We start from the raw sequence: 71,410 nt of genomic DNA, 5'->3' as shown, positions 1-71,410 counted from the left end.
GTACCAGCACCATGTGTTGGTAATCAGTCTTCTCCTGCACACGTAGGTAGTACGTCGTCCGTTGGTAGTGCATCTGCAGGTATGGTTTATATTGTGTATAGGACAAAATTAATTTCAATTTGTTTTCATTACCCCTTTAATTTTGCAAGTAATATTATATATTTTAATTGTCTATATTATTTGCAGGTAATTCGACAACGGTTGGTACGTTGTCGCCTGTTGGACGACAGCTGAGCCAGCACTCCACTGTCGCTACACCTTCGCCCGCTACACCATTCATTGCGCAGCAATAGCCGGTGGGCGAGAACACGCCTGGGACGGTACCTCGTGATTCGCAGAGACGCCTTTCAGATTTGTAGATATTTTGTGTAATTATTTTTTGTTCGTAAATATTTGCTTGTTAACGAATATGTTATTAATTATTTGTTTGTGTAGTATGATTTCGTGTTGGTTTTGGGTAAAATAAATGCTGCGTTATTTGTGGTCGAAAATTACAAAATTTGAAAAATTCAAAAAAAAATTTAATTAACCCAAATAGATTTTATAAAACAATAAAAAATTTATTTTTTTAAAAAAAAAAAACTAAATTCAGTTTTTTATTTAATTAAAATTTTTATTTAATTTTTTAATTGTATTTTTAATTTAATTAAAAATACAATTAAATAATTAAATAAAAATTTTAATTAAATAAAAAACTGAATTTAGTTTTTTTTTTAATTAAAAACATTTTGACACGTGTATTGGAATACACGTGTCAAATTTGACACGCGTATTCCGATACACGTGTCAAAACAGTATTGGAATACGCGTGTCAAATTTGACACGTGTATTCCGATACACGTGTCAAAATGTGCAGTTTGTAACATGCACATTTGACACGCGTAATACGCGTGTCAAAGTACACGTGTCTAAATGTTTGACACGTGTACGACACTGTACACGTGTCAAACTGCACGTGGCTATTTCATGCCATTTTTGTAGTGATTGTAAATTAAACTTCATTTATCTCATAAGCTTAAGCTCGTAGTCTCAGGTTCAGTGGTCTCAAATTAATCTTAAAGTGGTTTTGTAAATATTAGGACATGGTTCAACTCCCACAATCAGAATCTTTATGTCTGATTAGTATAAATCAGCTTTAGTCCTAGTAATGTCTTGACAGAGCTGAGTTAGGCTATAACTCTCCTTAGTTTGAGGGAACAACGTTTGAGGGAACAACGTTTGTGATCCCCTGCTTTCCAGACCGTCTAGGCCCCTCATGTTGAGGTCCCAATAAGTAGATGTTAATACGGTCTCGCTCGGGTATAAAAGCGACATATGATCACCCATGTCTACCCTTTTTGAAAAAAAAAAAAAAAAAAAGAACTCGTCTTCTACTAGTTCTTATTTTAATATGGTATTACATTACAATACTAACAAGTCTGCTCATATAAATGAACCACCTCTATTAGTTAAAGTGGAAGCATTCTCATTTGGTCTTTTTCTTCTATAATTGTGGATCCAGTTAGTAATATCAAACCCAAGCTTGTTTTTGTAATATTTGCTCAAAAAATAAAAATTCTTTTGTTTTAAGAAACATGGACTTTGCAAAGCATATGGAATTATTGAGTTTGGCATCTTCTATTGTTTTCAAAATTCTGGATTTAGACTCCCAAGTTTTTATTAATCCAATTTACCAAACACAATAATGATTAACAAAGCTATCGACTTTGAAGCCAAGTATTATGGATATCAATACAAAAATCAAAGCGAACATAAAACAAATCAACACAGAAATTTCGGTAAAGAAGTGGAAATTCTTTGAAGAACTCTTCAAAAATAGAACTATTTTGGAATCAAACCAACCTTAAAAGACATATTATAGAAGACTTTGTGTTACATATTGTTATACTTACAAAATCATTGTAACTCTGGAGACTCAATCTCGTAACTCAAGTAAATGACATGTTCACTTTCTACCTCAGTGGCTTTAGAATCTCTGAGATTCTTCTACATGGATAATCTTTAAGAACAAACCTCCTCTGTTTCAAAAATTCCTGGTAACTGAAGGCTATTATGTGGTTTGATTGGAGGATAATTATCAAGGAGAGGGTATTGGGTTGTTTAGGTTAAAGAACACTAAATAACCTCTCCAAAACAGTTAAGAAACTGTTTCTCTAATCGTATGGAAGTCGTGGATTATGAAACTTATATAAACCGGAAGAAAACTGAGGTTTCTCGTCGGTGGCATTCGAACCTAGTCCAACCAGACTATTCTGTCCAGATTTTCAAACTTCTATTGACCGCTTGTTTTGACGCAGTAAACGTTAGAATTGAAAAATCTTTGTTAAATACAAAGTTGTAACCTTTTGAATTAACTTTTCAAAACTACTTTGTCTTTATCTTATGTCAAAATTAAAAGATACGATCGTTTTACTCCAACTAGATTTATGTTGCACAACATACACAAACTTAAATTCTTATGTCTTATATATACTAACTTTTACAGTAACTTAACTCTCATCCCTAAATTTATAACCGAACATATTTTGACATTAAATTTTCCTACGTACACTAGAAACCAAACAATATTGTCTTGGCTTTAAACTAACTGAATAGACAAAAGAAAACCATAGCCATCGTTTTCCAAGGTTTGGTCCATAACCATATATAATGCTGGTCAAGCTTTGAAGAAGTCATGAGGCACACGCTTGACTTGTATTAAAGTTTGGGTTTGGTTGGTCGGTGTTTTTTAATAGGTGTAATAATATTCAATTGAAAGAGAATATGAGGTAAAGACAACGTTCAAGTTTCGGACTTTTATTATAATATCATATATCTTAAAAGCTTACATTAATAAAATAATAATAATAATAATAATAATAATAATTTAATTAATATTCTAACAAAATTTAGGTGACAATTGGTGCTCATTTTAGTTTGATGTATGCCCAATCAAATTGAAACCCACCAAATTTATGAAGCCCTAGAAGGGGCAAGCTTTGCCATTAATGGTGGTTGAGGCAAATGATCAAGCCTAATATAGGTTTTGCTTATTTAAGTATTTGCAGTGCCTTTGTACTGGGTTTTTTTTTTTTTTTGTTTGAAGGATGCCTTTGTGCTGGCTTAAATGACTATAATATACCATATTTTGTGTTCATTTTTTTTTGTTGATGAATTATAATATAATATACCATATTAAGACATCACTTAACTTAAAAGTTTACCCATATAGATTTGGGTCAAACCATACCATATTAACCGCTCACACTTGTGATACATTTTCAATGTGAGACTTAATCTTTTTTTATACTCAACACTTAAAAACCTAGAGTGCATGATGTTGGAGCGAGATGTTATTGCCAGTACAATACATGCAGTTATTATAAGAGGGCAACTGCTTAGGCAACTAATGGTGTGTTTGGCAACAGGGTTGAATCAAGATTCTTCTCTACTTTTTTCAAAAACAAATCATATTTTACTGTACTTTTTCAAATTTTTTTAAATTTTATCTCACAAAGTTAAACTTCAAAATTCGCACAATAAATTAGAATTAAATACTAATTTCAAAAAACTCAATTCTTAAACGCACCATTAGAGTGCATAGCCTTTATTGGAAAAAACTCTCTTTATTGGAAATCCATTTCTTCCACGAGAGAGAGCCTCATGTCCAAGTGGTTTGTGAGGAGGATCCTCGATCTCATAGTTCCATTTGATGGGCTCAATCAATCATACACAATGGCCTTATGGGCCCGGCATGGCTCAGAAGAGTACTCCAAGGCACATGCCCTAGTCAGTGACCCATTTATTGTGGGGGCACATCTCATGCTTGGGGCAGTGACCCATAGTTTTTGTATAAACAATTTGCAGCAGTAGGAGCAGGGTACAAAAGTGATTGAGATACAGAGTACCAAACTTATCAAAAAGGTGTCTTTTGATGTATCGTCTTTAAAAGGCTTGAATTCATTCATTTGCTCAAAGGATTAATCAGCAAAGGATCTTGGAACCATACGGCTAAACTTGGGACAATCCTTCAAGAGGGAATAATGTCAAAATGATTATTATATGTAGTAAACTAGGGAAGTAGCAATAAACATAGTTAAGAGAATATAAATATATTTGATTCTAGAATTACATGAGTAATACATACATTTGAACACATGTTAAATTAACAGACTAGATTGATGAAAAAAAACAAGTGAAAAATCATACTTAATCCCTAAATTTTCATTTGATTTAAATTTAATTCTTGGGTTTCTAATTTTAAGAATAAAGACCTTAAATTTTACTCAAGTGTAAAATAGGCCTCTTTGTTAGTTTACTATCAAAGTTAACGATTTGTCATTTGCCACGTGTGCCTCGTTTAACACATCAACACCCAATCCGATGCCACAATGCCATGTTAGCTGGTGCCAAGCCATCCATCTCCTCCATCCCTCCGCTCTTAGCCTCTCTTGCCCTTGATACTGACTTGGTTTTCAAATATTGTTTTTTGTAACTTAGATTTGCCATCCTCTGTGAGTTCAGCCCACCCTCTCACCTCTGTCTGGCCCTCATGTGCCCATACGTCCCCACCATTTCATCCGTCAATGCTGCTGATTTATGGGTTTTGTGTTTTATTTATATTTTTTATTCATATTTATGTTGTTGTTTTCTCATATTCAAATCTAAGTTTCTCCCTATCTCAATCTAATTAGGTTTTAGATTTGCCGTCTTTGAAGGAGATCCTGCTTTCGTTGTATTCTCTTACTCAAGATGATTTTTTTCATCATTTTGAGCTACGTCCTTCTCTGATTCAAGTTACATTCCCTTGGAGTTACATGGAGTTGTCTTACTCTTGATGGTTGTATCCATTATATTGGGTCGCATCCTTTCCTGGTTACATTATCACTCGGCTTCCACTTACCTAATTTTTAACAACGCAGTCAAGCATTTAGTAAAATTACAATTTAACTTTTAAAATCGAGTGTTTTTTAAAAAATACGATCATACATACGATTTAAAAACACAATTTTTCTGCATTTTTAAAACACAATTTTTTAAAAACTCATTCTAAAAAACGATATAGTTTAAGATCATATTTTTTTGTACGCAATTCTCAATACCAAACACACTCTGAAATAGCATTAGACCATATACATTACTGCTGAGCAACAACAATTAATACATGCTTAGAAAGGGCGTTGGCCGGGGATATTTCCCGGAGGATCGTAGTTGCAGGTGACAAATGTCCCTCCATTGCGGTATGCAGTTGACACGGGCACACCCAAGACGCTGTGTATTGCGCCAAACGAGCTGGAGGTGGTGCCGGCAATCGTGCCCAACGCATTTGTTGGAGCCGCCAATGTCATAGTACGTCGGTTCATAATTCCAATCCAACACTACTGCATCTCTAGCTCTGTAGCTAGCTGTTACAAGAAATCCGGGCAAGATTCTCTCCGTACGGCCCTCCAGAAGCCTCCAACTTGCAGTCTCCGATCATCTTGTTGGCATAAGCTTGAGCCTATGCTTATAGTCCCAAACAAGAGGACCAAGACCCACATTCGCACGGCATTTAGCGTGTTCACGGAGGAAGTCTTGTGGGGAGTTTTGGGCTTGGGCCACATGGCTTAGTGTTACCTTTACACCCATCAATAGCAGCGGAGCCGGCTTTTAGGCTTTGGAGGGCCAAATTTTTATTTTTTAAATAAAAAAAAATGACTAAAATTTAAATTCTATTTTTTTTTTGGGAGGGGAAACCTTTGCCTTCGCTTGGAGGGGGGGGGGGAGCCAAACCAAAGTGTAGCTTCGCCCCTGCCATCAACAATATGCCAAACAAAGACTTGCTCAACTCCATGTTTCACAACCCTTTCTCTTTTTCTTTTTATTTTCTATCCTTAAAAGTCCAACTCCAATCTTTCTTCACGGTAAAAAACAATTTTTTTTTCACTTTTTTCTCATAATTTTTGCTCCTTCCTATTTTTTTGGCTGAAAATGGGACATATGTATAGGCTTTTTGTACATTTGGGTGTTTATAGGCAAGAGCAAGTAATTGGGGATATCCCCATTTTTCGCCCTTATATTCTCAATTCACTAGTCCACGTATCTAATTATATATAACCAAATGCAAGTACTTCCATTAATTGTAGGTACCGCCCAATAAGACTAAATTTTCCTTTGACTAATTTAGTTATTTTGAGTTGCGAAAGAGATTTATTTATAGAGAGCACAAACTGGTAGGTGTGGCTTATCTATTGAATTTAGTCTTATTGGGGATATAAATTTTTATCATATATGAGATTGAATTACCCTAAATTTAAGAATTCGGATTAAATTATCTTAAATGAAGTGATTTGATTGGCATTTCTATCATTTTTAAGGTCATTCATGATAAGGATTTGTAGAAGGCCCTTGAGGTTCGGAAGCCCATAAAAATCCAAAGAGGCTACTAAGCCCAAAGGCTTAATAGGGTTTGGAGAAGCCTGAGACAGCCTAAAAAGGATTAACTGCAACAACGGCCCATCCATGGCAAAGCCCAAGGGCCCAAGAAGACCAAGAGAGACCCGAGGAAGATAACATATAAAGTCTTATCTCTCTCCTTTCGGTATATTCCATTGTTCATCAAATACACACACGAGCCTCCATCAACAGGAGCTCTCTCTCTCTTTCTCTCTCTCTCAAAGGGCAAGCGCACTGATTTGAATGTCAGAGTGCCTTCGGTCGAACTCGAAGGTCAGAAGGCCTATTAACTATCCGTGCTTCATCTTATAAGAGGAGCAATCACTTAATCCATATGTGACGAATTTATGATAAAATAGGTACTACCATGGGGGAAACCAAAAATTGTGATATGATAGGGGATAAAACTATAAAAAGAATTTTTTTGAGGTCAATATACATTTTAAGGAAAATTTTAAAATTTTGGGGGGGGCCTTCTAAATGCCAGTTTCCATAGGGTACTTCTAAGGTTCAAATATGTAGACATTTTCTCTTTTTTGTTTTATCTTTTCAAAACAAAAATATTAACAAGAATAATAATATTTTTCACACTCATTTATTACACAAATTTTATACCCGTTAACGTAGCGTGCTTTAAGTGGTTTTTCATGTAAGCCACTTAAAAAAAAAATAAAAAGAAAACTCACTTAAAACATTTGACGTTAATTGATGTGGTAAACAAGTGTGAATAGTAAAATTACTCAATTAACAAACAATCTAAAATACAAAATACTTTAAATTATTTTCACATTTATATCAAAATAAAAACTAAAAAAATACCCTCTAAAAAGTGTTAACAAACGGAATCGTTTATTCAGGCAACACTGATTGCTGGATGGCCAAAAGCAATACCAAACTTCTCATTCACCCAGCTGAAGAAGCAAAAACCAAACAAAAGCTATGCTGATGCCACTCCCTAAACGTAATATCGTGCTACCCTGTTGGGCCTTTCCATGATGGGGCAGCCTATATTTTTTATGACAAGAAGGGCAACTCAAAGCTCAAGATTTATTTATTTATTTATTTATTTTTATTGATAAAGTCCAATTGCATCTAATTCTGACTATTCTTATCATTTTTACGCTGATCTTCGCTGTCGAAATATTTCACCACCAATAAGTTTTTGTTTTTTTTTTTTTTTAGATCACTACCAATAATTCAATATTTGACAACTCAGCGTCTACCGTAACAGCTACGTCAATAATCTTTGGGACAAAAAAAAAATTGAAGTTGGCCTGGGGTGAAGTACTCTTGAATGATTGAACAAAGTTACTGGAGAAAAATCCTCTTAAAATAACACCCACAAAAATGAATAAGAATATAAGATAATGTGACCAATTTGAACACTTTAGAATTATTCATCGCAGAAGTATTGGAAATCCATGCATTTTTGTTCATGAAAAATGTCCCAAAGATACTTTCATATGGGTAGGACCCAAGATATATAAAGGCCTTCCATGATAAGGAAACTTGACCTGACAAAGACGAAAGATGTTTTTGAGTAGTAGTGATAAGATTTGAAATCTGATAAGACTCGGACAAAATTCGGATAAGGAATTTTTTACAATTATTTATCTGGATTTGAGAGAATTTGGACAGTTGATTGTGAGAGACTACTTATGAGACCCATCATCTAACCGGATAAATGATTGGACAGTTTAATTTTTATTTGATCACTTGAATTCGGGCAAATCATTACAGAAGATCTTAATCCTCAAATTCCTGTGGTAGTAAGATCCAAGACTTGCAGACCTGTAAAATTCACAATTGTTTATCGGGTTCGACTTTTAAAATAACTGATGATTTATATAACAAATAATATTAAAACTTGAAAATGAATTGCTTTTGGGATAACTTGTATTTACATGACAAATAATATTGGAACTTGAAAAGAAATATTTAATCGAAATTGATGGTAAATTAAAGAATCATGGTTCAATCGTGGGAGGCTGTCAGTTTTTGTGCTGATTAAGGGTGCATGCATGGCAGCAGGTACTGCTTGAAGGTGATGCTTTGTCCATAGCGTTGGCCTTACTGGAGTTCTTTTGGACATTTGAGAGAAGACACTAAGGTTTTACTTGAAAGAGTGAAACCGTTGGATATCAAACATGTCAATTGGACTGCTAATAAGGTTGCTCATACACTGTCTATAGAAAAATGATTGGCGGAGGCAAACAACCATCCTCCATCTCTCATCACCCACTTTTTGAATTTTTAATAAAAAAAAAAAATTAAAATTTGTACTTTGATGGTCATATCAAAGGATAAATTTTAATTTTTTTTTATTAAAAAGGCAAAAAGAGGGTGATGGGACGGTTTACCGTTCCCCATGTATCAGCCCTCCTGGCTAAAATGGCTGTTAATTAGTTACTAACTTACTAGATTTCACTTGGATGGAGGAGTGTCCTCTGTGTATTCAGTCTCTTGTCCTCTACTATTTGATTCCAATGAAGTTATATTATTCTTTTTCAAAAAAAAAAAAAAAAAAAACCAGTGTTTAAACATAAATTATCCCAACTGCTTAAGCTAATAAGAAATAATTAATTTGATCTTTTAAGTAATAATTTAACAAAAATTATTTATTTTTTGGTGTATTTTTTTTAGTATTTTCCTATTTTGCTCAATGAAATGAAAAAAAAACTTTTCTTTTTATTGTTGATAGATTATATCCCACAAAAAAAAAAAAAAAAGTAAGTATAAACCATTTTCCAAAGCATTTGATCCTGAGCCCTGATACACAAGGGACAGAAAACCGTCTCCTAGCATTCTCTTTTTATTAAAGAAATGAGTTTTAATGAAAAAGTGTTATTTAATGTCACATTAAATGACACTTTTTATTAAAACTTATTTTTTTAATGAAAAAAGAGTGTTGGGGGACGGTTCCGTCCCCTGCAAATCATTTTCCTTTGATCATCTCCCATCTCTCTTCCTTCAACTTCTTTATGCCTTCATTATCTCCCTTCCCCCTCCCACCCCTCCATTCGCACCACCACGTCAATTTTTTTGCCATTCCCTTTTCTCCTTTGCACCATTATCCCTACCTTCATTTTATATTTCTTTGTTACCATCACTACAAGTAATTCTAAAAGTTCTTCAGGTATATTTTTGTGTCATTTTAAAAATGAAGTGATTTTAAAATTACCGTCCGATCAAAATTTAATAATAATCAATCACAAATTTAATAATAATTTTAAAAGTTACATCATTTTTATAAGATACAAGAATAACCCGAGAGCCTTCTAACCTTACTCATATCACTACCTCTTTTCTCTCTAGTCTTTGGCATCATCGTGGAGTTTAAGAATGACCGTAGTTCATTGATCGAATTGCAGTCAATTTGAAAATCCCAATAAAGAGAATAATTAATACAAAAGGACTCTGCATCCCGAGCTACTTAAAAATATATGAGCTTTGTAAACCCCCAATCAATGGTCATGACTTACTCTCAAGTCTCCCATAATACGACCACCACTTCCCTTTACCCTTCCTCCACTTTGTCACCATCACACTAAGATAATCTTATTGTACTTGTGCAATTATTAGTATATAATTGGTTTTATTTTGTCCAATAAAAGAAGGAGAATATGTAGCAATTTTTTGGACCCCATTTGGCATACCAAGTCCACTAGGAAATGACGTATTTGTTCAATTTACCCAATTTGTAATTTGTGAATAGAATATGATTTTAATCCATGGGTTATGTATTAGATTTCAATTTTCAATGAACTATAAATTATTTCAATGTTTAAAAATGCAACAATTCTATCTTTACCATGTCTTATTGTTATTACAAGTGCTGCTATGGAATTATAACTTTCATAATCTATCACGAGTCGGTTGCAAATTAATGTGGTAATGCACTTGCTATGAATTGGCGTGACAATTTACATAACATTTATTATGTCTACGATGTCTAAATTAGTTTCTGAAATAAAAGTATGTTTAATGCATAAAATAATTAGTCTGTCGTTTATACCTGGGATATGAGCTTATTTATATTCAAAAAAGTAGAGTCCAACCTAAATTAAGTTTACTATTCCTACTTAAAATATGAGTGTCTGGAGTTTGATTTGTTATGGGAGTCTTATTCTCATTCAACTAGAAGTTGGACTGTTGATTAAATTATTCAAAGAGTCCTTATTATACCCGAATTAGGATTACTATCCCAATTTGATTTGGAGTATAATTATTCTCAACATCAGCCATTAAAATATGAATTGTCATGTGACAGTTCTAATGATACCCATTTTTCGTAAAAATCTATTGCCCCATCATTTTCTTTATGTTAATGGTAATACCAATATAACGTAGGTTTTTTAGGATTATAATCTACAACAATTAATTGTTAAAATTGTTAATAATTTGGATATGAAAGATTTTACATGAAACTTATCTGTTAAAGTAGGAAACCAAACAACTTGTATCTTTTTTTTTCTTTTTCTTTTTTTGGAGGAAAAATAACTTGTATTTATTTGAGCAGATAATTCCTGCTAATAATATATATTGCCTAATTTGGAAAAGTAATTGGTGGAGAGTGTAATCCCGTTTTTTGCATCAAGATCTTTTCCGGTTGATTTTTAATGTGACATTATAATAATGGTCCTATGTATGTATAAAAGATCGGCCCTCTCCGGTTCCTCTCAACCGGAGAGATCCTGCCGTTTTTCACGTGCAAATTCTTCTAATGTGTGGAAATCCAGGGGCACGATAAGGTTAAGCATCGCCCTCTCATTTTCTGGCCGTCCAAAATCAAACTTGGTCCCACTTGCTTGGGCATCTCCCGTACACTTCACCACATCACATCGCCCCACTTGTCATCACCGCTAATAAAGGCTCAGACAACGTAACTCTTCTCTACAACACAAAAATCATCCTCGTACAAATGTTTATCCACGCAACCTTCTACATTTCTCCGTTAGGTAATTGTCAATTTTTCCTTGAAAAGTAAGTGTTTATACAATAATGTGGGCGATGATTTTTTTTTTTTTTAATTTATTTTAATAATAAGGAATAATTTTACAAAAAAGTATCAAATTATACGTCATTTTGAGCTAAAGGTACTATTCGTTTAATGAAATATAAAAAGAAATATCGAAAATTCGAGTCGCTGAAGTTGAAAAAGCTACTGCAAAGTACAATACATGCAATTATTATAAGGGGTAACTGCTCAGGCAACTAATGGTGTGTTTGGTAACAGGGTTGAATCAAGATTCTTCTCTATTTTTTTTCAAAAACAAATCATATTTTATTTTACTTTTTCAAATTTTTTTAAATTTTATTTTACAAAGTTAAACCTCAAAATTCACGCAATGAATTATAATTAAATTCTAATTTCAAAAAATTCAATTCCTAAACACACCATTAAAGTGCATAGCCTATCTATCTGGGCAAATATAAAGCCTACTTATCCTCTCACATTAACTACCAGTATAGTACACGCAACGAGAGCAATTTATTGCATCCAATCCAAATCCCAATTTATCTCTTCCTCTCTTTATTGGAAATCCATTTCTTCCACGAGAGAGAGAGCCTCGTGTCCATGTGGCTTGTTAGGAGGATCCTCGATCTCATAGTTCCATTTGATGGGCTCAATCAATCATACACAATGGCCTTACGGGCCCGGCTTGGCTCAGAAGAGTACTCCAAGGCACATGCCCTAGTCAGTGACCCATTTATTGGGGGGCACATCTCATGACTGGGGCAGCGACCCATAGTTTTTGTATAAACAATTTGCAGCAGTAGGAGCAGGGTACAAAAGTGATTGAGATACAGAGTAACAAACTTTTTAAAAGGTGTCTTTTGATATATCGTCTTTAAAAGGCTTGAATTCATTCATTTGCTCAAAGGATTAATCAGCAAAGGATCTTGGGAACCATACGGCTAAACTTGGGACAAGCCCTCAAGAGGGAATAATGTCAAAATGATTATTATATGTAGTAAACTAGGGAAGTAGCAATAAACATAGTTAAGAGAATATAAATATATTTGATTCTAGAATTACATGAGTAATACATATATTTGAACACATGTTAAATTAACAGACTAGATTGATGAAAAAAAACAAGTGAAAAATCATACTTAATCCCTAAATTTTCATTTGATTTAAATTTAATTCTTGGGTTTCTAATTTTAAGAATAAAGACCTTAAATTTTACTCAAATGTAAAATAGGCCTCCTTGTTAGTTTACTATCAAAGTTAACGATTTGTCATTTGCCACGTGTGCCTCGTTTGACACATCAACACCCAATCCGATGCCACAATGCCATGTTAGCTGGTGCCAAGCCATCCATCTCCTCCATCCCTCCGCTCTTAGCCTCTCTTGCCCTTAATACTGACTTGGTTTTCAGATATTGTTTTTTGTAAGTTAGATTTGCCATCCTCTGTGAGTTCAGCCCACCCTCTCACCTCTGTCTAGCCGTCACATGCACGTGCATTCCCACCACTTCATCCGTCAATGCTGCTGATTTATGGGTTTGGTGTTTTATTTATATTTTTTATTTGTATTTATGTTGTTTTCTCATATTCAAATCTAAGTTTCTCCCTATCTCGATATGATTAGGCTTAAGACTCGCTGTCCTTGAAAGAGATCCCGCTTCCGTTGTATTCTCTTACTCAAGATGATTTTTTTCTTTCTTTTGAGCCGCGTCCCTCCCTGATTCAGGTTGCATTCCCTTGGAGTTACATAGGATTCTCTTACTCTCGATGATTGTATCCATCATATTGGGTCGCATCCTTTCCTGGTTGCATTCTCACGCGGCTTTCACCTATCTAATTTTTAAAAACGCAGTTAAGCATTTAATAAAATCACAGTTTAGCCTTTAAAATCGTCCGCTTTTTAAAAAAGCAGCCTCATACTTGCGATTTGAAAATGTAATTTTTCTGTATTTTTAAAACACAATTTTTTAAAAACGAACTCAAAAAACGATGTAGTTTTAAAATAGCTTTTTTTTTTTTTTTTTTTTTTTTTTTTTTTTTTTTTTTTTTTGTCTACAATTCTCGATACCAAACACACTCTAGATAGCATTAGACCATATACATTACTGCTGAGCAACAACAATTAATACATGCTTTGAAAGGGCGTTGGCCGGGGATATTTCCCGGAGGATCGCAGTTGCAGGCGACAAATGTCCCTCCATTGCGGCAGTTGACACGGGCACACCCAAGACGCTGCGTATTGCGCCAAACGAGCTGGAGGTAGTGCCGGCAATCGTGCCCCAACGCATTTGTTGGAGCCGCCAACGTCATAGTACGTACGTCGCTTCATAATTCCAATCCAACACTACTGCATCTCTAGCTCTGTAGCTGTTACGAGAACTCTTGGGCAAGATTCTCTCCGAACGACCCTCCGGAAGCCTCCAACTTGCAGTCTCCGATCCTCTTGTTGGCATAAGCTTGAGCATAGGCTGGCTGCAAGCCTATTGTCCCAAACAAGAGGACCAGGACCCACATTCGCACGGCATTTAGCGTGTTCATGGAGGAAGTCTTGTGGGGAGTTTTGGGCTTGGGTCACATGGCTTAGTGTTACCTTTACATCCATCAACAACATGCCTTACAAGTCAAGCTCCGGCTTTCTTCACGGTAACAAACGACTTTCTTGACTTTTTTTTTTTCATAATTTTTTTCTTCTTTCTATTTTTCTGGCTGAAAATGGGACGTATATATAGGCTTTTTGTACATTTGGGTGTTCATAGGCAAGAGCTGGGGATATCCCCATTTTTCTCCCTTATATTCTCAATTCACTAGTCCACATATCTAATTATATATAACCAAATGCAAGTGCTTCCATTAATTGTAGGTAATGCCCGATAAGACTAAATTTTCCTTGGACTAATCTAGGGTGCGTTTGGGATTGCAATTTCGTAACTAAAATGTACGATTTTAAACCAAATAGTATAAAATGAATCGTTTGAGAATTGCTTTTTTTAAAAATTGCGATTTTGAAAATACAGAAAACTGTTTTTCAAATCGCAGACAATAAGATGCTTTTTTTGAAAAGACAGAGTTTGAAAGTCTGATTTGTGATTTTAAAGGTCAAACTGTAATTTTACCAAACACTTAATTGCGTTTTTAAAAATTATTTTTTCAAATCGCACATTTTAAAATTATTATTTTTAAATTGTACTTTTTAAAATTACTATTTTTAAATTGCACTTTTTAAAATTGCAAATTCAAACAAATTTTTAGTTATTTTGTGTTACAATGAGATCTATATATATATATATAGATAGCACAAACGGGTGCTTGGTGGTTGTGGTTTACCTATTGAATTTAGTCTTATTGGGGATATAAATTTTTATCATAAATGAGATTGAATTACCCTAAATTTAAGGATTTGACGAGTATTAAATTATCATAAATGAAGGGATTTGATTGGCATTTCTATCATTTTTAAGGTCATTCATGATAAGGATTTGTAGAAGGCCCTTGAGGTTTGGAAGCCCATAAAAACCAGGCTCAAAGGCCTAATAGGGTTAGGAGAAGCCTTAGACAGCCTAAAAAGGGTTAATCCAACAAAGGGCCCATCCATGGCAAAGCCCAAGGGCCCAAGAAGACCAAGAGAGACCGAGGGAGACAACATATAAAGTCTTATCTCTCTCCTTTCGGTATATTCTCCCATTATTCACCAAATACACACACAGCCTCCCACAATGGGAGCTCTTTCTCTCTTTCTCCTCCTTTCCTTCGCTCTCCCAAAAGGCGGGTACACTGACTTGGGTGTCGGAATGCCTACGGTCAAATTCAAAGGAATTTATGATAAAACGGGTACTACCATGGGCGGAACCAAAAATTGTGATATGGGAGGGGATAAAAATATAAAAAGACTTTTATTGAAGTCAAAATTAGAAAAATTATATATTTTAAGGAAATTTTTAAAATTTTGGAGGGGGCCTTCTAAATGCCTCCTTTCCCACCCCCCGGCGGTTAACGTAGCGTATTTTAAGTAGTTTCTCATGTAAACCACTTAAAAAAAAAAAAAAAAAAAAAAAAGCCTCACTTAAAACATGTCACGTCAATTGATGTAAAATTGACGTGATAAATAGGTGTGAATAATAGCATTACTCTATTACCAAACAGCCCAAAACACAAAATGTTCTAAATTACTTTCACTTATATATCACACCAAAATATTTATTAAATAAAAATTACCCTCTAAAAAAACATTAACAGAATCGTTTATCCAACAACACTGATTACTGGATGGCCAAAAGCAATAACAAACTTCTCATTCACCCGGCTGGCTGATGCCACTCCCTAAACCTAAGATCGTGCTACCCTGTTGGGCCTTTCCATGATGGGGCAGCCTATAATTTCTTATGACAAGAAGGGCAACCCAAAGCTCAAGATTTTTTTTCTTTTTATTTATTTTTTTTATTATTATTGATAAAGCTCAATATTTTGATTGTGAGGTGAATGTATTCTTGCCAAAAATCATGGTCCAAGTCAAATTACAAATTATTTTATTTGATAGGAAATAATAAATTTAATTATTTAATTAATATTTGAACACTTTCTTTTATGTGTGGGGTGAATTAAAACTAGTACATGTTAAATCATCATTTTTTTTAAGCTTAAATTGATAATAAATAATAAATTTAATCATTTAATTCATATTTTATAGGCCTTAAGGACGAAATTTGATTGTTTTTATAACCAAAAAACTATTCCAATTTGCTTCAATTCTTTACAATAATGTAATGAAATTTTGATTGTTTTTATGTTTTTGAGAGCCACAAAATTCATCCAGTTTGCTCCAATTCTTTACCATAATATGAGGAATTTTGAATTTTTGCATTCTTTTTTTTTTTTCCTGATTTACTGGAGGTGTATAATTAGATCTATAGACCATACACCAAAGGGTAATTTTTCCATTTCCCTTTCCCTTAACCCTTTATATCATGGGTAGAATTTTATCACAAAAATTTTATGTGCATGAGTTTAAATAATCGTAAAAAAAAAAAAAAAAAAAAAAAAAAAAACTGGAAATGAGAAATTCAAGATTTAAAAAATCCAACCGAAGAGTATATCAGAATCAGACTGTAAAGTGATTATAGAAATTTGAATTTAAGTTGTAACGATTACAAATTTCATTTTGTTGCTTTAATTTGCATTGAGCAAAGGTGTTCAGAAGTATGTATAATTTTAGTGTACTTGACGCCTAACAAAACGCCTAACAAAACTTATGATCGTTCTGATAATATATGCTAATAATTTGAACTGAGGATTGAAGTTGTAAGGTAATTTGGCATGACAGAAAAAAAAAAAAAAAAAAAAAAAAAAAAAAAAAAAAAAAAAAAATTGGGTAGAAGAAACCCTAGCCACCCAAAAAAAAACAAATGATTACTCGGAAAAGACGAAATATTATTCTAAAACCGAAGCCTAATTATCACATAAAATGCAAATGCAAATCAAAATAAGGACTCCACCAAAAAATTTGGTGAAGTTTGATAATATAAATCTTTCTAAATTATTAATCAAAACATTTCATAAAATGACAAAAAAAAAAAAAAAAAAAAACTTAAAACACATATTAATTTGGACGGAAAAATTGGATTTTGAGAACAAAATTGATGCTGACCGAGCATAGCTTGATAGCCACAACGTGCACGCCAAAAGTAGATTTTTCAGATTGGGGTCTTATTTATGATTTTGATATTCGTAACAAAAGTTATGGTTGTTTTACTATACAATGCGCAATATTGTTCTAATTACATCTAATTCTGTCTATTCTTATCATTTTTACGCTGATTTTCGCTGTCGAAATATTTCACCACCAATAATTCAATATTTGACTACTCAGCCTCTACCGTACGTAACAGCTACGTCAATAATGTTTGAGACAAAACATAAAGTTGGCCTGGGGTGAAGTACTCTTGAATGATTGAACAAAGTTACTGGAGAAAAATCCTCTTAAAATAACACCCACAAAAATGAATAAGAATATAAGATAATGTGACGAATTTGAGCACTTTAGAATTATTCATCGCAGAAGTATTGGAAATCCATGCATTTTTGTTCATGAAAAATGTCCCAAAGATAACTTTCATATGGGTAGGACCCAAGACTCATAAAGGCCTTCCATGATAAGGAAACTTGACCTGACAAAGGCGAAAGATGTTTTTGAGCAGCAGTGATAAGATTTGAAATCCGATAAGACTCGGACAAAATTTGGATAAGAGATTTTTTATAATTATTTGTCTGAATTTGAGAGAATTCGAACAGGTGATTGTGAAAGACTACTTATGAGACCCACCAGACCAGATAAATGATTGGACAACTCAATTTTTATTTCATCACTTGAATTTGGACAAATAATTGCAGAAGATAGACTTGTAAACCTGTAAAATTCACAATTGTTTGTCGGCTTCGACTTTTAAAATAATTGATGGTTTATATAACAAATAATATTAAAACTTGAAAATGAATTGCTTTTGGGATAACTTGTATTTACATGACAAATAATATTGGAACTTGAAAAGAAATATTTAATCGAAATTAATGGTAAATTAAAGAATCATGGTTCAATCGTGGGAGGCTGTCAGTTTTTGTGCTGATTAAGGGTGCATGCATGGCAGCAGGTACTGCTTGAAGGTGATGCTTTGTCCATAGTGTTGGCCTTACTGGAGTTCTTTTGGACATTTGATAGAAGAGGCATACTTGAAAGGGTGAAACGTTGGATATCAAACATGTCAATAGGGCTGCTAATAAGGTTGCTCATACACTGTCTAAAATGGCTGTTAACAAAAATGTTACTAGATTTCACTTGGATGGAAGAATGTCCTCTGTGTATTCAGTATCTTGTGTTTGCAGAGCAAGCTTCAAGTATTTGATTCCAATGAAGTTATATTCTACTTTTTCAAAAAAAAAAAAAAATGTTAAAAACACAAATTATCTCAACTGCTTAAGCTAATAAAAAAAATAATGAATTTGATCATTTAGGTAATAATTTAACAAAAATTATTTATTTTTTGGTGTATACTTTTTAGTATTTTCCTATTTTGCTCAATGAAATGAAATGAAAAAACTTTTCTTTTTATTGTTGATAGATTATATCCCCAAAAAAAGTAAGTATAAATCATTTTCCAAAGCATTTGATCATGAGCCCTAATACACAGAGGACAGGAAACTGTCCCCTATCACTCTTTTTTCATTAAAAAAATGAATTTTAATAAAAAAAAAATCATTTAATGTCACACCGAATAATACTTTTTCATTAAAACTTATTTTTTTAATAAAAAGTAGGTGCTGCAAATCATTTTCCTTTGATCATCCCCCATCTCTCTTCCTCCGACTTCTTTATGCCTTCATTACCTCTCTTCCCCCTCCCACCTCTCCATTTGCACTACCACCACCACCATGACAACTTTTTTGCCTTTTCCTTTTCTCCTTTGCACCGATATCGCCACCTTCATTTTATATTTCTTAGCTACTATCACTACAAATAACTTTAGAAGTCCTTCATATATTACTCTTGTATCCCTCTAAAAATAAGATAGTTTTAAAGTTATCGTTTGATCAAATTCAATAATGATCAATCACAAGTTCAATGATAATTTTAAAAGTTATATTATTTTTAAATAATAAAATAATAACACATAAAAGACTTTTTACATTACTCGTATCACTACCTCTATTCTCTCTAGTGTTAGGCATCATCGTGGAGGTTAAGATTGACTATAATTTGTTGATAGAAGTGCAGTCAATTTAGAAATCCCAATAAAAAAGATTTTTTTTTTTTTTTTTTTTTGTAAATAATAAAAAGAATAATTAGTACAAAAGGACTCTGCACCCCAAACTGCTTGAAAGTAGATGAGCTTCGCAATTAATGGTCATGACTCACTCTCAAGTCTCCCATAATACGACCACCACCTTCCTTTACCCTTCCTCCACTTTGTCACCATCACAAAAGTCTAGCACTAATTACTAATATATAATTGGTTTAATTTTGTCCAATAAAAGAAGAAGGAGAATATGTAGAATTTTTTGGACCCCATTTGGCATACCAAGTCTACTAGGAAATGACGTATTTGTTCAATTTACCCAATTTGTAATTTGTGAATAGAATATGATTTTAATCCATAGGTTATGTATTAGATTTCAATTTTCAATGAACTATAAATTATTTTAATGTTTAAAAATGCAACAATTCTATCTTTACCATGTCTTATTGTTATTACAAGTGCTGCTATGGAATTATAACTTTCATAATCTATTACGAGTCAGTTGCAAATTAATGTGGTAATGCACTTATTATGAACTGGCATGATAATTTACATAACACTTATTTATAGTAAAAAATGTGGAGTCCAATCTGCATTAGGTTTATTATTCCTACTTAAAATACGAGTGTCTGGAATTTAATTTGTTATGAGAGTTTTATTCTCATTCAACTAGAAATTGGACTGTTGATTAAATTATTCAAAGAGTCATTATTAGACCCGAGTTAGGATTACAATCCCAATTTGACTTGGAGTAGAATTATTCTCAACATCAGCCAGTAAAATATGAATTGTCAGGTGACAGTTCTAATGATACCCATTTTTAAAAAAAATATGAGTTGTTATGATATAATAAAAGTTCTATTGCCCAATCATTTTCTTTATGTCAATGGTAATACCAATATAACGTACGTTTTTTAGGATTATAATCTACAACAATTAATTGTTAACAATTGTTAACAATTTGGGTATGAAAGATTTTACATGAAACTTATATGTTAAATTGGGTAACCAAACAACTTGTATTCATTTGAGCAGATAATTCTTGCTAATAATATATATTGCCTAATTTGGAAAAGTAATTGGTGGAGGCTGTAAATTGTAAGAGTAATGATTCATTGCCACCTTTTTATACAGCTTCTTACCACTTTACTTATGTGGTATTTATTTTATTTTGAGTAATGATTTACTACCATCTAAATATACAACTTTTTACCACTTTATCTATGTGGCAAGGTAGTCTACCTTAATTTATTTTTATTTAAAAAAAAAAAAAAAACTCAAAAGGTAGTGGGGGACCACCTTGTCACATAGACAAGGTGGTGAAAAGTTATATCTTTGAGTGACATTGAATCATTACTCTTTTATTTAAGAGTAATGATTCAATACCACCTAAAGATACAACTTTTCACCTTGCCTATGTGGCAAGGTGGTCCCTACCTTAATTTATTTTTAAGTAGTGGGGGACCACCTTGCTACATAGGCAAGATGGTGAAAAGTTGTATCTTTGGGTGGTGTTCAATCATTACTCTATTTTTAAAACTCAAAAGGTAGTGAGTAATGATTCACTACCACTTAAAGATACAACTTTTCACCATCTTGTCTATGTGGCAAGGTGGTCCTCCACTACTTTTTGAGTTTTTTAATTTTTTAAAAATAAATTAAGATGGAAGACCACCTTGCCACATATGTAAGGTGGTGAAAAGTTGTACTTTAGAGTAATGTTCAATCATTACTCAAAGGTAGTAGGGGACCACCTTGCCACGTAGGCAAGGTGGTGAAAAATTACATAAAAATATGGCAATGAATCATTACTCAAATTGTAATTCCGTTTTTTGCATCAAGATCTTTTTCGATTGATTTTTAATGTAAAACTATAATAATGCCCTTATATATATATATATATAAGATGAATAATGATTCACTGCCACTTAAAGATACAACTTTTTACCACATTGTTTATGTGGCAAGGTGGTCCCTCACTACTTTTTGAATTTTTTTATTTTTTAAAAATAAATTATAATGAGGGACCACCTTGTCACATAGACAAAATGATGAAAAGTTGTATATTTAAGTGGTAGTGAATCATTACTCATAAAAGATCAGCCATTTCCGGTTCCAATCAACTGGAGAGATCCCGCCGTTTTTCACGTGCATATTCTTCTAATGTATTGAAATCCAGGAGCACGATAAGGTTAAGCATCGTCCTCTCATTTCCTGGCCGTCCAAAATCAAACTCGGTCCCACTTGCTTGGGCATCTCCCGTACACTTCACCACATCACATCGCCCCACTTGTCATCCCCGCTAATTAAGGCTCTCAGACAACACAAAAATCATCCTCGTACAAATGTTATCTACGCAACCTTGTATATTTCTCCATTATGTAATTGTCAATTTTTCCTCGAAAAGTAAGTGTTTATACAATAATGTGAGCGATGATCTTTTTATTAATTTATTTTAATAATAAGGAATAACTTCACAAAAATATATTAAATTATACCTCGCTTTGAGATAATTATACTATTCATTTGATGAAAAATAAAAAGAAATATCAAAAATTCAAGTGACCGAAGTTGAAACAACAACTTCATAATAACATAAAGAAAAGCAACAATTGGAGTGGGAGAGTCAAAGTCGAAAAGAGGATTCCTTACGTTTTTCTCCCATTCAAAACTGTGAATGAGACTTTCATCCCGCACAGCTCCTAAGTTATAAAAGAAAAAAGAGCTCGTAGTTTTTTTTTTTATTTTTTTTTATTTTTTTGTTTATTACCTTCCTATAAAAAAATATTACTAAAAAGGATTACTAATCTTTAACTTTTCGAAGAATTCTTTATCAGTGGTTATGAATTCTTATTTTTCTCAATCTTTTCAACCTTGTTTTCGTAGGAACAAGTCAGAAAGATTGAGAAATAGAACCATCTGATTCGATTCGTTCTCAATAGCCATGAGATTATCATCTTAGGGTGATCTTTTTGTCGACGGATCTAAGTTTCCAAACGTCTTACTTAAGGATATTCCATTATGATTTGTTGTTAAATCCTGCCAAAATACCTAAAATAACCCTGTGTTTATTTTTAAAAAATTATATTTTTTTTAAAGATTCAGGCATGAATATTTTTGCCAATTCCATTAAATTCTGATCAACATTTAAATCATAGCATTTTTTTTCTAAAAAAAAAAGATATTTTGGAAATTCTGGCAGGATTTAACAACAAATCCTAACGGAGTACTTTTAAGTGAGACGTTTGTAAACTTGAATACAATAGTCTGAGACATTTGATAGTTCAATACCCTTATCTTAAAACGGCGTATAGTTCGATACTATTTTATGAAGTATTATGTGACTTTTAAAATTATCATTAAATTTAAAATAAATTAATTTTAAAATTTTAATTTAATAATTTTAAAAATCACATTAACACAACCGTTTTTATATACAATAGTCAAATAGTACAAAAGTATAATGATATATACATTTAAAAAGTCTTTTTTACAATTTTTTTTTGTTTTTTATTGTTTGTTAATGATAGTGAGAAAATGGTATTTTTTATTTTAAAAATAGAAAATGACTAAACTAGGCCATTTAAATCTATATCAAACACAAGACTCTAACGAGAGGCTGTGAGTCTTTATTCTTTAATAATCTTAAAACTTATTTTTTCTCTTGCTTATCAAAAAAAAAAAAATCTTAAAAATTATTTAGATTTATGTTATTTTAATATTTATTTCCAACAACTTTTGTATTTTGTATTTTAATTTATTTTTATTATATGTCCCTAACTTGTATATGAGAATGATAAAATCTTAATTATTTAATTAAAAAATAATAATATGATTTTTAAACATTCTAAAAGTCAGTTGTAAAATCCAAAACAATCCTAATCATAAGCGTCCAAATGCGGCAAGTCGGCAATTAATAAAAAACAATCTCCTGCTACGCGACCCACCGTAGTCTTTCGTGCACCAAAAATCCTCGACCGCGTTAGGGTTTAATGCCTCTCATTCTCTCTTCTTCTTCTTCCTCTTTAGCAGAAGCCGAAAAGCCTCTGCGCCTCAAACCCCCAAACCCCAAACCTCTAAACGTCACCGTTTCAGAGCTGACAAACGATAAAACCATAACAATAACCCAGAAAGTTCAACTGCTCTTTGAAACACCAATTTTGAGCTCCAAATGACTGGGAGCTTAGTCGCTAGCTTGGGATCCGAAATCCAACCGGGCGGGCACTCGGATCATTCAGATCCTCTATCTAATGGTTCATCCGCTGTGTTGAATAGAAGAATCGAGTTCCACCCGGCGAGGAAGGCCTTCAAGGGCTTCAGCAATGGCGGCGGCGATTTCCGGCTCGAGACTCTGAACCCCAGCGGCAGTTCGGAGCAGCGGCGTTCCACGTCGAGCCCGGCTCAGTCAGGTTTGACTGGAAAGAAAGGAGATGGGTCCGAGTTCTTGGAAAATGGGTTGGATCCTGAGCTCAGCTTCGGGATTACCGTGCGCAGAATTGTGAGTGGTTTAGTGGGAGTGGGTTTTCATTGATTTTGTGTTTGTTTCAGCTGGTTTCGAAATTTGATCGAGTTAAATTTTGATTCTTGGTTAAGTGTGTGTGACTCAATTTGTTTGATTTGTTTGTTTGTTTTTTGTTTTCTGACTTGGTGTTTAATTGATTTTGGTTCATCATTTATGATGTTTGGTTTTGATAATTTCAGATTTTAATGGATGTTTTCGTTTTTGTTAATGCAACATTTCCTGTTGTTTATTAGGTATCATTCAGAAGTTTCTCCAATGTTATTATTTGTTAATGTAATATATTAATTTATGTCTCTGAATTTATTCCTTCGATAAGTTTGGTTTAGCTTCAAATTTTCATGTTTTTATTTATTTATTTATTTGAGCTTAAAAGTTACCCAGTAGCTCAACACTGTTTTGAATGATTTCAGGGTGCTGGTCTGCAAAACCTTGGAAACACTTGCTTTCTCAATTCAGTGTTGCAGTGCCTAACTTACACAGAGCCTTTAGCAGCATACCTGCAAAGTAGCAAGCATCAAAATTCTTGTGAGTGATCCCATCCCCCCCTCCTTCCTTGTAGGGCACTTGCCCCAATGTAAAAGTATATTTTCTTGTGTTTGTACTGTATGTACATTTAAATGCGTATACTTCTGTGGGCTAACACTCGGTTCCTTTGTCAGCCCTGCCTAAGGATGTTTCCTTCAATTTTAAAAGTACTTAATAAAGATTGGGATGTCTGTTTGATAAGATCTAATAAATTATGTTTTTGCTGTAATGAGTGAAATTATGTTAAATTGGATGGTGAATAAACTACAGATGAAGGGTTAATAGGACTTTTCAATTTGAATAGGGTAACCTTTCTTGTGTGGGTCTACTCAAATCTAATCACCCTATTAGAAATAAGCTCAATCCATCTGGAGTATATGGTTAACAAATGCTATGGTTGGATGGATTGATTTGTAGGGGAAGGAGAGGAAAAAAAAGTGGGGGAGATGATTACAGAAGGCCTTGATTAGGAGTTTACAAGGAAGCAGAGGGAGAGCTTTGGAGGGACAAAAAAGGAAAAAAAATCCTACTTATTTTTCCGGCCCAAAGTGGCCGGAGTTGGGTGGAAAACATAAGCTTTTAATGAATTTTACTGTGTTGCCACAAATGTCTTTGCCAAGAAAAAAAAAAAGGTACAAAAAAGAGAAAAGGTTGTATTGTGCTATTGCACATTTGTGCATGTGCTCGTTTGGACTGGAAAGAGTTAGCTGCAGATTAGGATTTGAACTCTTCTATCAGCTGCTTTATTCTGTAAAATTAACTTTAATGATATTTTCATTTTGTGTGGCTACAATTCCTCTGTGAAGAAGGGTTTGAAGCTCTGTTTTATAAATCATTTTTCTTTTCTAAAATTTCTACTCTTGAATCTTCATAAATGCCCATATTATACATTTTACATATAAGCTATTTTTTTTCGTACATTTTAAAAAAAAAAATGCAATGGGGTTTTGTCCATAATATATCAGATCCATTGAACCCATTATGGGCATAGGTCCAGAATGATAAACTTTTTGGACTTATTGTCATATTCCACCCGAGTTTGTCACTTTCCAGCTTGTTGCAGCAAATGCTTCCTTGCTTCCACCTAAGGTTTTTTTTGTATTGCTTGATATATGCCTAGATTCCTTATAACTATTCTTTTGTCAGAATGCATCAAATTAGTTTTTAGAGGGCATTGAATTTTTACGATTGCAATAGAAGGAAAAAACTATTTGTTCTTATCTTGCCATATTTAGTTATCCAATTACCATTTAAAGGACAATGATGTATTGCTTTTTGGAGGGGTATTATCTGCCTTCATGATCTTGTGATATTTTTATTGTTATTTTGGATCAAACTTCTTGTCCGTGTGTGTGTTAGAGGGGGAAAAAAGAGAGATGCAATTACATGTCATTTCTAATTTCATTTCTTAATTGTTGAAGGCCATATTGCTGGATTTTGTGTTTTATGCGCCATCCAGAAACATGTTAGCTGTGCTCTACAATCAACTGGGAGAATATTAGCACCTAACGATTTTGTCAGGAACTTGCAGTGTATCCTTTTGTTCTTCTAAGTGACTTCATTTCTGTATATTTGAATGTATTCATTCTGAGGTTTATCCTGATGACTTCGGTGAAACTTTAGGATTCTTTTTTTAACCAAAAAAAAGAAAGAAAAAGTAGAACCTTTGGCCAAAGGGGAGGCTTGTGAATTCATCAAGAAAAGAAAAAGAAAAAAGAAAAACAGAGGAGGTTTGTGAAAAAGGAAAAAAAAAATGTGGTTTTATTTCTGGTAATTCATATCTAAATTTATGCAATTGCAACAGTTGCTTTAAACTTTCTCGGAAATCCCTTTTTCCTTCTTTCTGAAATTCTAACTAATTATTAATGTTTTATCAGAGGCAAAGAAAAAAAAAATCTACTAAAGTAAGCTTCCATTAGGATTAAGGACTAAGGGTTAGTTCTTAGTTTTGTTTAGATACTGCTTTTTCTTGCGTTTTGAACTGTCTTCAAATTTGTAATTCTTGACCACACAATTAGGCATATCTCGGAATTTTCGAAAAGCTAGACAGGAGGATGCGCACGAGTACATGGTAAACTTGCTGGAATCAATGCATAAATGCTGCTTACCTTCTGGAGTGCCTACTGAATCCCCTAGTGCGTATGAGAAAAGTTTGGTACACAAGATTTTTGGAGGTCGCCTCAGGAGCCAGGTAACCTATTCTTACTACCTGGTAGAATGGATTGACATATCTGTAATGAGTGACTGTGCCTTTGGAATTGGTTTTAGTGGCTTTGGAAAATTTATATTTGTTGACAATGTCTTCTTGTTACTTTTCCAGGTTAAATGCTTGCAATGTTCTTATTGCTCCAATACTTTTGATCCATTCTTAGATTTAAGCCTTGAAATATTCAAGGCAGATTCCTTGCATAAAGCACTGGCGAACTTCACTGCTGCGGAGCAGTTAGATGGAGGAGAAAGGCAATACCAGTGCCAACATTGCAAGCAGAAAGTTAGGGCTCTCAAACAGCTCACTGTTCACAAGGCACCATATGTCCTAACCATCCATTTGAAGCGGTTTCATTCTCATGATCCTGGGCAAAAGATTAAGAAGAAAGTTCACTTTGGTACTACATTAGATTTGAAACCCTTTGTCAGTGGTTCCTATGTAAGTGAATTTGTTTTCATTAGATATGTTTCTTTTTCCCTAGATCTCATAAGCATAGCCAAAGTTTGAATATTAATGACCAAAAAAGAAAAATACTACTGCCGATTTTTAATGTATTTTATGATTTTGACAAAAATGTGATGGAACAACTTCTATTTTGCTTTGGACCAAGGATGGTAACAGAAATTGAAACAATTGGTGCTATAGAGTGAAACTTGAGTTTCTTGCCTTGACAAAATATTAATAATTGGCACCCATTATGTTGATTGTGAAAGGTGGCAGCAATTACATTGTGGGTGGATGCCTGATAATTGGCATTCTGGACTATCTGCTACTTATGGTACTGAATATGGTTCCAACTTCCATATGCAGTTCATGATAGCATAAATGGAAAAGTGTTCCTGTCCAAAACAATTTTGTTGACCAGATTGTTATGATTCCACTTGGATCATTGTGCACACGGTGCACAATTTTTGTTTTGCTTGTGTAGTACATTTATGATGTTGCCTTATGTTCCAATAACTCTAATGTCATAGTTATGTTATATTTTCGGTTAACATATAGTTTCTTATGCTTAGCAGGAGGGAGATCTGAAATATACTCTTTATGGAGTTTTGGTTCACGATGGTTGGAACACCCATTATGGCCATTATACTTGCTTTGTTCGCACTTCAAATGGCTTTTGGTACTATCTCAATGACAATCAGGTATAGGAAATAATTTTCTATCTACTAGTTCCAATTTATGAGTTTGGATAAAGTACACTTTGGTGGTAATAGAAATTTGGTGGAAAGGACCCCCCCTCCTTCTTACTCAGCACCAACAAGTTGAAAAAATAAGAGCAAGATGTTGATTTAATCTAACTATGTCCTACAAACTTTCATACTTAACACTCAAATATCTGATTGAATTTAGAAAACCCTAGATTTTGCAGAACAATTGTATTTTCCTGAACTTTTGTAGAAACCACTACACTCCCTATAGTTTGTAGTCTTATTACAATTTACTTCACCATCGCTTCTCGATGCCAGGTAAGGGGTGTAAATGGGCTGTGTTCTCTCAGAAGTGAGAATTACCATTAAGAATTTTTGCTCGCTGAATGGGTTGTTTACTTCAGGAACTTGAGGGTTGCACCAAGTATTTATACATGTCTGTATTTTTAATAGTTAAAGAAACCTATTTCACACACGCACACACTCACACATATATATAGATTATTCCGTAGTGAAAACTCCCTTTATTAACGTGATTGTTTTACATCTTGAATGGGTACACTTATTAAACCTCATCTCTGCACCACTATTATCATCTGTGAAATAATTTTCTTACGAGTTTACCCAATTTTGCTGTAATAGGTTTCCCCAGCCAGTGAGAAGAGGGTTTTAGAACAGCAAGCTTACATGTTGTTTTATGTTCGTGATAGAAGAAATGTTGTTCCAAGGAAAATGCCCGCTGATGTTGCTCAGAAAGAGAACTTTAAAGCTACTGCTAATGGAAATAGAATATCTTCCACTTTCAATCAAGGTTTAAAGGAGACGGTTAAAAATGGTCCAGTAGAGAATCAGTTAAGTGGTGCAACCTCTGCGACTGCTGTTACTCGAAAAGATGCATCAAATATTGGTCCATCAATGGCACCCCTTATGAAGGAAGCATTGGTTATAAAAAGAAATAGCCTGGTAATGACAGAATGCTCGGTGGTGAAAAAGGATTCTGAATCAGAACCTTTCTCAAAGGTGCCATTATCAAACAACCCGCTGGAAGGGCTTCCTGTTACTAATACAAAATCAATAGAAGTCATATCACCATCAGCTCCATCTAGTAATGGTGATGCTTCCAATCTTGAAAATATAACTGAAGGCAAAATTAGTGACGACAATGAGAACAGAAGTTCAAAGAAAGACTTGAGAGTCTCAGTTGCAACATCACCTAACTTCGATGACCCCCAAAACTCTTCTACTTCTAAACTTGCGATAGATGAGACCTCTCAAAAGGTAAGCAGATGTTTCTTTAGACATGCTCTGTAGTTCCTTTTTTTCCCTACTTGGATAGGATTTTCACCTTGTTTCATGCTGATTTGTAAATACTTTCATTTGCCAGATTAATCTTGTTTCACATGTAGCTCCATCAGACAATCTGAATGATAAAACATTAAATGAAATCAAACCAGTTAGTTCACCAAAACAAAACCAAGCGTTGAAAACAGTCAGGAATTCATTAGTATTCCCAATGCTCCAAGCTTTATGTCTAATTTTGTGGATTTGTTTTTCAGGTTGGACATACACCCAAGGAAATTGCTGTTGGGAATTCGCTGGTTGTGGATGCTGGTGGTAGGGTTCAAAAAATTGTACTTGATGAGTCCGTAAAATTATTTAGCTCATCAATCATGCCAAATGGATTACAGACAGAAGCTCATGATTGCAAGCGCCACAGAAAACTTAAAAAGAGGGCTCTGAAGTGTCAGGTGGCAAGCATGCAGCTTCACTCACGCTTCCTTTTCCAGGCATCCTTAAGTTTGCGGAAGAAGAAGAAACGAAAAAGAAACAGAAGGCATATTTTGGACGTAAAGAATCTTAGCAGAGAACACTTGTTGGATGGAGACTGCATCTCAGCAGATATGGGGCCATCTACATCTGAGAGTATCCGGACAATGCCATTAGATTTAACTCCACCTCTGAGAAAAGGAACTAAATCTGGTTCAAAAAAAGGAGCTAAAAATGCTGCTGCAAAGGGTTTAGTAAACTCTAATGGTGATTGCTTGATGGATAATATGATAGACGGTGAATTTAGACACAGAATTGATCAGAATGGAACTGTGCTTGCAAGGGATAAGCCATTGGAAAAGAGTTCTGACTCTATCTCTAGCTCTAGCTTGTTAGCAGACCAGTTGGATGCAGGAAGACCCAATGGTCCAAAAGATAGCAAAAGAGAAGTAGTCCAGAATGGTTTGATGAGTATGCTTACCCGGGGTCTGGAGGAGACAGGGGGTAAGTAATTTTTTTATATTTATTTTTCCAGCTCTCATCCAGCAATATATGTTATGTTTGAGTTTGGATGGTACTTTACTTTGCATGTGCATCATTGGTTATAATTCTTTTTAGAAATAATCCTTCATTTTTCCAAGATTGGCTTACCTAGCCTGGTTTTGTCCCATTTGATGTCCAAAGTGAGAATTTGATAGACGGTGGATCTAGAACCATTTTACGTTGTTTCTGGACAAATATGTATTGGGCCATAATAAGTGGCAATACATGCTTCTAGGTTTGTAAGATTTTCTCTGAATTTGTTCTTCTTTGTTTAGAAACCGGGATATGGTGTTCAACTGAAGTCCATTCACCTACATAGGATCTCCAACTTGGACATATTTCCCTAGTCTATCCTGGTTTCAACATCAGTCTTCTCTCTGTCTCCCTATAAACTTTATATATTTGGAAATCAGTCAAATCAATTTCCATATCAGTTGGAACGAGGTCACTGCTGCGCTAATATGGGGCAAGGACATTGGTTCTGTTTTTTTTTTTTTTTTTTTTTTTTTTTTTTTTTTTTCTAACATAATATAAAGGTGAAAATAGTTTTGAGTGCTTTGTGTTTTCTGTTTTGGGTTGTTTGTTAATGTTTTTGTTTTAAAAACAGAAAATGAAAGAGAGAAGGAGAAAATTTTACCAAACAGACCAATATTATTTTCTTTATTCGAAAAGTCCCAGTTCTTAATTGATTTGAGATTACTTTCTGCCAACGACAATCTGGTTTGCAAATTCTGGAGAACGTCCTCGTTAGTAATTTTCTAATTCTTGGTTATATGGATTGCTGATTGATGTTCTTTGGTCTTAATTTGTTGATTGCAGTTGCTCGTTGGGATGGTATAGAGTTGCCTTCATGTCAGATTCCATTATCAAATGATGTGGAGCGTAGCAGCATCGGTTACATACCAGATGAATGGTGAGTTGGAAATGTAACACATCTTGTTTCTTTTTTTCTAGATTAGGCTTTTTTAAACCTGAATGACAATGAAATCACCGATCATGGGTCACAGTAAAGCTGTGTATTAATGACCTTGACCGCCTGAGGACCGGCAGCTTAAGCATAGAAAAGCTTTAGCGGTGATGCCTTGATGAACTTAAGGAGTTATGAAGACTTTACCTGATGTGGATCCAGCATCCGGTCCTGTTTTTAGGCTTTAGATTAAAGCCTTGAAACACATGTTAGGTGCTCAACGCAGCCCAAACTAGGCCTGTACATGGCTTTGACTGCGTTGAGCACCTAAATTATGGACCGAATTTGACTGTTTTAATGGGGGGAGCAAGTAATTGCAGTATATGTGGGTGGTGGCGGCAGAGATAATGCGAAAACCTAGGCAATCAGCTATGATATTATTGAAGATAACGAGAGATAATGTTTGCAAAACTTGTGATTTCTTCTAATTAGAATTTTTGATATGTTAGCTTTGTTGAAATTTTAGTTATCTTCGATTCAGTTTGGTTGGTTGGCTTCATGTGGATGTTTACACCCATTTGATTACCATTGAGCCCAACCTGACTCGTTGCTATTCAAACTGAGACATATTCATATATGATTTTTAATTGGTTATTTGAATTCTATAGGGATGAAGAATATGACAGGGGAAAGAGAAAGAAGGTAAGGCTCTCCCAGCATACTTTTGGTGGACCAAATCTTTTCCAAGAAATTGCAATGAAGAAAACTCAATTTAAGAAGTCTAAGGTGGACCGAGCTAGATCTGGAAATCAGCCATTCAGGATATGAAGAAACTAGATTCACGTCACTGGAGTATATGCTTCACTTATTGTTGTATTGTTCAACTGAAATTTTGAGGGGGGAGAGTGCTAGACTGATCTTTTCTTTTCTGATTTTTTGCTGTGGAGAGGGAGGGTTGGGGGGTTTTGTATTTGCCTTGTTCCTGTTGGAACTCATGTTAGAAAATTGTATTGGCTGAACAATTAATCTTATGTTTGAGCAAGCTCGTTTCCTAATAAAACTATAATTAACCAATATAGTTTTATGCTCGTGTTGCGACACAATTTAAGTTTGACATATGATATAAGAGTTGGCAATTTTTGACACAATTCGCAAATTCAATATGAAATTATTCTATTTAATTAAATAGGTTCAGGTAGGATTGATCTATATAGTCTTATATTTATAAATCAACACACCTTGAATCTTATAGGCGAACACAAATTTCACACCTATATGAGGAATCCAATGTTCTCTTAAAAATGCAAGTGTTCTTTCTTCCGTCTTCATCCAAATTTGGTTGTGTTTACTTTTAACTTATTCTTTGTTTGTTTTGATGTAAAATGTTTTATGTCGAAAATTAATTTCAATGAAATTATTTTTCTTGAAAATAAGCGACAATAGAAAACAATCGGTGAGTTTTGTCAAAGGTTCGGAGGTTTGAGAAGGATAAGCCCAAACTCGAAAAATGGCTTACGAAATTTAAAAACAGAAACCACTTTTTGAAACTAAAGAAGCTTTTTTTGATCAAAACGAAAATATTTTCGGTTGCATCAAATATTGTAAAGTACGAAAAATATTTTTCAAAAAATATTTTACGCTGAAACAAAGGAAGCCTTAGTTTATTAAACTGACATGTGTCTAAAATATATTTGATTCTTACATACATTTAAAAAAAAAAAAATGCATATAAAAATCATATGCTCTATTATATGCATTTTAAAGAGAAGTAGAAGCATTTGAGACACATGTCAATTAAATAGACCAAATTTAAAGAAAAATCTTCCAATCTAATTTAGAAGAAAATTGTCCCTTAAATAAACAATGAATTCATTATGAAATTATCATATACAAGTCAAGCCATTGGACTTTGTGCTCCTTCAAAATATAGAAACAAAATAATCAAGGGCAAGCCTAGAAAAAAAAAAAAAAAATCACCAAGAGTAAAGATCAATAAATAAAAGAAGAGTAATTCTACACATCATCCCTTGTCCTCCTTTTGTTCTCCCAAAATTGATGTGGCTCTTAAAATCACTATTGGATCAAAATCCAATAGTGATATATCAAAAATTCAATGATGATTTTAAGTGCCACATCAATTTTAGGAGACAAAAGGAGGACAAGGGGATGATGTGTAGCATTACTCGTAAAAGAATGCATTACACAAAGTCCAAAGCTTGCGTTAAATTGCCTCGAGGCCTTCCAAAGCGTCCAACCAATCATTCAATGCTGGAGACAAAACTGCCTCACATGTGACTCAAGACATGTTCACCCCATATAACTTCTAACTTTGTTTGTACAAACTACAAAGAGCATGTTGGTTTGGTTTTAAATCAAATAATTGTAGTTTCTACCCATGTATATGGGCCATATGGGTTGGTTGTCTATTGAACTCATATATGTTATATTGTCTTTAAAGTTGTGATTTTTACATATATTTCTAATAGCGTGAACAAAATAATTTTTAAAAATGCACGTGAGAATTATATGCTTTAAAGACATATGTCAATTTAATAGATAGATTGAATCGAAAGAAAACCCGTTGCTCATTAATAATGATTAAAAGAAAATTTGTTGATTTTAAGTGTGAAGATTGATGCAGTACGTGAAATATTTATTTTTGAGAAATGCGAGAAGTACTAATATATACACTCTTATCATATTTTCATTATATTAGATTAATATGACAGTGCCTATCAACCTTTAAAATAATTTTTTTTTTTAAAAAAACCCTATAAAAAGCATTAAGTACTTTTGATTGGTAGAAGTTTTCTTCCATTAATTTGGATGTATAGAAAAGTCAAAAACGTGTTATGGAATTGAATATAGTTCAAAAGTTAGAAATATTAGCATTATTTGATGTGTGTGTATATATTTATACACTTGTAAAAATGGATTTAATATAAAACAAAACAATCAATAGTGTAGGCTATAAGGTTAGACGACCGTGGATTAATCTAACCTTATTCATCTCTATAATTTCAAAATAATGTTGATTTTTAATTAGCAGCCTTTTTTTTAAAAGTTATATGTCCTTTATTAAATAGACCAAAGCATTGACCAGAGTGTGCAGAGGTACCTAACAAGAGCCTTTTGTGCCATTTTCTGAAGACAAATCTAAGATGGTTCGTTAACGATTGTCTGGTCCTAGTCCTTGTAATCTAATAACATAATTGTATTTATATATATATATATATATATATATATATATATATATGTTTGATAGGGGTATAATACTTTTTAAAGGGGGTATAATAGACAATTTGAAATGACTAGATTATTATAAGGCCTAATGGGCGAAGCCCAAGAATCGAGAGAGCCGTGACTTTCAATGACTACTTCGAGAGATAATCAAAATTTATGATTACATTAGATATAGTATATAAAATCAACACATTCAAGAGATAATCTCCTTGCCGACGATACTTACCTTATTAGATATGCTTACCAATATGGGTTGCAGACCATACAAAAGGTGAGAAAAATAGGTAGTTCACGTATATTCTGATCATACACACTCTTACTGTTATTTTGCTGATCATATCCTAATTCCTTCTATTCTCTCTCTTACATTCTCTAATTAACTTAGGCATTAGAGGTGGTTATGCTCTCATCATAAGTGTGCCACTATGACCTTTGGTTCTCTTGTAGGACTTCGGCATTGGGAACTCGACGTGCATAGTTACTGTATCAACATAATTTATGTCACATGTAGCTCGAGTGATGCATCATCCAAGTTAACAAAAATGCTAATAGATGAAGCAAATTATAGTTGAAGTGGGTTGATTGCCACTTTTTAAAAAAATTTGGGAGTGATTGCAAATGTGATATTAATTCGAAGGGATTAATGTAGTTTCCCTCACATTTAAGATGGTTCATTGAGGATTGTCTGGTCCTAGTCCTAATAATGATAGAAGCACACTTTGAAGAAGATTGAAATTTTTTGCCAAATGCCAACCCACTTCAAATGCACATAGATTATATAAACATCCACTACACCTTATTGCAACTATCCTAGTTCAAGATAAATTGCTCAAAAAATTATTAACTTTCCATCATTTTAACATCAAGTTCAATTATAAATTTAGAAGCAATTCTTTTCATTTCTTGTTATTATTTTGAGCAACCCACCTATTAGTTTGCAAAAAAAAAAAAACCTCATTGTGATTTTCATGAGGTGCATCTAGCTGCTGCATTTTTTTTTTTTAAAATTTTTTATTTCTAAGCAAATGAGATTGCATTAATAAAAGGAAAATATAATACAAAAGGAAGGGATGTGACACCCTGACATAGGTTTCAGTACAAACATTACAGTGCAAGATAAAACACAACATCTGGAAATGAGCTAAATAAACAACCCGACCCAATAGTTTCTTGACACATTATCAGAGAAACAGGTAGTGGAAAACGACGGCTTTTTAAAAAGTCTTGTGAATAGGACTACATGGAAAAATGGCTATTCAATAATTAAGAAGAATATCAATGATAATGACTAAACTAAATCGAGTCATAGAAATGTCTTGGAAGATATTTTTCTTTTGTGCCTTTGGAGGTCGAATCTAGGCATTAGGAAATCTTTGGCCACACCTTAGAATAATTGGTTGGAAGATTAATTACGTTTTGATGTGTAATTGATTATTTTGAGCATTGGTAGACATTATTTAGTATTGAAGTATGTTTGAAGATTAAGTTTGGTGGCATAGATGTAGATGATGATTAAGTCCCAAAAAGAATATTATTATAAATGTTAGGGGATGTCTAGCTAATTATGGATAGTAATTATGTCGGTTGATTTCTTGTTACTCCTCACTCCACAACGTATCCTCAATCAATGCAAATCATTGTGATACTGAATGCTTCTTCCTCCCCCACTTCCTCTCCTGTCTCCTCTTGGCGTGCTCTCACTCTCTCTCTCTCTCTCTCCCTAACTCCCTAAGTCATTGTTTTTCTTTTCTTTTTTTTAATATTTTTTCAATATATATATATATATATATATATATATATATATATATATATATATATATATATATATATTAAATGTCATTGTTTTATATTTGATGAGGGGGACTACTTCAGTACTTCCCATGTGCAAAGACTACAATAATCCTGACAAAAGCATTTTTATTGGACTAGTCAAATGTTATTTTGACTAATTGAAATATTAAAATGAGAGTAAAAAGAGTAAAAAAATTAATCTCTAACATTCTATCTCCTCTCAATAAAGAAGAAATAAATAATAAAATAGCATCTAGAAAAAAATATTTATTTAAATGGAATAATAAAAGTAAATAGTTCAAATAGAAAAAAAAAATTAAAAAAAAAACGTGATTTTTCATCTGTTAGGGACACATGTCATTATTATATGCTGGTTTGTATGAATTTCTCACATAAAGAATGAAATATAGGTTTTTATTTATTTTTTATTTTTTTATAGCTAAAATAGAGAGAAATAAAAAATTGTTAAGCTTAATGTGAATGCTATGAAAGAGTTTTTTCAAGTCTACCGAAGAAGGGTCATTCTCAACTTTTCAAAAACCTCATGTGCCTTGTGTAATTTGTGTTTATCAAATGGAACACCACTTTGATTGTTAACGCCTTTTTTTTTTTCCTTTTGGGTTTTTTTTTTTTTTCTTAAACCAAAAACATAACAAACAATTCAGAAGATATAACACTCACAAAATAATCAAAACAACTTTCACTTTTCTGTCATATCAAATCATTTTTTAAAACAAAAAAATAAAAAATAAAAAATAAAAAAAAGCATTGACAAACAGAACCGAAGTGCCTCCAAAATCAATCCTTCGTCTAGTAATCCATTATTATGCATCCACAAACTCTAAAAAAAAAAAAAAAAAAGTATAGGAAAAAGGCAGAGACAGACAGAGAGAGAGAGAGAGAGAGAGAGAAGGGTAGTGGGGCTAACTCAATGATCCAGGCCATAAACTAAGACAATAGAGTATACCCAACTTCACATCATGATCTTTATTTAAACTATATATATATACACACAATATGGATTGTTAAGATATGGTTTAACATGATAAGACAAGTACAACACTCAAAAGATTTTTTTTTCTTTTTCCTTTTTCCTTTGAATCTGGGATGCCCCACCTAGTTTAATGGTGCAAATGGTTGATTCTAGTGCCCGTCAGTCGGATAATTTCAATCTATTAAATTGATATATGTCTTTAAATAAATTATTGAGTTAAATATTTTATTGGTACCTGTAGTTTGACAATTTTATTTTTTTACTTCTTGTGTTTTTATTTGTATCATAGATGATACATGTGTTATGTGAAAAGACGGAGATGGTACCTCCGTCCATTTTTCTGTCCGAAACTAACGTCTGACCATGTCATCGGATAGGTGTCGGTGTAATAATGCGACATTTGTCCCCAGATGCAATGTCAACGCCACATCAACGCTAAATTGGTTACCAGTTTTTTTAAAGGATTTTTTTTATAAATAAATAAAAAGCCACCCCCAAGGCCAGCCAAATGTGGGTGGTTTCCATCCCTTCAATTTTTTCTTTTTTTCTAAAAAAAAATGGTAGTCATGTCAACACTAACGTGGCACTTACGTTGCATATGGGGACATGTGTAGCATTATTACACCGACACCTGTCCGATGACACGCTAGACGTTAGTTTTGGATGAAAAAATAGACGAAGATACCATCTTCGTCTTTTCACATAACACAAGTACCATATGTGATACAAATGAAAGCAAATGGAACAAAAAATAAAGTTATCAAACCACATGTACCAATAAGGTGTTTAACCCTAAATTATTTTTAGTTGGATTTTTAATAAGATTAACCGACCACATACATTCTCACGTGTGTTTTAAAAATGCATGTAATAATTACGTATTCTAAAGTCATATTTCAATTTAATATATTGAATTGGAAGAATTTCTTCCGACCCGACTCTGAAGTAAAACAAAGAAAACGTAGTACGTACTCCATAGTCGTATGGTTCTTATTAAAATCTTATGTAGGCCTATACAAGTAGTTACGGCTAACGATTATTGGCTTTAACCGCTAACCGCAACCATCTAAGACAGTTATCGAATTTTAATAGTCGCAACCGCTTCGCTTAGGTGGTTATTAAAATATATATATATATATATATATATATATATGAGGGTAGCTGGTAGCGGTTAACTATTTACCCCAATCCTTAAAATCACTATAAATTTAGTGATTAACAGTTATAAGCGATTAGCGGGTACGGAATGATTATAACCATTTCAATTATACAACCCTAAAATTCTTATGGTCCTTGGAATCTTACACTCAATCTGAACTCATCACATACTTGCTAAAAAGCATTGTTTAGGATGAAAAAAGAAAAACAAGAATAGTTCACTTGAGAAAATGGGGTGGGAGAAACTTTTTCAAGGGATAAAGTCAACAAAATACGATATCCCACCAATACTCCTATCTAATCCATTGAAAATTTCTACCATAATATAATTCAACCAATCAACCTATATAACACGGCGTCAACGAGACAATGGGGTGAAAGATTTTTGTTTCTTTCTTACAAAAGTCAGAAAAAAAAATAGACAATACAGACTAATACTATACAACACACTCTCGTTCAATAATAGTAACAAATTTGGACTTTAGAAAGGGAAATGCTTGTTGATGGACGTTTTACTCTCCCCCAACCGGCTGTTTTAATTAAAAAAAAATATTTTTTTTATCAAAAAGAGGCGAGCAGGGACGGTTTATCATGCCTCCTCTAGAAATGACAAAATAATAAATTAAAAAATGAAACTATTTTTATAAAATCCTCATTGAGATAAAAAAAAAAAGAAAAGGAAAAAGTATTGAAATAGGTTAATCATTCTCGGTTTGCGATTTCAAGACGTGAGATTTAAAAATGTGTTTTTTTAAAAACACAGTTAAACTTTTGGTAAAATCGCTGCTTAAGTTTTAAAATAGTGCATTTTTACACACATGCCTCTTGCCTGTGATTTGGTTTAAAATAGAACTTACGGTTGATGAAATCGCAATGTCAAATAGACTTTAAAATTCTTTGGAAGGGAAAAAGGGAAAAAATAAATGATATTTTGGACGTAGAAGTATACAAATTTTTGGCAATGTTAATGCTTATAGAAACAAAAAGTTGTACAAGAAAGAAATTACTCTTCAATTTGTTAATGTATTTTGGAGTGTATTTTTTGTTTTTAATTTAAAAGAATATTCTAATTTATTTATTTATTTTAGGAGAACTTTCAATCTTTCATTCCGGAAAACCAAATCATACAGCTATGAGTGATTACAATATCACGAAGGAACATCGGATACTCTTCCATCCATATTCCCTCTGCAAAAGTCTAGAGCGCCTCATTCGCCAACAGACGTGCAGTCATGTTTGCTTCTCTTCTTGGATCCATCACACACCATGACTGGAAACTGTTTAGCATAATCTTTGAGTCCTCAATTAAATTACCATGCATTTGCTAATTGCTATATTGGGTATACATCTCTAAAGTGTACACTGCAGCAATGATCTTGCCCTCATCATCTCTAGCAATGACTCTCACCCTCATCTTTTTCCTGGAGTTGGAGCAGCCTTCCACCGTGGGACAACAATATTTTGTGTTCATGCCTCCTTGCTTTTTACCTTTTGTTCCGCTTCATAGATGTCCTCCACTGATGACTTTGTATTTTTGACGAGTATACTTATAAACTCTCCACCAAAGATCGTGACGTAAAGTTGAAAACAATTTTGAGTATTTTAAGTTGTTTGTTAAATTTTTTAATTTTTTATCTATAAAAAAAAAAAAAAAAAAAAAAAAAAAAAAAAAAAAAAAAAAGAAAAAAGGGAGAAATAGAATAACAAACAAAGCCGTCTCCCATTCTTTTGCTAGAAGTCCATCACATTTTAGATGGAGAAAAGAAGGCAGAAAACTTTTTTCACCGCAGAAACAAAAAAGCTGATCAACAACACTCAATGAAGATTCAAGAATCATTGAATTCCCACCAACAGGCTCTGCATAAATTCACCAACCCGTGACAGATATTTGTATTCAATATATGTCATTTATGAACTCCCACCTCTGACCGCCCATGCTTATTGGTTTCTTTCCTTCCCAGTATACCCTTCTCAACAATTCTTTCCCTCTCTCTCTCGGAAGAGACCCTCCTCTTTTACACCTTTCTAAAAAAAGGAAAATGGAGTTTATTAAATAATTATGTAGCAAAACTGAGCTTGCCTCGTCTTCTGCCCAGGGACAAAAGTGCTTCTTCACTTGTGTTGTTTTGTTTTTTGTTGGCTTTCAAAGACCTCCAAAGCCAGACAAGGTAAGGCTCACATTCTCTCTTGAAAACCCCAGAAACTCCATCGTTATCTGAATACCAATACTGAATACACTTGTTTCTTATGGACAGATTTTGGGGGCTTTCTGGGCAATATAACTCTGCAGGGAAAGTGTGTGTTTAGGAGAGTTTAAACCCAAGTATCATATTTTCTTGAAAACCCAAAAACACACTGTAGACTGGTTGGTTTTAGTGTTGGACTCTGTGGAGTTGCAGAAACCAGTTAAGTAGTTTCTGAGATGGACCCAGAACCATTCATGATTGAGTGGTGGTAGCGGTTTCCAAGCTTTTGAGAGAGGGATTTGAACTGGTTGGAGGGCTTGGATTCAATTTCCTCTCTCTATTGCTTTTCTCAGTCTGAGACCTCATTCCCAAATGGGTTTTTGTTTCTTTGGCTCTATTTTTGCTCTCACACTGTTCTTCAAGCTTTTGGCTTCTCAACAACCCAACACGGATGGTTTCTTTGTCTCTGAGTTCTTTCAGAAGATGGACTTAGCCTCTTCTCAAGTCGACTTTTCTGCTCCTGTTTGCTCATGGGAAGGGGTTTTCTGTGATAAAAATAATGAATATGTTGTTGAGTTGGTAGCTTCTGGTTTAGGCCTAGCCGGTTCTATTCCTGACACCACCATTGGCAAGCTCGCCAAGCTTCATTCTTTGGATCTCAGTAACAACAAAATCACTGGCTTGCCTTCAGATTTGTGGAGTTTAGGCTTACTCAAGAGCCTTAATCTCTCCTCCAACTGGATTTCTGGGCCCCTACCTAACAACATTGGCAATTTTGGTTTCCTTGAAATCTTCGACATTTCAAGCAACAATTTTTCTGGGGAAATTCCGGCAGACGTGAGCTCCCTAGTCAGCCTGCAAGTCCTTAAACTCAATCGTAACGGGTTTGAGCGGAGCATCCCATCAGGAATTCTGAATTGCCGGTCTCTGGTAACCATTGATCTTTCGTCGAATCGGCTAAGTGGGTCTCTTCCAGATGGTTTTGGTGCTGCATTTCTCAAGCTCAAGACCTTGAACCTTGCAGGAAATGGTATTTACGGCCGGGATTCGGATTTCTCGGGAATGAAATCAATCACTAGCCTTAACATTTCTGGGAATTTGTTCCAGGGTTCTGTAATGGGTGTGTTTCAGGAGCAGCTGGAGGTTATAGATCTGAGAAGGAACCAATTTCAAGGTCACATTTCCCAGGTACAATTCAACTCAAGTTACAATTGGTCTCATTTGGTTTATCTAGACTTATCTGAGAATAAGCTCAGTGGAGAGATTTTCCATAATTTGAGTCAAGCCCACAATCTCAAACACCTTAATCTTGCATGCAATAGATTTACCAGACAAGACTTCCCGAGAATTGAAATGCTATTGAATTTAGAGTATCTCAATTTGTCTAAAACTAGTCTCACTGGTCACATTCCTGATGAAATCTTGCAATTAGTTCATTTGAATACTCTTGATCTTTCCGGCAACCATCTTACCGGAAAAGTTCCAGTACTAAGTATCAAAAACCTCCAACTTCTGGATGTTTCACACAACAACTTGAGTGGAGAAATTCCTATGTCCGTCTTACAGAAACTCCGATTCATGGAGAGGTTCAACTTCTCTTACAATAACCTTACACTCTGTGATTCAGAGTTCTCCAATGAGACCCTCCAAACAGCCTTCTTTGGTTCATTGAACAGCTGTCCGATTGCTGCGAACCCTGACCTCTTCAAAAGAGGACGATCCGATCATAAGGGAATGAAGCTTGCTCTGGCTTTAACCCTCTCAATGATCTGCTTGCTTGCCGGGTTATTGCTATTTCTAGCATGCGGTTGGAGAAGGAAAACTAGAAAGTGGGCTGTAAAGCAGACCTCATACAAAGAACAAAATATTTCAGGCCCCTTTTCATTCCAGACTGATTCGACGACATGGGTGGCTGATGTTAAGCATGCGAATTCAGTGCCTGTAGTGATTTTTGAGAAACCATTGTTGAATATCACATTTGCAGACCTCTTATCTGCAACATCAAATTTTGACCGTGGTACCCTTTTGGCTGAAGGCAAATTTGGGCCTGTTTATAGAGGATTTCTACCTGGTGGAATTCATGTGGCAGTGAAAGTTTTGGTCCATGGGTCTACATTAACAGACCAAGAAGCTGCAAGAGAGCTTGAGTGTCTTGGTCGAATCAAACACCCCAATCTTGTTCCGTTGACTGGATATTGCTTAGCTGGGGATCAAAGAATTGCTATCTATGATTACATGGAGAATGGTAACTTGCAGAATTTGCTTTATGACTTGCCGCTAGGGGTTCAGATTACAGAGGATTGGAGCACAGATACGTGGGAACAAGATGATATTAATGGAATTCAAAATGTTGGGTCTGAAGGGTTGTTAACAACTTGGAGATTTCGTCACAAAATCGCGTTCAGCACAGCCCGAGCGCTGGCATTTCTCCACCATGGCTGCTCACCTCCAATTATTCATAGAGATGTCAAAGCTAGCAGCGTTTATCTGGACTATGACTTGGAACCAAGACTATCTGATTTTGGTCTGGCTAAAATTTTTGGCAATGGTTTAGATGAGGAGATAGCTCATGGGTCACCAGGGTATGTGCCACCAGAATTTTCTCATCCAGAATGTGACCCCCCAACACCAAAATCCGATGTGTATTGCTTTGGGGTTGTTCTGTTTGAGCTAATTACTGGGAAAAAGCCTATTGGAGATGATTATCCTGAGGAGAAAGAAGCAAATTTAGTGAGTTGGGTTAGAGGATTAGTAAGGAAGAACCAAGGGTCGAGAGCTATTGATCCAAAAATAGTTGATACAGGATCAGATGACCAGATGGTGGAGGCCCTCAAGATTGGATATCTGTGCACGGCTGACCTTCCCACGAAGCGACCAACCATGCAGCAAATAGTTGGACTTCTTAAAGATATTGAACCAACATCTCATCAGTGAAGAAGAAACGTGAAAAATGAGACAGCATGGAAGTCTCTTTGCTTTGCTTTTCTCCTCCTTTGTTCTTTTTCTAAGTTATGAGTTCTTTCTATGCTGCCATGGAGGAGGGGAGTGTACAGTACGTTGTCCTGAAATTCTGCTTTGGTTTTGCTGTCTTTCTTTTCACCTTCCCTTTTTTGGTGGCATAAAAGCTTAATTTATATACAAAAAGAGCTTGATCCTTTGTTCCTTTCAACATGGTATCTCCAATTGTGGCTTTACTTTACATCTAGTATTATATTTCATTTGGTTCCACCTTCTTTGCACAGAAAAAGACTCAATCATATTGAGGGGATGGAGTTTTGTTTTGATTCTTTTCGTTACACAGAAAATGCTTCTGGTTGCTGCATGACACATGCAAATTCCTATGCTACTTTATGCATTCTTCTAGACCACTATTTCAAAGTAGAATATATTGTCTATGGACCACCCTTGGACAATAAATCGAACAAATTGCCTCTGTTGGTGGCCATATATACACGTGACAGAGAGTAAATTGGTGCACTTATCGTTATAGTTTCCAAAATGGGGTGTAAATTGGCTGGGTTGTTCACATGTCAATGTTTGTTTACTTGAATTTGGACAAAAAGCAAAACAAGTTAAACTAAAGAACGAAGACAGCAAAAAATAAAATTGGCCGCGTTGTAACTATTCTAGCCAAGTGTCAGTTAGTGTGGTCACCAAAATGGTTCATATATGTCCTCATGGTGGAATTTTTTTTTTTTTTTTTTTTTTTTGATGAATGAATTTTTCACTTTTTTCATGTAGAAAGAAATGACTCTACCTACATTCTACACAACTACAAATAAATAAATAAATACATAAGTACATCTTTCTTTGACTAAATGGGTGTCTTAGAATGCTTGTCCCTTGTTTTTAATACAAAAAATTCCCACACCCATTATGAATTCCATCATCACAAAACAATTATGTGTGAGAGATTAGATCTGTTGATTTGGGGTTAGGCTCCAATTGGTGGGAGTAATAATTGTGGAGCACATTCATCATGTGCCACAGCTCAAGTCATGCTTTAAAAGGTTTATGCCGATTGCCAAGTTAATTACTCATCATTCATATAGTACTCAACTTTAGAGAGACTTTCATTTTGTCATTTGGGCGAGGCTTCTTGACGACGCAGTTGATCGTACAGTTAGATCAAAATAATGAACACCTGTAAAAAGGGTGAAAACTGTTCGGAGGCTTAACGGGATTTGTCTGCTGAAGAACTCTTTAATGCTTGAGTTTGCAATGAAGAAATTGGGTGTCGCTCTTAGGAAGCGAGCTAAGGCGTTTTTGGAAGATCGTGTGTGAGATTTATCGTGTTATTATACTTGAAATGGTTGTATATCGCCTCTTTATGTAGGGTGTCCACTAATGGGGTACGATCAGGTGTCATGTTGGATTTTTTGCTTACTAGCTGGTTATGGTTGTAGCTAGATTCTTTGTCGGATTTTACGCTTGCTAGCAAAATCCTTCGCCTAAAATCATCGGACAATTGGGATGAAATCGTGGAGCGGTTATTCTCAGTGCCACAATCCCAACATTCTCTACGCAACCACTATGTTGACATGGCTAGTCGAGCTACCTAAGTTTCCTCCACTAATCCAGTCTTATTATATGTGCTCTATTTTGTTTTCTTGTGTTGGCTTTTGCGGTTTGGGCTTTATCATTTCAACCAAAATTATTGGCTCTAAGTCTGTATTCTCAATTTAGGTTGTCCACGAGTATATTTTGCCTGCCACTTCTGATGCCTGATTCATGTAAGATCATCTTACTTTAGATTTTATGCACACCCGAAAAATCCTAAATGAGTTCTAAAATTTTCTTGGTCTTAACTTTAGATTTATAACCGGTGAAACACATTATCATGGTAATAGACATCAGAATTATTCATTCCCGAGGAGCACAGCATGACATACCCCGTTTAAGTTTGCCCTGGAGCCAGAGATATAGTAAAGAAGGCCCAAGCTAATGAGGGTTTTAGGCTTTGGTTTCATGAGCCATTGGTCAGTGGAAGAGTGGAACTACAGAGAATTTGAACATGTATAAAGGGGTAAAGGCAGCTTTAGGGTTACACTCTATCTATATAATCATGTATTCATTGCTCGATACCACAAAAACTCGAATGGCCACTCTTATATAACTTTAGGTTGATAATCATGTATCGATAACTCGATACGACACGAATCGGAATTGCCACTCTTATAGAACTTTAGGTTAATCAACTTTCTTTTTTAGGATTTTTCTCTTAATTTTTATTCTCGTGAAATTTTTGTTAGATTCTAAATTTGGATTCTTGGATGTATTTGGTAAAAAGTTTTGTTGTGAGTTTTTTGTTCGAAGTCAAATAAGAAGTTATTTGTTAAGATTTGTGTATAAATACAAAATAGAAGAAAAGCGGAATAATAGCATAAACAAGAAAGAGAAAAGAGACAAAATTTACGTGATTCAGTCTATGACCTACGTCCACAAGGCAAAGCCCAAAAGACTATATTATGCTCATTAACTTGATTGTTTACGATACATAGGTCCCAATTTATAGTTGAATAAGTCAACCTATACAAGTAAACCTAAATCGACTTATACTAGGAAACACAAATCGATCTATACTATGAAGTATAAATCAATAACATTATATTTAGAATATATTCTAACATTATTGATGTGATATAAACGTGAAATGATATTTGAATTTTTTGTAAGAAAAAAGTGAAAAAAAAAAAAAAAAAAAAATCAAAAACATTTTTTTTTTTTTTAATTTAGAAAAATTAAAAACAAAGTCAAAATCGAGCTAAAACCATTTGCCAAACACTGCCCTTAGAGCTCAAAGAAGAGTTCTCTTATATCTTCATGTCATTATCTTTCTCCCACCACTCCCACCTACCAACATAATTATTTCATCTGTTAAACTTGATGCTTTCTTTGCAGTCAATTGAAAGAAGCACCACCACTGTTTATAGTCAACTTGAAAAGCAATCCTAATGGATAAAAGTTCCCTTTTGATAAGTACATTGAGATCCTTTTTGCATCACTACCTCCCTTTTGTCTCCCCTCTCTTATCCTATCATTGAGAGACCAATCCAAGCCTTGCCTTTAACAAATGAAATACCCTCAATTGATGTTGTTTCACCTCCTATTTCCCCAATATTGCAATTTCTTAGAAGAATAGTTGGAAGACGATTCCGTTTGTTAATGCTTTTTTAAGGGTGCGTTTTGTTTTTGTTTCAAAAAGTATTCTGATGTGATTTAAAGGTAAAAATAATTTTAAGTATTTTATGTTTTTTTAAATTGTTTGTTTTGAAGACAAAAAATGAGAGCGAGAAAAAAATGGTTTTGAAAAATAAAGCCTTCCAACTAGGTCGAAAGAAATTCTTCTAATCTAAGATTTATCTTTAGAGCATGCGATTCTTACTATAATTAACATATGTCAATTTAAAACTACATGTGAAAATGAGTTTGAGAAAATCTATTAAAAATACAAGTGAAAATTACATACATTAGAAACAAAAGTTAATTTAAATTCTTCTACCTTATCTTATAGGAAAACTCATTTGTGGTCAAATATCCTTAAAAAAATTTGAAATTTATTAAAAATAATTCTATTCAATAAATTACTTTACAACTACAATGATGTAGCTGGCAGGAAAAAAATAAAAATAAAATTGATTCTTATAGTCAAAATCTTAGCCCACCCGTTAATCCTTTTAATAGAGATATTTCTCATATTCTCCAAAAAGATGAATAGGAGAAGGGTTGGACAAGTTACCCCATATAAATTAAAGAAAATAAAATACCCCTATTAGGTGTAGTTCTCGATTATTATGTTATTATTAGTTATAACTTATTAATTATTATAGTCATTAGATATTAAACAAATTTTATATCTTCAAAAAAAAGTTGTACGTGTTGCCTCTAGTGACACAATAAATAATCACTCTAATCTTTACGTCCACAAAAATAGTCTCTACATGAAAAATAATTAGGTTATATGCCCATCACGTGGCAAGCATCCAAGACAGGGGAGGATCTACTTAGAGGCAGGGGGACAAGCCCCAGATTTTTTCCTCCAAAAAAATAAATTCTAAAAAAAATGTATATATTTAAAATTTTACCTCTAATTTTTTTTTTTTTTTTTTTTTTTTTCAATTTAACCCCCTCAATTTGTTAATGATGGGTCCGCCACTGATCCAAGAGAACACCTTCATGGAGCCTCCCATAAAAAAGGGCACACGTCATAGAATATGAACATAGGAGAATCATATGTTTTAAGAAACTAAATCAATTTAATGGATTAAATTATATATATAATTTGGAAAAAAAACATGTCTCGAATACAGAGGGTTATGATCTTCTTAATTATTTGCTTGACTTGACCAAATAAAAATTAGGTTATTCAACCATTTATTCGGTTATATGGGTTCCTTAAGATCTTCTCAAATTATCTGTTCGAATTTGAGAAAATTTGGGTAGGTGATTGTGAGAGGTAACTTATGAGACTCATTAGACCAAATAAAAATTGGATTTTTCAATCATTTATCTAGTCAGGTAGATTTCATAAGTAGTCTTTCATAATCATTTATCCAAATTCTTTTAAATTCAGACAGATAATTTAAGAATATCTTTATCATATAAAACAAAAATTTCTTGAACTTTTTTGTGAAAGTACAAAACTTTACACATTCTTCCACTAAAAGTAATTTTCTTTGACATGCTTTTACTTTCAACGGGTTGAAATATTTTTGGGTGGTAGAAATAGAATAGATTCCCATGGACCCAAGTGGCATTGGGTTGGGCATCAGATGCTTATCCCCAAATCGTCTTTTAGAGAAGAGAAGGTACGAGCCGTTTGATCAAAGTTGGGCATTTGAAAGATGGCTATTTTTGGCACAAATCCAACCATAACACGTTTTGGAAAAAGCTACCTTCAAGTAAGACAACAAATAAGAAATGTGTTTTGACAAGGATAAGGACAAAGTTTTTCAAAAGAGGAATTAATCTATTAAATTGATACGTGTTTTTAGGTAATTTTCATGTGCTTTATTGTTAATATTATTAAAAATATACGTGAGAATAATATACTCTAAGGGCAGGATCGAGATTCCTTACGATTTCAAATAAACGGTTGATTCTCAAATTATGAAATTTATGCTATTTATTTACTCGAAACGCTTGAAAATACTACCTATTAAAAGGGCAGCATATTACAGTTGAGAATTAAGTATTTTTTTTTATCAGATTCTTGCTCTGTATGTTGTAAAAAAGCCTTGAGCAAAAAAATTGTTTTTTAGTTTTATGAAGAACAAACATCTCTGCAAAAGTGAAGAAAAACTCTTGTGAGGAAAATTATTTTTGACTGCCTTGATAAAATAGGTATAATTTTTTCAAGCTTTTCGATATTAAAAAAAAAAAAAGAAAAAAAAAGGCCTAAATTCAATAATTTGATAATCTACAATTTCTTTGTAATTGTAAGGGATCATAATTCAAAAGAAGTACTAAAACCCCTACATCCATCCTACGCCCATGACCCATCTTATTGGGTTAATGTGACAATGCTTATCAGACCTTAATTTTTTATTTTTTATTTTTTTTCAACGAGTCCACTAAGATGGAGTGAAATGAGGGTATCGCTTTTAGCATTTCTCAAGAATAATACTACCTACAATCTACTAGAAATAACCAAAATTAAAAATACTCTATTATTTCTCACAAACATAAACACACATTGTCTCTTACACAAGTAATATTCCAAATCCCATTACATTCAAACCATGTCTAACTCAACATTCAAACACAATTACAAATGTGTAGTTCAATATAAATCTCTTTCATCCTCAAAATAATTATCATACTAATCCTTATGTAAGATGTCCATCTTGAATCAAAGTCACCAAAACTTTAGAAACAAAACTTATTTCATAGATTTTAATTCCTATTGTTAATTTGTCTTAAAAGAGGACGATGCTTCATTTGTTTTCTCAAACTTAAAATCTATATCATATTTTTTCGTTATGATAGAAAAGAAACAAAAAAAAAAAAAAAACCCATTAATTTTGCAAAAAATTACATCCTGCATTTATACATTGAGATTTAATGCAATAAATTTTATCTGAGCCATTCATTTAAAATTAACGACTTAGATTGAGAAAGCATACATGAGAGAGCAGAAAGGGCGGCTTGAGTAGCCATTAAAAATATCGAACCATCCCTAATGTAAAAAGGAGTGATTTGACCGCCCTAAATATATATAGGATACTCGAGTGACCGAACCACAGCTTAAAGTTCCTAACCACTTTTTTTTGTCCAAAAAAGTGATTCAATCACCTCTAAAATAGCAAAAAAGCAGTTGATCACTCCTAGGTATGGTTGTGGTGGGACCAATGACAGAGGGAGGAGGGTTGGCAAGGGTCATGCTCCCCCTAATTTCTTTAAAAAAAATTATGAGGTTAAAAAAAAAAAATTGTAAAAAAATTAAAAAATAAAAATAAAAAAAAATATTAAATTTTAGTTTATTAGTCCCTACAAAAAAAAAAAAAATTTGACCACTAACCCCTACCTATAAAAACTTCTAATTCTGACTTTGGGTGGGAGGTTGATAGTGGCGGTACAACAATGAGGCTGATGAGGGCAGGGATAAGGGTCGATAGATGCAATTTTATTTTTTTTTAAAGATTTTTTCTAAAAAATTTAACATGCAAGATTACATTATAGAATTTATAGACCGTTGATTTAAAATTAGTGACACATATTAGGGCTATAAAAGCAACACCTAAGGCATTGCATCCAATCACGATCCCTCCACCAATTTTATACACGTGCAAAAAATTGCACACGAGAGGATATCGAAATGATTGCCAAATTCCAACCCCGTTGATCCAACGGCCAAGATCTTATCTTACGTTAACCAGGGTTAAGAATGTGGACCTCAGACTCTATAAAGATTCGGCCACCTCTTAGACTTAGAGTCGTCCTCTTCGTTGTCAGAAAGAACATAACAGAGAGCACAGAGAGAGAAGGAGAAAGCTTGGAAAAATGTCGGACGAGGAGCACCACTTCGAGTCCAAGGCCGACGCAGGAGCGTCAAAGACCTACCCTCAACAAGCTGGTGCCATTCGCAAGAGTGGCTACATCGTCATCAAGAACAGGCCTTGCAAGGTTCAGCCTTTCTCTCTGTTTTTCCTTTATCTTTATATCTTTTTGGGGTTTTTTTGGTCTACTATTGAAAATTATTATCTGGGTTTTTGTTATTTTACTAGATATTTGATGGTTTTATGATCATTGGTGCTTTATCAATTGTTGGGTTTTTTTTTCTTTTAGGTTTTTCTTTTTGTGGAGAAATTGTGTGCAAGTTTTGGGTGGAGATTTGTTGTTTCTTTAGTATAAAGTTCATGTAATTTTTTATTAGTTGATTAAAGTTGTGATTTTTGGTTTAATTAAAGATGTTATCAAATATCATGTGGGCTTGCTCTCAAAAACTTGTTTTTTTTTTTCTCTGTTGGGACTGTGTATCAAAATTTGGTAACATAAAAACATATTTCAGTAGGTTTGCATGTGGTTCTGTGTATCTCTTGTTGATTATTTTTGAAGCTTAATGGAGAGGCCCAACTCCGCTACATGTCAAAAAACTGGTAATTGCGAATAACACTTTGAAGGTGTGAGGTTTGCATGTGTAAGGGCTCGAGTCCCTTTTTAGGGTATATAATTTGGAATTACATAACCATTTATGGTCATCTGGGGCTATTCTTTCTTTCAAATAATGACCAGAAAGTGTGTTCTGCGTTAATATATCATACTTGGGCCTAGCCACCCTCATTTGATACACTCCCACTAAGAAGCAGCACTTTTTTCTTTTACTTAGTCCGTTAGTGATCGTTTCTTTTCGCAATGAATTGATGTGTAAAAATCTAGATGGTAGTAATAAGCTTAAGCTTGTCCTTAACTTTAATGTCGTGCTTTTCCTTGTTGCATTTAAGCATCAAATTGCTCTCCCTTGAGAAAAGCCATGAATGAAGTTGACAATACTATACTAATACTAAAACTAAAACTAATGAGAGATGCAATTACCGTTGTAGCTCATTACTCGCTTTTGTTGTTCATCTTGCCTTTCATGTTTAATGTTAAACCTTTTATCTATGTGTGCTTTAAAAAAGGCTGTGGTATGGTGGTGTTGCTTAAGCAGTCTTCTTCTTCTTTTTTTCTTTTTTTTTTTTCAATTCATAAGCTGTTTGTTTTGGTGGGGTTTTTTAAACCAGGTTGTAGAAGTTTCCACTTCCAAAACTGGCAAGCATGGACATGCAAAGTGCCACTTCGTGGCAATTGACATATTTAATGGGAAGAAGCTTGAAGATATTGTTCCTTCATCCCACAACTGTGATGTAAACCTCTAATTTTGCTTCACTATGTGGGTGTTCTTTTGTGCTTGAGCACATTTGCTTATTGTTCCTTTTCATTCATTATTTCTTTTTACAGGTTCCTCATGTTAATCGTACTGACTATCAGCTCATTGATATCTCTGAAGACGGTTTTGTAAGTTTTCTTCATTAATTATTACCGATTTTTGGTTTCAGGGAATGCAATTATGTGACGATTAACAAACCTTCAATTGATAATAGTGATGATAGAGGGAATTAATTGTGTGTCGACAGGAGTTTATGCTTCTTCTTTTTTAAACTGAATTCTTCCACCCGAGCTTTTGGTTTGGGTGATGAAAATTATTTGCTTGTTTTCAGCTGGCCTGCCATTCCAAATTTAAGGAAATATAATAATGTTATATACATGAAGAATGCAAAACTACCTGGATACAAGAATGTTTCTGCCAACTTTACTAGAAATCTACTTTCAGTGAATTACACTATTTACAAAGGGAACTCTAAAAAAGAAAAGGAGAAGAAAAAACAGTATCCTAGTCAGATTCATAGTGCCCTTGCTGACTGTAGTTTGTTATGCTAACCAAATTTTGGTGTCTTGTAGGTGAGTCTTCTAACTGAGAATGGAAACACCAAAGATGATCTGAGGCTTCCCACCGATGACAATCTGCTCACTCAGGTATCTAAATTGAGAAGGATTTCATTAACCTTGCCAATTTGCTTGCATCAAAATCTTGGGAGTCCATTAATCCACTCAAATCTTTTTTTTGTATATTCTCTATTCTTTTGACTGTATAGACTAAAATTCTTGTATTTACTTTCCTGTGTATAGATTAAAGATGGGTTTGGTGAAGGAAAGGACCTTGTGGTGACAGTCATGTCTGCAATGGGAGAGGAGCAGATCTGTGCCCTTAAGGACATTGGCCCTAAAAACTAAATATGATGCTGCTGTAGCAGTAGCTATAGTTGATGGCAAATGAAACTTTTTGTTCTTAGATCTAACAAGGATCTTATCTACTGTTTGTGCAATAAGTTTTAATAAGATGATATTTAGCATTTAGCTGTGTGCTTTAAAGTCTTATCAGGCTTGTGATTGGGGAAATAGAAAGGAGGTGGGGCTGCTGATCCCTTCATGAAGGGAGCTTTAGTTTACAACAGGATGGAAATCATATGAATGTATCTATTGCTTTATACTCTTGGGGCTGGCAATGTCTTTTTACCTGGAAACGCATGTTTTTGTGTAGCTCCTCTTTTATCTGGCTCCAACTTTGGATGCAGGTTTGGCCAATTCTTGTTCATTCTTATCATAGCCAGAGATCTGCTTTATAGCTGAAAAAAGGAAAAAGCCAGATATTTTCACACATGGGGAATTCTAGTGACTCTCATGATTGTGATTGGCCTCCAATCCACATCATTCCACGTATAAGACCTTGGTGGGGGGGGGGGGGGGGGGGGGGGGGGGGCTCACTACATGGGCATGTCAGTCATAAAGTGGTGTAAATTGTTGGTCCATAAAGTGTCGCTATCTTCATCTAGTTTGTCTTTCATGGATTAATTCTAGGAATTCACTAATGGGGCGTTTGCATGGGGTAAATTTTTAGGATTTTTGGAATATACATATATATATATATATATATATATATATATATATATATATATATATATATATATATATGTAACAAAATGTTTAGTTTCTTTTGAAAGACAAGAATGCTCACCACATAGGTCTAAAAACCTATCAAAATTTCAAATAACGTAATTAGTTAATTAGATAATGAACTTTCTACTTATATATATATATGAAGAAGAAGAAGATAATGGGCTTTTTAAAGTGTTATATCCTCTCTTTGGCGGTTGGTGTCTACAGCTTAATTATGCTATCGTCTTGACGTCGATCTTGTAGTGTTTTTTAGGAGTAATGCTATAAGGATTTTTTTTTTTTTTTGAATTTTTTTAAAATTGAAATGGCCATAAAATTATCATTAAATATGTGATATATCGCTGTTGAATTTTAATCCAATAATAATTTTAAATGCTATATCAATTTTGAAAGCACTAGTCTTTTTTGTTGTATGAATTGTTGCTGCACAAACACAATTTTTCATCTTTATTTAAACTATTTAAAATATACATATATTATAGTGGAATACCTGGTTTATATCCCTGCAGTCAACACATGTCCGTCAAAGTTCATACTTTGCTCGTACCCTCTCTCTCTTTCCCACACCCAAGAGCAAAGGATATCCTCCACTATATTCTGTTTTTTCGAGATTGTGAGGATTCTCCAGGGTTTGTTGAAAATATCTGGGGTTATGTTCTTGTGTGTACATATATGTATATATATTTGTTATTATTTTGTTCTAATTAATTCATATTTTATCCAAAAAGACCTAAAAAGAAAAATAAACGTATTTAGTGGTAGTAAACCATGCAAATTGTATGGACGAAGGAAAACTTTGTTGAGATGGTGCTTCACTGCTTTGTTGCACAGCAAATGCAGTATGACAAAAGTCATGGTTACCTGTCCCACTTAAAATATGCCATATCAGCCAATGTAAAATAAGTATGATAAATAGGTGCGAAGAGTAATTACTCTTGTGTTTACTTTCTCATATACAGTTGAAGCCAATGGCATTCTTGTAAGACGACCATGATCACGTGAAATTGTTTCAGTCACAAGATTCTGCAGAAAACTAATTTTTTTACAAAAGTAGTGGTACATTTCTGAAATTCAACTACCAATAATTCTGTCTATAAGTTGGATACAGTCTAACAATATCATAATAATTAAACACAAGGTATATTCAACCAAGAAGAAAATGAATTCACTGGAAACTTAAGAACCAAGTGTTATGAGGAATCTTTACCAAAGGATGTACTGCCATATATATATGAGCCAAATCCCCAGAAGGTAACCACCAGAGATAGAATTTTGAAACCGCTCATGGGGTCATGTAACAATATAACAGCTGCAATGCTTGTGAGGGGTACCCTTATTGCATTGAGCACACCAGCAAGCACGGTGGATGACAAGAAAAGCACAGCAGTAGCTCCCAGTACCCCCAGCTGAAAAGTGATTGCACCCCAGATGAGAACGAGGAGATAAGAAGTTGTGCCGCCCTCGAAACTTTTAGCCTCGGATTTCATCGCTTGAAAATCTTTACTCACAACAACCCCAATAGTGGTAAATATGAAGGCAAACAGAGAAACCATGACTTGTTGCTCCAACACAACATGGAAGGACCTTCTACCCAACAACTTCACAAAAACTAGCTCTGAAAGAGCAAAAATGAGCCCATGGAGAGCAGATCCCAAAATGTCCCAGATAAAGCCAATGATGTATTGCCTATTAGTGATATCTCCATATGTATCTGAATCTGAATCCAAAGCAATGATGGTCATCGCGGCAGTAATGATCACAACGGCATTTATCACCGAAGCATTTATTTTGTTCTTCACAAGAAGATATCCAAATAGTGCAGAAAACACTAGGGATGATGATGCCAGAAGAGCAGCAGTAGATGCTGGCAGGTAAGCGTACGCATATGCATACATGAGATTGTCGGCAGCGCTTAAGAAACCGAGCACGACGTAGGAAAGAGTGAGTTTTAAGTTCAGAGGAGTAGGAAAGGTTTTACAAAAGAAGTATGTAGGAAATAAGATCAAAGCAGTTAGAGGCCACCCAGCAACCGCCACCCATGAAATGATCCACTTGCTCGTGCCACCATTCGAATAATAGAGACGAGAAAGAATGCTAGAAGCAGGGAAGGCCACAAGCATTGCCGCACTACTCAGAAATAGAAGAATCCAATGTGAGATTGGCTTCTTTTTGTATGCTTCCCAAGCCATGATCCTAACGGTGGATATCTTGCTCCATAATGAAACAGAAGGCTCTGGTGATGCCTCCTCCATCCTATCACCTAAAAATGAAACACAACCATGAGATAAGATATTGAGTATATTCAAACACACATCTTTGTTGTTCTTGAACAAAAGCCAATATATTGATAAGAAATGATGGTTGTTTTGGGGGGTTGATGAACTTTTTTTTCTTGTCAAAATGAACTGCCAAATGATAATTCCAAGCTTTTCCATTCAGTAAACAGGATTAATCACAACCAGAATGATTAACTGATAATCTTGCAAAAATAGATTAGATTGAGAACATCCCAGAAAGCAAGAGAAATATAGACACATGTAATTGTGTACACTAACTCCTAATACTTTGTTCCTCGTACAGCAGATAAATTTCTAAACTTGTTCAAGCCAAATTATCTGATGAGCCATACAGCATCAACTTATTTATAGGAGCAAATCAAGCTTAATATGGAAAATGAAAAGTGTAACAATCAAGCAAACTATCGATGGAAGGAAACAAGCGTAACGGTCAAGCATAAGAGAAATCAAGGGAGATTTGGGGAAGGTTCGAGAATCCTAACATTATCTTGCCAGTCTCAGACTCTGATTGATACATCTAAGCACTACACAGGGCTCCCTATTTGAAGGGAAATACAACCCTGCCCAAATTGTCAGCAAGTACCAGCATCACAAGGTTAGCATAGCCAAAAAATTTCTTTATCCCTTCTCTGGCTCAAACTAAAAAGTATGGAGAACAACTCAGCTGAGCAAACCCTGATTGCCGGATAAGATTCCTTTTGCAAATCTCAGGTTTTGCATGCTCCATTAAAGGACTTGATGACCAAAGCAATAAACTGGATAGCAAAGTTTGGGAAGATCACCATCTGCCAATATTATGCCGGACAAGAAAAGAGAGTTTCAAAGTCCCTACAGCAAAACTAGATCTTTTCCTCCTAAGTCACTCCAGAATTATCCAAATAATATGCACCAAGCGAATATAACTAGAATTCATCTCAAATTAACATACTTGGGAAATTGTCCACAAATATCCCATGAACACAACTAATTCACACAACTAATTCACACCAAATATCCTGAAGTTTTCTAGAATTACTACAAATCTACTTTGGATCTCTCAGAGGGGAAACTTTCTAACTATTACCGGAAAAAAAAAAATGTACTTCCAAGATTCTGAAGAAATTATTCTTCACAAACTCTTATTAGGAGCAAATAACACAACACAAATAGTTTTTGTTCTTACTTATGGCTACCCATTTACCAAATCCAATCATTTCAATACCATAGATGCATAAATAAACACAGACCAGCACTGACAAAACTATACCCTTTTGTTTGTTCGCTGAGAAAACCTTGGAAAACCAAAAGGAAATGCAAAATTCAACAAAATTGTATTATTATGTTCATTTTAGAGGAACTTTTGTTTTCTCAAGCCCCACATACTGATAAAAATTCAAAATTTCGTCTTTAATTCCATTCCTGCATTTTCCCAGAAAAGTAACAGAATCCCAGGATTTCTTTAAACTGAGCACTCATAACCCAACTGTAATTCACTAAACATACAATATTACTAATCAAAATCCCTAACTATCCTGAACCCAGAAATAAAAAAGACAACCAATTATTGTAACAAACATTCATAGGGAAAAAAGTTATCAACATAAGTGTCGGAATATGTTACCTGGTTCCAGCAGAGGCTGCATAAGACTAACCACTACAGAGCGAGAGAGATTTAATTAGTCTGAACACTTGAGTATTTGGCTGACTCAGTGTTGTAGTCAGACATTCAAATCATTCTTTAGTTATTTTATATTAAATATATACGATTTTCTATTTTTTAATACAATATATAATTTGTTTTTATTTTATTTTTGTGGATGGCTTTTGTTCGTGGTTGAGACAGATTAAAGTATTTGGGGAGATGCGGTGTAAACCGTGTAACATGTGACAACCACTGCCATGGAAGTATGTCATTATTTACTTATTGTCCCTAATCTGCGTAACAATTAAATTAATTAATTAATTAAAGATATTAAACAGCAAGAAATTCATCAGCCATACATTAGAGTTATTCACTCTGTTTGTTAACATATTTTGAGAGTATTTTTTATTTAAAAAAATATTTTGATGCGATATATAAATAAAAATTATTTGTGTATTTTCAAGAGCGAAAGGTATTTGAGTTGTTTGTTAATATTTTTTTAAAAAAAATAAAATGACAAATTTTTTAACAAATGAACCTAATATACTGTGCACAAGGACGTATTCCAAATTTGAAAGAGTGAGTAAAATTCATCAAAATTTGGTACTAAAATTCCATTATTTTTCACTCATCCTCTCGGAGTTTATTGAGTTTGCTTATTCAATTTGTTTTCTTATAGGTTTTCCCAAATTTATGTTGCTTTTCATTTTATAATTATTAGAAGAAAAAAAAAATCTCAACAAGAAAATGTAAGAAATAGTATAAGCATTGAACTGAGGGAGACATTGTTATCTCCAAGTGAAATGGATAAGATGTATTTTATGGTCCAGACTCCAAATTTTTTATTTTTTATTTTTTTTATTACAATGTACATGTTGTTATTTCATTTAAAAAATTTAAATAATGTAACAATATATCTACCATATATCACCATTAAATTTGTGAAATTTAATCTACACTTTGAAATAGATAAAACAAAGGAGATCATGAATTATAGCAAAAAGAAAGTGTTTTTGGTAAACTGGTTTCAAAAACAATTTTTAAAAATATAAAACATACCCAATTTAATTTGGACAAATAATTATCTGAAAACAGTTTTCAGTTTGGAAGAAAATCGATATTTGTTTAAAGTGTCTACCTATTTTCCTTTACAATTTATTAATACCATAATCCATCCCTCTAAGCAAAAATATATTTTTCCAGCCTAAAGGCTAAAACTCGTTTGTCAAATAGTGTGAATGAACAATACTTGCAAATGGGTAGGCAAGGCTTGCCTACTTACCAAAGAAGGAGTTAATGAGTGTATCCAATGCATTGAGCCCAATTAAATATTAGAAAAAAGAAAAAAAAGAAAAAAAAGAAGCCCAATTAAATAATTTAAATGTAATGGTAAATAATTGCCTTTATATGCAATATGTTAAATTGATATATCTTATTAAAGCATGTGATTATCACTTGCATATTTAACAATGCATATGAGAGTTCAAATGTTCTAAGGACAAATATCAGTTTAATAGGTTGGGCTGGAAGAATTTCCTTCAACTCAGTGTAGAGAAAAAATTTATCCTAATTGACATTTTTAAGATAGTAAATACCACTAGAGTGCTGTTAGAGGTACTACAATTAAGTTTTCTTACAAACTAACGTGACAATTTATAATTTGTAGAATGATTAAAAGTATATGGTTGACAAGTTAGCCACTAACTAATTAAATTAACAATTTTTTTGTTTATATATAAGTTAAAGATAGTGGTACATACTATGTTTAATGTATTACCGATTTTATTTGCTTAATCATTTAATCGATTATGAACTACCATATCAATTTGTAAGGAAATTAGTGTTCGGCTTAATTATCTTATCACTTATAAACTATCACGTCAGTTTATAAGGAAATTATTATAAGAACAATAATACATTGAGCATATTCCATACCACTACCACATCTCATAAGATAGCTTGTATTAAGGTCACGTTTGGGTGCGCGATTTTTGTTATATTATATTATATTATTCTTTACTATATTCAAGATTATGAATACCAATGAAATATTTTTTTGAAATTATGTTTGGATGGTTTAGAAAATTTGAGACAAAATTTTTTTTTTTAAAAAAAAAAAAAAAAAAAAAAGAGTAAAAAAGTGAAACTTGAGTAGAATTCAAATTTAGCAAAACAATCCAAACATGTATTTCAAAAATAATAAAATAGAATTAAAAACAAATGTGTTACACAAACATGCCAATCCAAATTAAATTTCACAAACTATGTGTATTGTTGTGTATATGTTGAGATTATATATCCTTGGACCTAAAATGGAAAATGAGCCGGCCCATGAGATTGACCATAATCTTACAACAGTCGTTTCTGGCCCAACCTGAGAATACTACTTGTCGTTTACTCACAGAGTGGGCAATCAGCTGATCACCAATATCCAAAGGTCTTGATGGTGCTACCATTTTCCCTTCCCACTCACGATCCTTAAGGATAGAGCCCTGATTGTAATCACCAGTAAGATACAATCATGTATAGACTTTCTTCTGATTGAGATCACGTTCTAATTTGGACCGTTCGTTTAAAATAAATGGCTCAAATTTCGTTATGTCGTACGATGTTAAAAACTTAAAAACGTAAAAACTTATTTCTTTTTAGTAGTCGCACTACCATTATCGTGGATCCCTCACCACCGTCATCATTATGGACGGTCGGCCACTCATTTGGTTGCTTTGAAAGTGGTCAAACCACCTCTGTGAACACCCCTAAAGCAACTAAAGGAGTAGCCGACCATCCAAAATGGTGGTAGTGCATGACCTGGTGAAAGACAATAGTAACAATGTTACAATGAGGCTGGTGAGGGTGGCGGGCCGGCCGGCAGGCCAGACTATTGAAAAAAGAAAAGAGATTTTTAAGTTTTAGTATAATTGTATGACGTGGCAGAATATCAACTTTCTTCTTGCTATTTTACTGACCATATTTTCAGTATTTAATTGTTATGTTACAAAGCATGCATGTGATCTATCGTGGTTAATTGTACTAAATATATCCTCATTTTTTTAGACAATAATATAACATATGACCAGAGTTTGAGACGTAGCTGCATGAAACTTTAATTGAAGAGCAACACGATGTATGCCTTATAAGGATGAGTCATATATATATTGGTCAAATATTTTTTTAGTATTTGTGATTTGATGCAAAATCAAACACATCCTTCGATCTCAAAAAGTATCGCGCAGCAAATGGTACATATGGACATCTGATAAACGTAATTGATCATTTTGTCCATTAAATCAAGCTCTATTAATTACAATATACAGGGACGGAGGGAGGGGGGGCTGGCAGGGGCCATGGCCCCCCCCCCCCAAATTTCCTAAAAAAAAAAAATTTTAAGGTGTGAAAAAAAAATAATCTAAAAAATTAAAAATTTTAAGGTAAAAAAGAAAATTTAGCTTATTTGGCCCCTACCCAAAAAAAATTTTCGGCCATTGGCCCCTGCCCATAAGAACTTCTGGCTCCGTCCCTGACAATATAACAAGTGTCACATACGCCACATCACATATCCAATTCAACAGGATTTAATCCGCGTATTGACACGATAATGTCACATGCTTATAATTTGAAACCACGTTAGCTCCATATGGATCGACCGAAGAATTACCCAAACTAAAAATTAACCCTACCCAAGACTTTCCTCTCTAACTTTTTTTTTTTTTTTTTTCAAACCTCTTTAACTTTTCTTAATGGATGCAATGATAGAGGGCTTGGGTTGAAACTCATGGAGCATGTCAAACATTGCGTATATCAAACTAAAGGCATTACTAAATGCAATCATATGCATACCTTATTGCGATTGTATAGCTATCCTAATGGCATGCATTTTCAAATATGGGAAAAAGTGTAAACATGATTTCTAATCACCTCTTGGGACCTAGAAACTCAACAAAATGATATAGAACATCTATTATTTTTTGTAGCCACTAATCTTCCTTACCATTTCCACCTTGCATAAGGGAAAATTAAAAGATACCTTTGATTTCAATACGAATTTTGTGTCACGCTGAGGTATTACAATTTTTACTATAAAGTTATTTACAAATTGATGTGACTGTTTATAATTGGTGAAATAATTAAACAAAAAATTTGGCTCATCGAGTTAATTAGTTAGTAGTTGACTTGTCAATTATATACTCTTAATTATTTCACAAACTATAAACTCCACATCAGTTTGTAAATTACTTTATAATAAAAAATTATAACACTCCAAACATTTTTCTTACAAAAATCATTTAATTGGCGGATTCGTTTATTGTTAGAATTCTAATAGAGTAATACTATAACACTTCACACCCATTTATTACACCCATGTCAGTACCGAATGACACGTGTGTGATAAATGAGCGTGAAAGAGTAGCATTATTCATATTTAGTAGATTAATTCAAAAGCTATTGAACCATGTCATGTCAACATGGGTCGGATAGTTATGTTTTCTAATATTTCTCTAATTTTCATGGTAATAATGAAGAAAAACATCGTTCTTTCAGTAGAGAACGATGTGATAGTTTCCTTTAACCCTTGGATCAGTATTTATTAAAAAAAAAAAAATTAACTCAATAACTAATGGGCACTGGCACATCAATCCAATGAAATAAAAGTTGAGTATTTATAGTCACTCTTATGTAGATATAGATAATTTTGTTGGACCGGGTTCAATTATTATGCATTACTTCTTGATTCTCTTTTTATTCTTTATTTACCTCAAAATTAAAATAAGTTAAAAAAATAATATAGAATTTATTAAAAATTTGTAGAATCTTCCTAAATTTGTAAAAATTCATTTCTGCACTTTTGTTTGTTTGTAGGCCGTAGCACAATATTTTGCCAAATGCCGAATTCATTTTACAGTTAAAATTTTGTTTTATTGTACCTAACGGTGTACAACGTACCACGTCATTAAAATTTTAAATGATTTGGCAACATATATATATATAAAATTTAATCGAATAAAATTTTTGTAAACACCCTTTACTCATGGGAGTTTTAGTTCTCATTGCATCAAATGTGAAAGAATTTTTATAAAATCACGTATCCTCCGGACAAATGATCAAAAATAAATTTTATTAAAACTCTACCACATTTATTGCTAGGATGACAAGGCCACAAGGGCCTCGATCCTTACCCATGTGACAAAAAAAAAGAGCACCAATTCTTCCAATTTTAAATTCAACAACCAAATTCCTAAGAATAAATGTTGTGCCACTTTTTGTGCATGTGTCACTCAACTAGCGCACCACTTCACACACAAGACATTACAAGCAGCACCTTTTCCAACCTTTAAATTACACAAAAAACACACCCACCTAAACACTGCTCACTCTGCCCGAGTCAAACACCCGGTACCGTGCTGCCACATACGCCGTCAAAGAATCCGTCAAGTCAACACAACTGACGGTGATCCCCGCTCCTGATGTAACGGAGAAATCAATGGCGGCCGTTAAACAACCTGAGTCAATTCTAGTCAAAGACACATATACCCCCACAGTCTCTTCGCTTTAAAGCATTAAATAAATAAATTAATTAATAAATAAAAATAAAACCGTCTCAGTCTCTCTCAGTCTCTCTCTCTAATCTATGCCGGTACACAGAATCCGAGACACGATTCGGGGTTTCGGGCATAGTTTCGGGTTCGGTTTCGGACAGTATAAAAACAGCGCACGAACTGTGCGGAACTTTACTCTCTCTCTCTCTCTCGGTGTGGGAGAATCGGACATGGCTGATAACGAGAGCTTCGAAGCTCTCCGAGTAGACAATCCGAAGCCACCGGAAGAAGAAGAAGAAGAGGAGGAAGACGAAGAAGAAGAAGAGCTTGAAGAATCGGAGGATGGCGAAGAAGACGAAGAAGACGAAGCGCGAGTCGGTGACTTGCAAGCCGGCGAGTTTCGAGGCTCGGGAACGTTGAAAACCCTAGCGGCGCCTTCTTCGCGTCAGTTGTCAGAGAACGGTCAGTGTGCGGGTAGGCTTTTTTGTTTTTTGTTGTTAAATTTTATTTTTTTTTATTTGGAAAAAAAATTTGTTTTGTTTTGGTAGAATTGTGATGAAGGTGATGAATTTTGTGGTTGATCTGACAGGATTGCAGGGGAATTCTACTTCGAAGTCGGTTGGCGGAGCTGAATTGAAGGTTAGAATTTGGAGTACTCATTTCTGGTTTAGTCTTGATGCATTTGGTTTCTGCGCAGTGCGTGTTTTATTTTTCATATTTTTGCTGGCTATCTGTGTTTTACGATCTTTTAGCATTGGTGAACTCTTTATGTGCGTTTGTGTGAGATTTGCTTAGATATTTATTCAACTGGGAAATTTTGTTTGAACATGTGAAGAATTCAGTGCATTTATGTGTGCAAGTGTGCTGTAGGAAATGTTTTTTGGTGTTCTTGCAGTGTTTCTTTTTCTTTGTTTAACATTTAGGGTCCTGAAAGTGGTTGTGACTACGAATTTAGGTGTTAATCCATCCGTATGTAATTGAAAAAATTCTTATAGCTGACAAAAGAATTTAATTGGAGAAGTAGATGATCATAATCAACAGGGTTCTACTTACCTAATGATTACCAAGCTTGGGAAATTAGTCAAGAGCAAGGAAGGATCTCACAAAGCTATAGAATCATGCAAAATCATTCTTGTTAAAGGTTGATTTTGTCCCCCTCCCAGGTGTGATTCCTTGCTCGGTGCGAATGGGCCTTTTGACATGAAACCTCCCAAGAATAGACCATTGCGCCTTCCTTCGTGAGGAAATACTCTCAAGTACAAAGGACCAATTCCTTGCCAGATGAATGTTTTATTTTGTGTCAGAGTAAGAGAGTATGCTAATGGTGGTTGCAGGAAGCAGTTGAGACAGAATTTTAGTGTAGAAAAGAGTAAAGTTGCTAGATTTAGACAGTTTGGACCCGAGTCTAATGGACCAAAACCTACGGCCCAAAAGCAACATCCAAACAGTAATGGTAATAAATGTCTAGTCTAGCTAAGCTCAATAACAGCTGGAGAAGGAAACAAACCAGATGGAAAAGGAAGAAAAATGAATGGGCTCAAGTAAAAGGAAGCCCAATTCACTCCCATGGATGAGATGAGACAAGGTGGGGAAGGTGGGGTGGAGCATGCATCTTTGATAGGCTCCTATATCTTAAGATACCAAAGGAAGTCCAGGAAAACTTATAGGCTCAGGAAGAAACTCATTCCTAATTAATGTGAGACTCAAGAAAAACGCAAGAAGCATGAAAGTGTTTGGAGCGCATTAATTACATGGTCTTTTGGTTCTTTTTAGTCGTCTAGTGAAGTTATTCATTGTTTTATTGGATGTGTGTGTATAGCTGGGGTAGACTGAGTCTCTCCCAAAAGATGTAGGCTATCTTGTAGGATGTATTTGCTCGGTTTTGTTTCTTTGGTTTTCTCCTAGAAAGTGAATATATTGAGTCCACACTCAAAAAGCAGCATAAATTTTATTCAATAAATATATGGGTTGTGGGTTGGAATCATGGCTAGGAATGGCACAGTGACATTGTGGTTGACTGGTGATGGATATGTGAGAGGAGTGAGTAGTTTGTAGATCGTCTACTTTATTGTGAGATTGCCAGTACCTTGTGGAGTGCTATTTTCAGTTGCATTGGGTTAGGTTGGGTAATGCCTAGAAGAGTAGTAGACCTTTTTGCTTGTTGGAGTGGGTTGGGAGGCAATCCTCAGAGTGCAATTGCATGGAAGATGGTTTCGTCCTGCTTATTGTAGTGTCTTTGGAGGGAAATAAATGATAGATGTTTCGAAGACCATCCTCTCACGGTGGTAGGGCTAAAGTCTTTGTTTTTTCAAAACTCTTGACCAAGATTTTAATTTGGTTAGTTTTCATGAGTATTTGGGTTGCGCCTTTTGCCTTTTTCAAAGATATTTCGATTACTTAAAAAAAGGGGAGAAATGGCACGCTGACATCCTAAAAAAAAAAAGTTGGAATCTTGAGTTAAAAACTACAGTCAGAAATCCAAAGAAACAAAAAAGTGACCAAGGATGAGACTTAGGGTGGTCATATCTGAGGCAGAGTATCATGGCTCTCCTCCAATAGCTCCTCTCTTCCAACTTTGGGTAGGAATTAGTATGATCCTGCAAAGATATACTACCTTATGTAACTTTTAGGAGTGCAACCGAAATGCTCAAAGATAGGCCCCCTAAGGAACAAAAATGAATTCCTCATATTGGAGGCCAGTAAGTGGAGAGACATCAGTGTGGATAGTTATGCGCAGAGAAACTTGTTTTAACATTGACAAAAAAACTTGTATATAAAAGAATTGTGTAAATGATCGGTTGAAGTACAAAATTTTGTAATGAATATCTTGCTGAATATTTAATATTTTATTCGGCAGAAATATTTATCTAAGAATCATCGGAATGCTTTAGGATTTTATTTCCATGTATAAAACGGAGATCTCATATAGAAAAGAGAAGCAATAGAAGCCAATTGTAAAAGTATTTCATGTTGAGATAGCCCAGAAGAGACATCCTTGTTGGCCACATCCATTTATGGTCTTAAGATCCTATGAAGAATCCACCAAATATGATAAAAAGGGCAGCCTTTTTCTCCGTAGATGTAGTGCAAATACCATGACCTGGCAGAATAATTATCCACCCAACTAATCACAATGAAATGATTGTTGCTCACTACAATTTGTTTCATGTGAATCCCTTTACATGCCCTATGGCTTCGCAGAAGATCCATTAATATCATTCTGATATAACACCCTACATTTCATGTAAAAAGCAAGTATGACGTAATGTGAACGATTCATGGAACAGCCCCAATTCACATTTGGCATAAGATTCTAAGAACGGAACTACTGAAGTTCAACTTAAAGATATCCGTTAATATTTGATTTGGGGTCCAAGTATGACGTATCAAAGGATTAGGTGGGAATTGGGCTACGTTATCATCCTTTCTCTAGCAATTATTAGATAGGCATATAGCCTTGGAGTTAATGATTGGTGGAGGTCCACAAGTAGGTAAGTTATCTAGATTTTTCTGAGACATAGTTGCATGAGCTAAATACATCTTCGGTAATTCACTCTTGCCATAAGTAAAATTATTTATGAAAGCATGCCAAAGGGATTGTAAGAATAGAATCATGTCTCGAATGTACATATTAGAATTGTAAGGCAATAATCGGTTGTAGGGTGCTGCCAAAAACATAACAGTCTACAGTCTCAAAACAGAAGTCATGATTATACTAGGACTCCCACTTATCAAAAAAAAAAAGAAGAGATTAAGCTAGGACTCCCATTCCCTTAAATTCTCTGCTATTTTTCTTGCTCCAAATGCACCATATCAAGCATAGAGGCATTGTTCGATTTTTGCCTTGGTTTTCATCCCTACCACATGACTGCTTTATGGAAGATCTTGGTATAGCCCAAGTGATATGCTAAAAAGATTATATAGGTGATGATAACTCTCTAGTCATTGAGCAATGTGAAAAAAGTGATTCAACTTTATCTCTATCTTCATTCCGGATTTTTTTTTTGGAAGGGGGTGGGGTTAAGATTTGAACCTAACTTATTAAAAAAAGAAAAGAAAAAAAGATTAGAACCTAAGACTTGTGCTGATCACAACCCACTGCTTTACTGGCTGATCCAAGGCTTAGGGGATGGTTTTTGCACTTTTTCTACCAACTAGCTACAAATAGATGCCTCCTATTTGCGCTCTTGACTGTTAGAATCCTTCCCAAAGAGCGCACAATATTGCGCGCTGACTCCCAAATGGAATTATTCACTGAATGTTTTATTTTAATTCTTGATAAAACCCCTAACGGGAGCCTGAAAATAAAGTCATCTTTAACTCTATTCTCAGGTTCTTCTTGATCTTAATAAAAATGCTGAGCTATGGATGCAAGTATGAGCTCAGAACATCATTAATATCAACTTGGTATTGAATTTTTATAGCACTAGAACTAGTTATTATGTTCCATGAAGTTTTGACATCAAACTAAAATGTTAGGTGTAGTTTGACTTTTAGAATTTGGTCTAACGTGGCTTCCTTGGAATTCCATTTTAAATATTACTATTTTTTGCGCTCCAGTCCGTACTTGGTAAAAGGCATATTTTCGGGTACCAAATTTAAAATGAAGTTGCTAGAATCCAAAAACACTATTTTTTTACTAGCAACCTTTCCTTGATTATGAGCATGGTTATGTGAAACATTCATCCAGTCAGACACGTCTTGCAAGAGAGTCCCATCTAAAGGGAGAGAAGATAACTTAGCTAATTATTTAGAATTTGCGTTTTCATGGTTTGCATTGTGTTTTTGAATGTCATGTGTACAATCTATTACAAACTTTTTTTTGATGAGGAGGAACCCCTCCTAGGCAGGACCACTTCGTATATCCACCCCTATCAGGTAAACCTCGGACCCATGTAAAGCGCCTCCTTCACACGAATTAGGTAATACTTCGGCTTTGTCGGCTGGCTGGCCCCAAAGAATTGTTTGCACCTAAGGGGATTTGAACCTTAGACCTCATGAGACTACCACAAGGACCAAGGCCCTATTACAAACTTAAAAGCCATATGTGTACTCCAAAACAGAAATTTTATATCCTGGTCAATTTTCTTAGAGGCAGAGGCCAAAACTTGCTGTGAATTAATGATTTCCCCTTATAAAGGTTCTTGAAAATTGAAATCAATCCTCCTGTCAAATTTTCTTGTATTGGTATTAGTTGTGACCTTGTATAGTTTTGTGGGGAGAGCCATCTTATGATATATGTGGTTGGCACATGCCTCCTACTTATGTGGGCTGTGGTTTATGTTATTCGAACCATTAAGTTTGTGGCATGAGCTCCGCATGGCAACCATCAAGGAACCAGCTTCTCTTATACTTATGCTGATCTAGATATATCTTGTATAAGATCATGTAAATAGTTTATGCTTCTTATTATATTTTCTTTGCTTATTATTTCCCAGGATCAAGGTGGGGAGTCCCAGAATGAAGTTTTGGCAAGTGTGACAGTCCAGCCTGTTGATGCTCAGACAAAGAATCAATTTCAGTTGTCTGTATGTCCAACTGCATCTGAACTATCACCAACTTCTGTTACACAACCAATTTCGTCTCTTCCAAGCCCAACTCTACCAGAACAAAGACTTTCACAGGCAAAGAGCAACAAGGAATGCATCCCAAAAATGGACCAACAAAATTCTTCTGACCTTAAACCTATATCTGTTGGCTCTGCTGTGAAAACACCATCTTCTGATGGTTACAACTGGCGGAAATATGGTCAGAAGCAAGTGAAGAGTCCTAAAGGTTCTCGAAGTTATTATAAGTGCACTTTTTCTGAATGTTGCGCAAAGAAAATTGAATGCTCTGATCACTCAGGTCATGTAATAGAGATTGTTTATAAAAGCCAACATAGCCATGATCCACCTCGAAAGTTTAATTGCACGAAGGAAAATAAGCTTGCATCATCTGCTAAGCCCGTTATAGGGAATGGCGTCACAGAACATCCCATCCAAAGGCTTAGCGAATCCGAGCCACCCACAGCTTCAAAAGACACTACAAAAGAAACACCCCCAATTGCTGAAAGAAAACGACAGAACTCAAGTGACTCTGATGGGAATTGTGAAATTAAGGTCAAGGAGGAGCATGTCAATGAACCAGAACCAAAAAGAAGGCAAGTGTTGCATGGTTTTGGTTTCCTCAGACTTTGTTTCATATATGATACTAGCTTTTTGTATTTTTGTGGAAAGGATTGATAATGACTGGTTTTAATGTTCTTTCCTCCTTTTTGATAACCAGAGTGAAGAAAAGCAGCTTGGCACATACAAGTGCTGTAATTAAACCTGGCAAGAAACCTAAATTTGTTGTGCATGCAGCAGGAGATGTAGGAATTTCAGGTGATGGATACAGATGGCGCAAGTATGGACAGAAAATGGTGAAGGGAAATCCTCACCCCAGGTGTATGCCTAATTCATTTTTTAACAATTGTTTGTGTACCTGATACTACTATCTGTTAATGTTATACTGCTGCAGTCTGTATGCTTTTAGGTAATTCATAGTGTGAGTATAAATTGCAGCAGTTTAAATTCTTCTTATTCAGTGTTCCATAGTTAAAAAAATTTTGATGTCCCATAGTTGGTAGCCCCTCCCACGATGCAGTTTTCTTTATTTAAACCTTCAGATTGTGGTAACGTCATGAAAGACTCTGAAGAACTGAGATGATTTTTGTGCCTTTGTCTTCAGCAGAAATTGCACAAATGAAATAAGGCCCCATTTAGATCTCAAAAACTACTAGAGAAAGGAAGGAAGATGTTTCCATTGCTTTATGAATGGCTTTTTATTAACCCCGAGGGGTTGGCTCAAGTGGTAAGGGTCTTGGTGTTTGTGGTAGTCCCATGAGATCTAAGGTTCAAATCCCCTTGAGTGCAAATAATTTATTGGAACCAGCCCGACAGCGAAGTCGGAGTATTACCCGATCCGTCTGGAGGGAGCGTTTTACACAGGTTTGAGGTTTATCTAGCAGGAATGGGTACACGGAGTGACCCTGCCTTGGAGGGTTTCCTCGTCATAAAAAAATAAAATAAAATGAATGGCTTTTTCTTTAGCAAATTTAACCATTTTCCAACCCGTCCACAGAACTTCACAAGATCCAAATGAATCACAAAAGTTTAGGATTTCAATATCCTTGAATTTTCAGGCTTGTGTTGGGAGTGTGGTTTGTCATAGAACCATAGTATCAAACATTCATTCATTTTACTCTTGTATCTGGCCTCAAGTTATATATATCAGCAGTTAGCACAGCAGTCTATATTTATCATGATGATTTCTCAATCTGAATATCCTAAGGATAACACATTGGAAATCATTCTATGCAAGTGCCATTGTACTACTTAGAAAATTGTCAAGTTGCTACAGATGACTGTCCTGCAATTTGCTCCAGAAAACCTCATCGGGTTTAAGTGCTTTGTGTTATGTCATTCTCAAACTAAGTTAAATTTTCTTCGGAAAATGTGGTTTGGATTCTGTCATGGGGTAAGTTTTTTTTTTTTTTTTCTCATGTATTGAGATGTACCTCCTGTTGGTGGATGATGCAATCCACAACTGCAAAAGGACTGCTGGAACTGATTTGGAAGACGGGAAATAGAAGAAGTAGATGGGTATTGAGAATAAATCTCAAGAACAGATATATTTAATCAGCAAAAGATGCTTTACATTAGCCCTAGACCTGAGTTTTATAGCACTACATCCTCAGGAAACAACTTGCATTGTAAATACTTCCTAGTTCCCAGAGTTTGCCGTTATTAGAAGATCATGTGCATATATGAGCTAAACTTCTTTATGGATCCATCTGCAAAATTCTTCTTAGGAGCATGCCGTGATTAGAACAAAATTTAAATTAGTCTGTTTGCTTTCTCTGCATTTTATTCTAATTAATTGCTTGAATAAATTTTCAGAAACTACTACAGATGTACTTCTGCCGGATGTCCTGTCCGTAAGCACATTGAGACAGCTGTAGATAATGCGAATGCCGTGATTATAACATATAAGGGAGTACATGATCATGACATGCCTGTACCAAAGAAGCGGCATGGCCCACCAAGTGCTCCTCTTGTAGCTGCTGCTGCCCCTGCTTCCATGAACATTGTGCAATTTAAGAAAACCGACACACTACAGAACCAAGTGTCTTCGACCCAGTGGTCGGTGGACACGGAAGGAGAATTGACTGGAGAGGCCATGGAACTTGGAGGTGAGAAAGCAATGGAATCGGCTCGCACTCTTCTGAGCATTGGATTTGAAATCAAACCTTGCTGAGAGGCCCAAGGGAATAAAAGATGATTCATTGGCCTCTATTTTAGAAGATCATGGAGCTGTATCTATATGAATTATTGAGTTGGCAGGTTTGATTTTTCTTTTTCTTTATTTATTCTAGTTTGTTTCTCTTCTTTTCTTTTCTTCTCACCCCTCACAACAACAACAACAACAACAAAAAAGAACTTTTGCTTTAGTCTTTCAGTGAACAGTTGTGCATATTGGTATTGTAATCTCATGTTTGGAACAGAGTTAATAGTAGTTTAACGATACAGAATTGGCCCTTTTTTCTTAAAATATTTTTTAGGTTGAGATTGGCTTGTCGGCGTCTATTTTAACGGCTCCAACTCAGTCGAAATAGATCCAAAAAAGAGAGTATTGCAGCTACTCCAAGTTGGTAGTCAAGTCTGTAAAAGAGAACCCCCAATCTGAGAATTTTAAAATTATAATGGCGATCCATGATATTTGATGCAATTTGATAATTGGGATGTGTTCTTATTGGGTGGATTTCAGCTT

General features: G+C 34.4%; 6 protein-coding genes across 9 annotated transcripts in view; 5 read left to right on the top strand and 1 right to left on the bottom strand.

Annotated features, from left to right (window-relative positions):
• The window catches only part of LOC133866345 (uncharacterized), a 1,701-nt gene extending 1,408 nt beyond the window's left edge, over positions 1-293 (top strand). The window contains exons 5-6 of the mRNA XM_062302862.1: positions 1-79; positions 187-293. The exon at positions 1-79 is cut by the window's left edge and continues 375 nt beyond it. Coding sequence (XP_062158846.1) covers positions 1-79; positions 187-293 — 186 coding nt within the window. The remainder of the gene's footprint in view (positions 80-186) is intronic.
• A 22,855-nt stretch (positions 294-23,148) lies between these two features.
• LOC133865718 (ubiquitin carboxyl-terminal hydrolase 23) lies at positions 23,149-31,871 on the top strand. 2 transcript variants are annotated; one of them, XM_062302162.1, is made up of 10 exons: positions 23,149-23,671; positions 24,106-24,220; positions 25,642-25,752; positions 26,239-26,411; positions 26,541-26,867; positions 27,446-27,574; positions 28,223-28,858; positions 29,137-29,851; positions 30,710-30,803; positions 31,466-31,871. In XM_062302162.1, the coding sequence occupies exons 1-10, from the start codon at positions 23,345-23,347 to the stop codon at positions 31,623-31,625; spliced, it is 2,787 nt and encodes a 928-aa protein (XP_062158146.1). In that variant the 5' UTR covers positions 23,149-23,344; the 3' UTR covers positions 31,626-31,871. The 2 variants fall into 2 exon arrangements, with proteins under 2 accessions (XP_062158146.1, XP_062158147.1); XM_062302163.1 differs by having other exon boundaries at positions 23,150-23,671; positions 27,449-27,574.
• Positions 31,872-39,732: 7,861 nt separating this feature from the next.
• On the top strand, positions 39,733-43,338 carry LOC133866420 (probable LRR receptor-like serine/threonine-protein kinase At2g24230). Its single transcript, XM_062302938.1, has 2 exons — positions 39,733-40,151; positions 40,239-43,338. Exon 2 carries the CDS (start codon positions 40,542-40,544, stop codon positions 43,101-43,103), a length of 2,562 nt encoding a protein of 853 aa, XP_062158922.1. The 5' UTR covers positions 39,733-40,151; positions 40,239-40,541; the 3' UTR covers positions 43,104-43,338.
• Positions 43,339-50,102: 6,764 nt separating this feature from the next.
• Positions 50,103-52,748, top strand: LOC133866912 (eukaryotic translation initiation factor 5A-2-like). The gene is made up of 5 exons (XM_062303569.1): positions 50,103-50,294; positions 51,392-51,514; positions 51,609-51,665; positions 52,110-52,184; positions 52,338-52,748. Exons 1-5 carry the CDS (start codon positions 50,172-50,174, stop codon positions 52,440-52,442), a joined length of 483 nt encoding a protein of 160 aa, XP_062159553.1. The 5' UTR covers positions 50,103-50,171; the 3' UTR covers positions 52,443-52,748.
• A 1,338-nt stretch (positions 52,749-54,086) lies between these two features.
• Positions 54,087-57,225, bottom strand: LOC133865206 (probable purine permease 5). Of its 2 annotated transcripts, XM_062301570.1 has the most exons (3): positions 57,145-57,225; positions 57,063-57,112; positions 54,087-55,425 (listed from the first exon to the last, which is right to left on the bottom strand). In XM_062301570.1, the coding sequence occupies exons 1-3, from the start codon at positions 57,165-57,167 to the stop codon at positions 54,356-54,358; spliced, it is 1,143 nt and encodes a 380-aa protein (XP_062157554.1). In that variant the 5' UTR covers positions 57,168-57,225; the 3' UTR covers positions 54,087-54,355. The 2 variants fall into 2 exon arrangements, with proteins under 2 accessions (XP_062157554.1, XP_062157555.1); XM_062301571.1 differs by lacking the exons at positions 57,063-57,112; positions 57,145-57,225 and adding an exon at positions 55,945-56,202.
• A 5,454-nt stretch (positions 57,226-62,679) lies between these two features.
• LOC133865839 (probable WRKY transcription factor 32) lies at positions 62,680-71,191 on the top strand. 2 transcript variants are annotated; one of them, XM_062302332.1, is made up of 5 exons: positions 62,680-63,079; positions 63,207-63,256; positions 68,056-68,759; positions 68,885-69,043; positions 70,540-71,191. In XM_062302332.1, exons 1-5 carry the CDS (start codon positions 62,710-62,712, stop codon positions 70,895-70,897), a joined length of 1,641 nt encoding a protein of 546 aa, XP_062158316.1. In that variant the 5' UTR covers positions 62,680-62,709; the 3' UTR covers positions 70,898-71,191. The 2 variants fall into 2 exon arrangements, with proteins under 2 accessions (XP_062158316.1, XP_062158315.1); XM_062302331.1 differs by having other exon boundaries at positions 62,681-63,091.
• The last annotated feature ends 219 nt before the right edge of the window (positions 71,192-71,410 follow it).

Source organism: Alnus glutinosa, chromosome 4 (genome assembly GCF_958979055.1).
Source record: "Alnus glutinosa chromosome 4, dhAlnGlut1.1, whole genome shotgun sequence".
NCBI lineage: Eukaryota > Viridiplantae > Streptophyta > Magnoliopsida > Fagales > Betulaceae > Alnus > Alnus glutinosa.
Note: the sequence above shows the minus strand (reverse complement) of the source record. Positions and strands in the feature narration are given on the sequence as shown.

Excerpts from the sequence above, each read along its gene's own strand:
- LOC133865718 (XM_062302162.1), top strand. The coding sequence starts at position 23,345 with ATGACTGGGAGCTTAGTCGCTAGCTTGGGATCCGAAATCCAACCGGGC. Across the intron at positions 25,753-26,238 it reads TTTTGTCAGGAACTTGCAGT|GCATATCTCGGAATTTTCGA; the intron begins GTATCCTTTTGT and ends CCACACAATTAG. Across the intron at positions 26,868-27,445 it reads CCTTTGTCAGTGGTTCCTAT|CAGGAGGGAGATCTGAAATA; the intron begins GTAAGTGAATTT and ends TCTTATGCTTAG.
- LOC133865206 (XM_062301570.1), bottom strand. The coding sequence starts at position 57,167 with ATGTCTGACTACAACACTGAGTC. Across the intron at positions 57,113-57,144 it reads TCTGACTACAACACTGAGTC|TCTCTCTCGCTCTGTAGTGG; the intron begins AGCCAAATACTC and ends AGACTAATTAAA. Across the intron at positions 55,426-57,062 it reads GCAGCCTCTGCTGGAACCAG|GTGATAGGATGGAGGAGGCA; the intron begins GTAACATATTCC and ends TTTCATTTTTAG.
- LOC133866912 (XM_062303569.1), top strand. The coding sequence starts at position 50,172 with ATGTCGGACGAGGAGCACCACTTCGAGTCCAAGGCCGACGCAGGAGCG. Across the intron at positions 50,295-51,391 it reads TCAAGAACAGGCCTTGCAAG|GTTGTAGAAGTTTCCACTTC; the intron begins GTTCAGCCTTTC and ends TTTTTAAACCAG. Across the intron at positions 51,666-52,109 it reads ATATCTCTGAAGACGGTTTT|GTGAGTCTTCTAACTGAGAA; the intron begins GTAAGTTTTCTT and ends GGTGTCTTGTAG.
- LOC133866420 (XM_062302938.1), top strand. The coding sequence starts at position 40,542 with ATGGGTTTTTGTTTCTTTGGCTCTATTTTTGCTCTCACACTGTTCTTC.
- LOC133865839 (XM_062302331.1), top strand. The coding sequence starts at position 62,710 with ATGCCGGTACACAGAATCCGAGACACGATTCGGGGTTTCGGGCATAGT. Across the intron at positions 63,257-68,055 it reads TTGGCGGAGCTGAATTGAAG|GATCAAGGTGGGGAGTCCCA; the intron begins GTTAGAATTTGG and ends ATTATTTCCCAG. Across the intron at positions 68,760-68,884 it reads GAACCAGAACCAAAAAGAAG|AGTGAAGAAAAGCAGCTTGG; the intron begins GCAAGTGTTGCA and ends TTTGATAACCAG.